The sequence below is a fragment of the Saccopteryx bilineata genome, chromosome 1 (genome assembly GCF_036850765.1).
Source record: "Saccopteryx bilineata isolate mSacBil1 chromosome 1, mSacBil1_pri_phased_curated, whole genome shotgun sequence".
Classification (NCBI taxonomy): domain Eukaryota; kingdom Metazoa; phylum Chordata; class Mammalia; order Chiroptera; family Emballonuridae; genus Saccopteryx; species Saccopteryx bilineata.
This window is the reverse complement of record NC_089490.1, coordinates 148,602,648-148,673,508: the sequence shown is the minus strand read 5'-3', so window position 1 is coordinate 148,673,508 and position 70,861 is coordinate 148,602,648. Positions and strand designations below refer to the sequence as shown.

General features: G+C 45.6%; 1 protein-coding gene across 2 annotated transcripts; it reads left to right on the top strand.

Annotated features, from left to right (window-relative positions):
• Positions 1–13,499: 13,499 nt before the first annotated feature.
• Positions 13,500–65,727, top strand: DNMT1 (DNA methyltransferase 1). 2 transcript variants are annotated; one of them, XM_066272792.1, is made up of 40 exons: positions 13,500–13,651; positions 23,483–23,519; positions 24,264–24,371; positions 24,563–24,779; positions 25,839–25,914; positions 27,559–27,637; positions 29,538–29,572; positions 31,180–31,264; positions 33,432–33,463; positions 35,293–35,377; positions 38,069–38,103; positions 38,609–38,690; positions 42,148–42,182; positions 42,508–42,553; positions 42,649–42,729; positions 42,805–42,914; positions 46,439–46,557; positions 47,225–47,317; positions 47,788–47,939; positions 48,087–48,274; positions 48,379–48,562; positions 50,900–50,997; positions 51,208–51,355; positions 52,542–52,657; positions 52,855–53,059; positions 53,139–53,272; positions 54,326–54,499; positions 54,897–55,118; positions 57,037–57,229; positions 58,613–58,697; positions 58,897–59,025; positions 59,178–59,460; positions 59,799–59,940; positions 61,841–62,007; positions 62,364–62,541; positions 63,039–63,234; positions 63,505–63,671; positions 63,927–64,043; positions 64,842–64,932; positions 65,370–65,727. In XM_066272792.1, the coding sequence occupies exons 1-40, from the start codon at positions 13,572–13,574 to the stop codon at positions 65,402–65,404; spliced, it is 4,839 nt and encodes a 1,612-aa protein (XP_066128889.1). In that variant the 5' UTR covers positions 13,500–13,571; the 3' UTR covers positions 65,405–65,727. The 2 variants fall into 2 exon arrangements, with proteins under 2 accessions (XP_066128889.1, XP_066128899.1); XM_066272802.1 differs by lacking the exon at positions 13,500–13,651 and adding an exon at positions 13,843–14,209.
• Positions 65,728–70,861: the final 5,134 nt, after the last annotated feature.

Here is a 70,861-nt window from a genome sequence, read left to right as displayed (position 1 = left end):
GGGTTGATTTAGGGCTGTAAGATATTGAGGGAATATAGAAAAAAGTCATTGCTTTATCATTTCCTGTGGCTAAATCATTCTCATCTAGGATGATTCCACACCCCCAGGGGACATTGGCAATTATGGAGATGTTTTTTAGGTTGTCTCACCTGGGAGAATGCTACTGGCATCTAGTGGGTATACATCAGAGATGTTGCTTCACACCCTGAAATGCACAGGACAGTCCCCATGACAAAAGGATTATTTGGCTCCAAATGTCAGCTTGTGCTCTTCTGGCTCCTTCTACCCTGGTCAGCTGGTTCAGGACTAGGCCACAGCTGAAAGAGTGAGGAAACTTCTAGAGACATCCTCAATTCCCTGATGGGAAACTCTGGCCACATCACTTTGCCAAGTAGTTTTAATAAATTGGTGATTGCCTTTGTAGAGACAGTTGTTGTTAATTAGTGGTTATTTCCGGGTAGGAGGTGCTTCACGTGAAGTTTCTCTGATTTAATGGCCAGCGCAGGCCCAGTCTTCATCCCTGCTCAGTGTGGTGTGGATGTTTTTCCTTGCAGTTCAGAAGCAGATGCTGATGTGCGTTTTACTTCTTGTGCCAGGAGGTGGGTGGCTAACCCAGGTCTCACCACTGTTGTTCTCCAGGGCCTGGTGGCTGTCATGGCTGGTGGCCACGGAACCTGGGCAGGCTGATGAGGTTTGGGTGGTGTGAGGGAGGCAAGAAGGGATATACATGTCTTGGCAGGAAGGAAGGGAGGAAGGAAAGAAGAAAGCCCAACTTTGAAGTAGATGAGAAAAGTGGGGATAAGTACCCTGGTGACTTGTATGAACAAAAATCAGGTGATATGTACTCTTTTATGCCTGGTTTCTTTCACACGGCTTTATGTTTTTGAGGTTTATCTGTAGTTTTGCATGGAGTTGTGGAGTACTCACTCGATGCTAAATGTCAGGGTTCTGCAAACTAAGGCCTGTGGGCCAAATGCACCCCACAACCTGTTTTTGTATGGACTGTAAGCTAAGAATGGTTTTTACATTTTTAATTGGCTGAAAAAAAATAAAAAAGAAACAATATTTTGTGACATGTGAAAATAGCATAAAATTCAAATTTCAGTGTCAATAAATAAATATAGTTGGGTTTTTTTTTTACAGTTGGGTTTTTTTTAAGTTTTATTTATTGTCTGACCAAGCAGTAGTGCAGTGGATAGAGCATTGGCCTGGGACGCTGAGGACCCAGGTTTGAAACCTGAGGTCGCTGGCTTGAGCATGGGTTCACCAGCTTGAGCACAGGTTGCTACCTTGAGGGTGGGATCGTAGACATGACTCCATTGTCACTGGCTTGAGCCCAAAGATCACTGGCTTGATTCCAAGGTTACTGGCTTGAGCAAGGGGTCACTGCTTGGATGGAGCGCCACCACACCCCTGTCAAGGCACATATGAAAAAGCAATCAATGAACAACTAAGGTGCTGCAACTATGAGTTGATGCTTCTCATCTCTCTCCCTTCTTGTCTGTCTATCCCTGTCTGTCTGTCCGTATCTCTCTTGCTAAAAAAAATAAAATAAAATAAAATTATTTATTGATTTTACAGAGAGAGGAGGGAGGAATGAGAAACAGTTGCTTCACTCTAGTTGTTCTTTGGTTGCTTGTCATATGTGCCTTGACTGGGCAAGCCTGGGTTTTGAACCAGCAACCTCAGTGTTCCAGGTTGGCACTCTATCCACTGTACCACCACTTTTTTTTAAAATTATTATTATTACAATATTATTATTATTATTTTTATTTTATTTTTCTACAGGGACAGAGAGTCAGAAAGAGGGATAGATAGGGACAGACAGACAGGAATGGAGAGAGATGAGAAGCATCAATCATCAGTTTTTTGTTGCAACACCTTATTGCTTTCTCATATGTGCCTTGACTGCGGGCCTTCAGCAGACCAAGTAACCATTTGCTTGAGCCAGCAACCTTGGGCTCAAGCTGGTGAGCTTTTTGCTCAAGCCAGATGAGCCCGTGCTCAAGCTGGCGACCTTGGGGTCTCAAACCTGGGTCTTCCGCATCCCAGTCCGATGCTCTATCCACTGCGCCACCGCCTGGTCAGGCTGTACCACACTTTTGTGATAGGCATTTTTTTTTCTCCTTTTTCAAGTGAGAGGAGGGGAGATAGAAAGTCTCCTGGGCCATGCTAGCAACCAAGTGATTTTTTTTTTTTTTTTTGCAACCAAGTGATTTTTTAGCACCTGAGGTGGGGGCTCCACAGAGCCATCCCCAGTGCCTGGGGCCAATGCACTCAAACCAATTGAGCCATGGCTGCAGAAGCGAGGGGAAGAGAGAGAGGGGGAGAGGAGGGGAGGGGAGGGGAGGGGAGGGGAGGGGAGGGGAGGGGAGGGGAGGGGAGGGGAGGGGAGGGGAGGAGAGGATGGAGAAGCATATGCTCACTTCTCCTGTGTGCCCTGACTGGAAATCAAACCCAGGACATCCACATGCAGGGCCAATGCTCTACCACTGAGCCAACCAACCAGGGCCAAATTTTTTTAAAGAAAGTTTTTATTCATTTTAGAGAGAGGAGAGAGAGAGAGAGAGAGAGAAAGGAGGGGGAGAAGTGGGAAGCATCAACTCGTAGTTGATTCCTGTATGTGAAAGCCTAGAGTTTTGAACCAACGACCTCAGTGTTCTAGGTCAGTGCTTTATCTACAATGCCACCACAGGTCAGGCAATAAAGTTTTTAAAACTTTATTTATTTATATATTTTTTATTTTTAACAGAGGCAGAGATAGACAGGGACAGACAGACAGGAAAGGAGAGAGATGAGAAGCATCAATCATCAGTTTCTCGTTGCGCATTGCGACTTCTTAGTTGTTCATTGATTGCTTTCTCACATGTGCCTTGACCGTGGGCATTCAGCAGATCAAGTAACCCCCTGCTGGAGCTAGCGACCTTGGGTCCAAACTGGTGGGCTCTTTGCTCAAGCCAGATGAGCCCGCGCTCAAGCTGGCGACCTCGGGGTCTCGAACCTGGGTCCTTCCGCATCCCAGTCCGACGCTCTATCCACTGCGCCACCACCTGGTCAGGCCAGGCAATAAAGTTTTATTGGAACACAACCATGCCCAATCATTTACAAAATCATCTGTGCTACTTTCACACTACAATGGCAGAGTTGAGTTGTTAAAGAGTATATGGCCCACAAATTCCAAAATACTTACTATCTGACCCTTTACAGAAAAAGTTTGAGACCCCAGTGTGTTGTATTTCACTGTATAAACAGGTAACTTCCATTTTTTTCTACTAATGTTAGACATTTATATGGTCTTCAGTTGTTGGCTATTGTGAATAAAGCTGCTCTGAACATTTTTGTACATGTCATCTGGTGGATATGAGCACACATTTCAGGAATGGAGTTGCTGGGTCATAGGGCAGGAGTATGTTTAGCTTTAGTATATAAAGCCAAATTGTTTTCCAAAGTGACTGTACCATTTTGGATTCCCCAAGCAATACAGGAGAGTTCTGGTGTTGCTAACCCTTGCCAATTTTTCTTTTTTCATTATAGCCATCCGGGTGTGGGTGGGAACTGATATTGCCTTGTGGCTTCATTTTACATTTCCCTGATGACTAATGAAGTTGAACAGCTTTCCCGTGTGAGTCTTGGCTATTTGGATATCCTCTTTTGTGAAATGTCTTTTCAACTTTGTCTGCTCAGTAAAAAAAGGATGTCTGTTCAACATTTTTTTTTTTGTCTGCTTAGTAAAAAAAGGGATGCCTGTTCAACTTTTTCTGCTTAGTGAAAAAGAGATTGCTATCTTTTTATTAATTTGAAGGAGTTCTATGTGTATTATAGATATGAGTCCTTGGTCGGCATATATGTGTGGTTTGTTTTTAAGTGGTACTTTTTTAAAAAATTAATTATTTATTTATTCATTTTAGAGAGGAGGGGGGGGGAGGAGCAGGAAGCATCAACTCCCATATGTGCCTTGACCAGCAACTTCAGCGTACCAGGTCAATGCTTTATCCACTGCGCCACTACAGGTCATACTAGGTGGTACCTTTAATGGACAAATTCATTTTAACATAGCCTAACATATTTTTCTTTTCTTTTTTTTTCAAGGAGAGAGAGAGAGAGAGAGAGAGAGAGAGACAGGGACAGACAGACAGGAATGGAGAGAGATGAGAAGCATCAATCATTAGTTTTTTTCATTGCGACACCTTAGTTGTTCATGGATTGTTTTCTCATTTGTGCCTTGACCATGGGCCTTCAGCAGACCGAGTAACCCCTTGCTCAAGCCAGCAACCTTGGGCTCAAGCTGGTGAGCTTTTTGCTCAAGCCAGATGAGCCTGTGCTCAAGCTGGCGACCTTGGAGTCTCGAACCTGGGTCCTCCGCATCCCAGTCCAACGCTCCATCCACTGCGCCACCGCCTGGTCAGGCATATTTTTCTTGATGATTAATGTGCTTTGTGTCCCGTGAAAGAAACACTTGCCTACCTCAAAGGCACAAAGATGTAGAACATAGATGTCTTATTTTAAAAGCTTTCTTGATTTTGCTTTCCCATTTAGTTCTGCAAGATATTTGGAACTGAATTTTGTATATGGTTTGAGGGAGGGATCAAAGTTCACTTTCTTCTCTATGGCCATCCAACAGACCCAGCACCATTTATTAAAAAGACCATCCTTTCCCCATTGCTCTGCCAGTTGTTCTTGTTTGACATAAATTATAGCCACATGGCTGAGCATTCAAAAGGGCAAAAAGATATTCAGAAAATTCCTCTTCCTGCCCACAGCTTCCACCCTGCTAGTTAACATTCCTTATCTCCAGGAAGTTATCCATTCTTTCCCAATGTTTTATGTATAGACAAGTAAATACACATCACATAATTGTCCCTCCCCCCTTTTTTACATAAATGTAGAACACTGGGCATTCTGTTCTACATCTGTATTTTATTTTTAGTTATAGATAGAAAACTTACAGAAAGGATATTAGGTCATGCGGGAAAACATCTTTTCAGTTTTTGTGTTTTGGGATTTGTCACTGTATGAATGGAACACAATTTCTTCAGCTAATTATCACTGGGGGAGAATTAGGTTCTTCCCTCTTTTGCTCCAGGCAAGGCTCAGTGAACAGCTGTCTGCTTCTCATGTTGCCTATGTGGATGAGTGGATCTTAGGAGAAATTCTTTATTTATTTATTTATTAATTTTTCTTTTATTTATTTATTTATTTATTTACTTATTTACTTATTTATTTTATAGAGACAGAGAGAGAATCAGAGAAAGGGATAGACAGGGACAGACAGACAGGAACGGAGAGATGAGAAGCATCAATCATTAGTTTTTCGTTGTACATTGTGACACCTTAGTTGTTCATTGATTGCTTTCTCATATGCGCCTTTACCACGGGCCTTCAGCAGACCGAGTAACTCCTTGCTGGAGTCAGCGACCTTGGGTCCAAGCTGGTGAGCTTTTGCTCAAACCAGATGAACCCACGCTCAAGCTGGCAACCTCGGGGTCTCGAACCTGGGTCCTCGGCATCCCAGTCCGACACTCTATCCACTGCGCCACCGCCTGGTCAGGCAATTTTTCTTTTATAGAGAGGAAAGAGAGAGAGAGAGAGAGAGAGAGAGAGAGAGAGAGAGAAGGGGAGGGAGGAGCAGGAAGCATCAACTCCCATATGTGTCTTGACCTGGCAACCCCAGGGTTTTGAACCGGCAACCTCAGCGTTCCAGGTCGACGCTTTATCCACTGTGCCACCACAGGTCAGGCAGGAGAAATTCTTAGAAGTAGAATAGCTGAATTAAAAGGGGTGTGCATTTATTTTCTGATGGATATATGCAGAATGAGCATTTTATGTGGGAAAACAGGCATCAAATTTGAATTCTCCCTAATTCTTTTTTTTTTTTTAAAGATAGCTTTATGCCCTGGCCGGTTGGCTCAGCGGTAGAGCGTCGGCCTAGCGTGCGGAGGACCCGGGTTCGATTCCCGGCCAGGGCACACAGGAGAAGCGCCCATCTGCTTCTCCAGCCCTCCCCCTCTCCTTCCTCTCTGTCTCTCTCTTCTCCTCCCGCAGCCAAGGCTCCATTGGAGCAAAGATGGCCCGGGCGCTGGGGATGGCTCTGTGGCCTCTGCCTCAGGCGCTAGAGTGGCTCTGGTGGCAACATGGCGACTCCCAGGATGGGCAGAGCATCGCCCCCTGGTGGGCAGAGTGCCCCCCCATGGTGGGCGTGCCGGGTGGATCCCGGTCCGGCGCATGCGGGAGTCTGTCTGACTGTCTCTCCCTGTTTCCAGCTTCAGAAAAAATGAAAAAAAAAAAAAAAAAAAAAAAGATAGCTTTATTTGTTCCATTCAGTTCCACAATCATTTTTTTTTTTTTTTTTTTTTTTTACAGAGACAGAGAGTCAGAGAGAGAGATAGATAGGGACAGACAGACAGGAACAAAGAGAGATGAGAAGCATCAATCATCAGTTTTTTTGTTGCAACACCTTAGTTGTTCATTGATTGTTTTCTCATATGTGCCTTGATGGAGGGCCTTCAGCAGACCGAGTAAGCCCTTGCTTGAGCCAGTGACCTTGGGTCCAAGCTGGTGAGCTTTGCTCAAACCAGATGAGCACACGCTCAAGCTGGTGACCTCGGGGTCTCAAACCTGGGTCCTCCGCATCCCAGTCTGATGTTCTATCCACTGCGCCACTGCCTGTTTAGGCTCCCTAAGTCTTTATTTCATGCCAATTATATCCTGGGCACTTTGCTGGGCATACATGAAGGTTATGGCTGACATAAACCATCACCCCAAAATGTGATTGCCAGCTGAGGTAAAGGTTCTGCAAGAAAGAGCTGTAGTTCAAAGAGTCTATCAGATACCTGAGAGGTCTGGGGGAGGAAAGGAAAGACTACTTGAAGGAGGTGATAGATAAGATCAAATAAAAATTAGAGATTCTCCAAGTACGAGAAATGGGCACATGGAGCAGCAGGACTTTTCAGGCTAAAGGGACACCAAGTGCAGAAACCTTGCAAAAATTGTCTATGGCTGCATAATAAAAAGCCCCAAAGTCTAATGGCTTAGAACAATACCTATGTGTTATCCATTAGGGTTTCTGTGGGTTGGGAATTTGGGAGCAGCAAAACTGAGTAGCTTTAGCTTGAGGCCTCTCATGAGGCTATAGTCAGATATTGGCTGGGGCTATGGTAATCTGAAGGCTTGATTGGGGCTGGATGAGCTGCTTCCAAAGTGGTTCACTCACCTGGCAAGAAATTGGTTCCTTTTCCCATGGGCCTCCCTGTAGGGCTGCTTGAACATCCTTACAACATGGTGGCTGGCTTTCCCCACAAGAACAAGCTGGTGTTGTGATGGCTTTTATAACCTAGTCTCAGAATTCACATCCTTTGCTTCTACCTGTTCTCTTGGAGTCCCTGTAGAACTCCACAAGGGCATGAATCCTGAGAGGTGAGGAATGCTGGGGGCCCCCTTTGAGGCTGGCTACCACAGGTCTTAGGCAGGCAGGGGCTGGAAGTATCCAGGATGTAGCTCAGCTGGGGTCAAAGGAATAAGTGGCAAAAGCTGATGTGGGCAAGGCTACATGCATAGGGGTTGGGTTTACCCTAAGCACTGAGAAGCCATTCAGGTGTGTAAAATGGGCTAGGGAGGAGATGACAAGATCAGATGAGGATTCTGAGAAGATCCCTCCTACTGCCATATTAAAAATAGGCGAGAGAAGGCTGAATGGCAGCCCTGGAAGGAGGCTGTCCAGGAGAGAGGTAAAGGTGACCTGGGCTAGGGCAGATCAGCTAACTCAAGGACTGTTTGAAGGAAAAACTCACCAAGTTTGGCAGCTGGTCTCTGATCTCAAAGCCATCAACTTGCTCAGGGGCTTTGCAAATTGCAGGGGGGTCTGCACAGTACATTTTAGTGTTGGTTCTCCCAGATTGATTCCTGGCCAGTCAAGCCTGGAGAGAGGAGGAGCCTGCACTGGTGCTCCTCCTGCCTGGCCTCCTGTCTGTGGTGAATGGGGCAAAGTGTCCGCATTAAACCCCGGAGGGCTGTTGCCACTGCATGCCTGTGCTGGGCCTTGAACCAGGTGAGAGAACTCAGTGACTGTGACTAATTCCCCAGCATGTGGTGTGACTCAGCTCTGGACTGCTGACCGACCATGGCTCAGGACTCATGACCAGTCCTCCAATAGCCCTGGTGTGTTGGGCTGCCCGGATCTTGGCTGGACTGACATTGGCCTTTCCCGGCCTCCGTGGAGTATGGCTTTCCAGCCTTTGTGAAGTGTTCCCTCTCTCGGCCTCTGGAGTGTGGCCCTACAAGTGCAGGCTGGAATGTGGCCTGGGAAGCAGGGAGATTGGGCTTGACAAGTCTTTTCTTATGAAAGGTTTATGAACCCTACCAAGAGGTGGAGGTAGAGTGAATGCCCACAAGAATGCCTGGTTTCTTCTTGAAGTTCCAGTCCCTTTGTTCAAGGAATGAGCCCATTTCTAGGTGGGGGAGGGGTTATCTGAGTGTCCAGCTAGTCACTGTGGAGGCTCCTGAAGCCATGAATATCATTTCTGCATTGATTTAGCTGATATTTCTAGTGGTCAATGACCACTAGAAAGCCACTAAAAACTCTTAAGTGAAACAGGTGACTCAGGGACTAGAGACAAACCTGATTTTGCAACCTGAGCTGATTTGGGCCTCAATTTCCCTGTTTGTAAAATGGAAATTACATTGTTGTGGGGAGAAAACAGCCTAATACCTACTAACATTTGTCTTTACTCTGCATCAGGCACCTTCCATGTGCTACCTCCCATGTCTTAAATATTATTAATCCAAATGATACTTGAATTATATTTGATTCAGAGTGATCCCTTGGAGGATCAGCTGTTAAGGAGGCAGGCCAGGTACTTGCCCTCTGGAGCTCACTTTACCTGGATCAGCGCTCTAAGGCTTACAGGCTAAATTCGGCCCACCATACATTTTGGTAAATCAAGTTTTATTGGAACACAGCTATAACTATTGTTTATGTATTGTCTATGGCTGTTTTCATGCTATAATGGCAGCATTGAGTAGCTGCAACAGAGATATAGGGCCCACAAAACCTGAAATATTTACTATCTGATCTTTATAGAAAAACTTGCTAACCTCTGCTGTTCTAGCAGAACAAACAGACTACAGAAGATAGAAAGTAAATAATCTCTGACTGTAAATACTATGAAGGAATGGGGTAATAGGATATAATGTCTGGTGGTGGTGGTGAGGGGTTGCTTTCAAGTGGTCAGTGGAAAACCTCTGAGTAGGAGCACACTGTGAGCTGTATGAATCTCCCAGAAGAGTGGCCTGGGAAAAAGTGACAGTAAAGGTAAAGGCCCTGGGGCACAGAAGAACTTGAGAGACTAAAAGTGGGTCAACAAGCTGGAACTCAGTGAGAGGGAGAATGAGATGCCTCCAGGCAGGAGCTTGTAAATGGAGTAAAATACTTTGATTTTTAGTTTAAGGGCAATGAAAATTTTAGTGGGGAAGAGGAAAATGGCATGCTCCATTTTTTTTTATTAAGCTCTCTGGATACAGTGAACTGGGGGATCAGAGAGGAGTCTGCTAGAATAGTCCAGGTGTGTGATAATAGCAGTTTGACTGAGGTGGTGACAGAGTAAATAAGCAGAAAGACCTGGGTTATATTTTGGAGAAAGAACTAACAGATTCCTCATTTCTTGCATGTGAAAGTAGAAGAGGAATTAGAGATGGTGTCTGGTTTTTGCCCCCAAGCAACTTGAGAGCAGATTCAGTTGGGCTGGGATGGAAGCCCAGATTCAGCAAGAACTTGCTAGGGCTCTTGGGCATATCTTTTTTTTTTTTTTTTTTCATTTTTCTGAAGCTGGAAACAGGGAGAGACAGTCAGACAGACTCCCGCATGTGCCCGACCGGGATCCACCTGGCATGCCCACCATGGGGCGCCGCTCTGCCCACCAGGGGGCAATGCTCTGCCCATCCTGGGCGTCGTCATGTTGCGACCAGAGCCACTCTAGCGCCTGGGGCAGAGGCCAAGGAGCCAACCCCAGTGCCCGGGCCATCTTTACTCCAATGGAGCCTTGGCTGCGGGAGGGGAAGAGAGAGACAGAGAGGAAAGCGCAGTGGAAGGGTGGAGAAGCAAATGGGCGCTTCTCCTGTGTGCCCTGGCCAGGAATCAAACCTGGGTCCTCCGCACGCTAGGCCGACGCTCTACCGCTGAGCCAACCGGCCAGGGCCTCTTGGGCATATCTTTTATGTCCCTGATCCCTTGCCCCACCTGTAAAATAGGTTAATTATCCCTTGGCAAAAGGATTATAGAGATAATATTAACTACATGCATTTTGTTGTGGAATAGATCTCTGGCACTTTTTCATGTAAAACTGAAACTTTTTTTTTTTGCATTTTTCTGAAGCTGGAAACAGGGAGAGATAGTCAGACAGACTCCGGCATGCGCCCCACCAGGATCCACCCGGCACGCCCACGGGGGGGGGGGACCCGCTCTGCCCAGCAAGGGGCGATGCTCTGCCCCTCTGGGGCGTCGCTCTGCCGCGACCAGAGCCACTCTAGCGCCTGGGGCAGAGGCCAAGGAGTCATCCCCAGCGCCTGGGCCATCTTTGCTCCAATGGAGCCGTGGCTGCGGGAGGGGAAGAGAGAGACAGAGAGGAAGGAGAGGGGGAGGGGTGGAGAAGCAGATGGGCGCCTCTCCTGTGTGCCCTGGCCGGGAATCAAACCCGGGACTTCTGCATGCCAGGCGGACGCTCTACCGCTGAGCCAACCGGCCAGGGCTTAAAACTGAAACTTTTTATTGAACAGCTTCCCTTTTCCCCCCACTTCCACTAGCCCTTGGTAACCACTATAGTTCTTTCTCTACCTAAGAATTTGACTGCCTTATGGTGCAGTAGATAGAGCATTGGACTGGGATGCGAAAAACCCAGGTGCAAGACCCCAAGGCCACCAGTTTGAGCGCGGGCTCATCTGGTTTGAGCAAAAGCTCACCAGTGTGGACCCAAGGTCGCTGGCTCGAGCAAGGGGTTACTTGGTTTGCTGAAAGCCCACGGTCAAGGCACATATGAGAAAGCAATCAATGAACAACTAAGGTGTCGCAACAAAAAACTGATGATTTGATGCTTCTCATCTCTCTCTGTCCCTGTCTGTCCCTGTCTATCCCTCTCTCTGACTCTGTCTCTGTATTAAAAAAAAAAAAAAAAACTTGAAAAATAAAAAAGAATTTGACTACCTTAGATACTTCCAATTAGTGGAATCGTACAGTATTTGCCTTGTTCAGACTGGCTTATTTCACTTACCATAATGACCTCAAAGTTCTTCCAGGTTGTTTAAAGGGTAGGATTTCATTTTTTAAGGTTGAATAATATTCCATTTTATGTATATGCCGCATTTAAAAAATTGATTTTAGAAAGAGGAAGGCAGAGAGACATCCACTTGTTGTTCCACTTATTTATCCATTCATTGGTTGACTCCTGCATGTGCCTTGAAAGGGGACTGAACCTGCAAACCTGGTGTATTAGCACAATGCTCTAACCAGCTGAGCTATCCAGCCAGGGATTGTATATTCCCTATTTCCTTACCTCTCATTTATCAATGGACATTTGGGTTGCTTCCACCTCTTGGTTACTGTGAATAATGCTGCAACAATTCAGCTGGGTATGCAAATATCTCTTTGAGGTCCTGTTTTCAGTTCTTCAGAATATATATCCAGAAGAGAGATTGCTGGATCATATGGTAGTTCTATTTTTATTTTTCTGAGGAACTTCTACACTTTCTTTTCTTTTTAAGACTATATATATATCTTATTTATTTATTTATTTACTTACAGAGACAGAGTCAGAGAGAGGGATAGACAGGGACAGACAGACAGGAACGGAGAGATGAGAAGCATCAATCATTAGTTTTTTGTTGCGTGTTGTGACATATTAGTTGTTCATTGATTGCTTTCTCATATGTGCCTTGACCGCGGGCCTTCAGCAGACCGAGTAACCCCTTGCTCGAGCCAGCGACCTTGGATCCAAGCTGGTGAGCTTTTGCTCAAACCAGATGAGCCTGCGCTCAAGCTGGCAACCTCGGGGTCTCGAATCTAGGTCCTCGGCATCCCAGTCCGACGCTCTATCCACTGCGCCACCGCCTGGTCAGGTAAGACTATATTTATTCATTTTAGAGAGGAGAGAGAGAGAGAGAGAGAGAGAGAGAGAGAGAGAGAGAGAAGAGGGGAGGAGTAGAAAGCATTAACTTCCATTTGTGCCTTGACCAGGTAAAGCCCAGGGTTTCAAACTGGTGACCTCAGCATTACAGGTTGATGCTTTATCCACTGTGCCACCACAAGTCAGGCTTCCACACTTTTCTATAGCTGCTGTACCATTTTACATTCCTACCAACTGAGCACATGGGGTTCAGCCTCCCATTTTAGTCATACTTCATATTGTTTTTTGGATAATGGCTATTCTAATGGGTATGAGATGATATCTCATTGTTACTTTGTGTTTTCCTGATGATTCCTGATGTTGAGCATCTTTTCATATGCTTGTTGGTCATTTGTGTATCTTCTATTCAAAAGGATTTGAAATGTGTATTCAAACCCTTTGCCCATTTTTAAAAAGATTTTATTTATTCATTTTTAAAGAGAGGAGAGAGAGAAGGGGTAGAGGAGCAGGAAGTATCAACTCCCATATGTGCCTTCACCAGGCAAGCCCAGGGTTTTGAACCAGCGACCTCAGCACTTCCAGGTTGACGCTTTACCCACTGCGCCACCACAGGTCAGGCCTATCTTAGCTTTTTTGTTTGTTTGTTTGTGCTTTTGGTATCATATTCAAGTCCAAATAATTGCTATGTCCAGTGTCATGAAGCTGTATCCCCACCTTTTCTTCTCGGATTTCTATAGTTTCAGGCCTTATATTTAGGTCTTGGATCCATTCTGAGTTAACTTTTATAAGATAAGGGTCCAACTTCCTTATTTTCTATGAGAATATCCAGTTTCCCAACAGCATTTGTTGAAGACTGTCCTTTGCTCAAGTTCTAGTCTTTTTAAAAACACATAGGCTGTGTAAGTGGCCTAGGTCTCCCTAAACTGCAAGATTCTTGGTGCTAGTTACATATTTTATGCATCCTAAAGATTTTCTGGAGTGTGTACTATTTGCCCCTCTTTACAGATGAGGAAATAAAGGCTTGGTCCAAATGGCCTACCCAAGGTCTTTATAGTGAGCTAATTAATAGCTTGGGGGTGGGGTGGGGCTGAGAATTTGAATTTAAGGCCTGCACGCTTGAAACCCGTGGGGATCCTCCCTTTTTTCTCCAGCATGCTAGAAAGAATGAATGAATGACTCTTAGGCAAAGCTTACAGCAAAAAAAAGGTGGATCTCAGACAAGCCCATTGCTCCATGCAGGGGTGCGCACCAGCCTTGCGCATGCGTACACTTTGCAAACAGCTAGTTCCACCCTATCTACCCGCACTTGGTACAGGCTCTCGCAGTGTGGTACGTCCTGCCTTCCCCCACGCCCGGGCCCAGATGGTACGCGCCACCTCCGCTGGCTGCCCCTCCCTGTCGGTTTCCGCGCGAAAAGCCAGAGCTGCCTGTGCTGGGGACACCTCTGCTGCAGCTTCCAAGATGCCTGCCCGCACCGCCCCGGCCCGGGTGCCCGCGCTGGGCTCCCGGGCGTTCTCACTGCCCGATGATGTCCGCAGGCGGTAGGTGCCGCAGGGGACCGCGAACTCCCTGGAGTGGCATGGAGCTGGGGGTGGAGGGGTTGCTTTCCCTTTGGGTAGCCTCTAGCTGCGGCTGACAGACGGGCGCGCATGCGTACAATGGCGCGGCGGCGGCGGTTTGCGCGGGACTGGGTGGGACTTCCGGTCGCGCGCGTCCCTGGCCGTTTGGCGCCAAAATGGGCCAAGGCCCCTCACAGTTCCCTTGTGACTAGAAACTTGGGGTCTCCTCTGACCTCAAAGTAGAGCAAGTTCTGAGTTCGCTTCGGGGATCTCTTCCCTGGGACAGTCGCAGGACCGGCTTCTGCTTCTAACTTGGTCGCTTGGTCGCACAGGAAGTGGGCAGCCAGCGGCCTCAGGACACCACTTGTTCGGGCACTTCGGCCTCCACTTCCGGTGCCCGCTGCTGGGGGTCAGGGGGGCTGGCCGGCCTTATCCCTGGGGTTGTTTCAGTGGACGCCCTTGGCATTCCTGGACCAACATCCCGATGGCGACCACCAGAGACGGACGTCGCCGATCGGGGCTTCGGTGTGGCCGGCCCAGGTTTGCGAGACTTTTTTGGGGGCTCCCTCCATCTCCAACTGCTGGGGAAACTGTATTCTGGAAGAAACTTTTGCCATGCAATAAGGGCCAGGGCCCAGGCAGCATGAAGACCTGAATGGGCTTTTCTATTAAATCTCCTGTGAGCCTTGAGCATCAAGGAAACCTTGCTAGAGAGGGCTGGCTGCAGTTTCTAGCATGTGTCTGGGGATCGGGCGGAGTGAGGCGCCGCGGCTCATGTCGGGGATGGTTATAGCAATTCTGTGCACATGGCTGAGTGGCAAGACTGTTGGGCCCCCGCTTCTTCGTGATGGCACCAATTTCACTCCTGAAAACTTGCTCACCTCACTTGAAACACTAGTCACAGGATTTGTCCAGACCCAAACACTTCTAATCGGAAGTGAACTCGACTTTGCCATTTCCCTATTTTTCTATGCTTATTTCCTAGGGTTGTGCCTGGCCAATTCTGATTTTAGGCCTTTGAGGGTGGAGAGTGTGTGTGTTGGGCGTATTTAGGTTTCCTTACTAAGTGTTTAAAGTTACAACCACTTTCTAAGTACAGTTAGAGGGGGTGTGTTGTTGAATAATTTGCATCTCTATACCCCCCCCCCCAAGATATAACATGACTTAAATGGAAATAGAATAGTCAGTCTCAGGCTTCCTGATGTTAGAGATGTTGGGGCCTGGCCTTTACTCTGATGGTGAGAACGCTCTCTACTGGCTTGCTTATAACCTTGGGCAAGTATCATAAACAAGCTACAGCTGTAGTCTAGGGTTATTAATATGTATTGTAGAGTGATATTGGAGTAAATGAGACTATGCTTGCAACATGTTAGCATTGTATTAGCTAATCTCACTAGCTCTGGTTTTATTGAGCCAGACCACTATTTTGTTTAGCTAAATTTGAAAGTTAGGTGAGTGTTACAGTCTGCCATTTACTCTTAAGTTTCATATTACCTTTTTTTTTTTTAATGTTTTATTGATTTTAGAGAGAGAGGATGGGCATCCATCTGCCCTGACTGGGGATCGAACCAGCAACTTCAGTGCTTTGGGATGATGCTCTAACCCAGTGGTCCCCAACCCCTGGGCCGCAGACCGGTACCAGTCCGCAGAGAAAGAATAAATAACTTACATTATTTCTGTTTTATTTATATTTAAGTCTGAATGATGTTTTATTTTTTAAAAAAAACCAGATTCCCTCTGTTACATTCGTCTAAGACAGAGGTCCCCAAACTACGGCCCGCGGGCCGCATGCGGCCCGTCACACTTCCAGAAGGGGCACCTCTTTCATTGGTGGTCAGTGAGAGGAGCATAGTTCCCATTGAAATACTGGTCAGTTTGTTTATTTAAATTTACTTGTTCTTTATTTTAAATATTGTATTTGTTCCCATTTTGTTTTTCTACTTTAAAATAAGATATGTGCAGTGTGCATAGGGATTTGTTCATAGTTTTTTTATAGTCCGGCCCTCCAACAGTCTAAGGGACAGTGAACTGGTCCCCTGTGTAAAAAGTTTGGGGATCCCTGGTCTAAGACATACTCTTGACGCTTGTCTCGGTCACGTGATATATTTATCCGTCCCACCCTAAAGGCCGGTCCATGAAAATATTTTCTGACATTAAACCGGTCCGTGACCCAAAAAACGTTGGGGACCACTGCTCTAACCAACTGAGCTATCTGGTCAGGGCTAGGTTCCATATTACTTTGAACTAGAATTGCCTACTGTAGGTTCACAGTTTTAGATTTTTGCTTTAGACCATATGGTAGACATGTAATTTGTCAGCTTATGAGATCCTCAGTAGTTTTCTTACATTTTGAATTTTAGTTTGCAGAATACACACAAACATGGTGTTCAACACTCCCTTAAACTTAGATTTGTAAATGCAGCCATAACTCTTCTTGATTTACGAAAATTAGAGACAAGTAATCTATTGTGTGACAGGAACCTAAGTCCATTAGAATACTCTGAGCAACAGTTAGCCCTGGTCTTTATGCATTTCTGTTACTTTTGCTAACTTTTGTTTATATGGCAGCTTCTTTCAAATGCGCATATGATTAGTCCATTACATATGTAATGAGTCTAGAAAGTATTTTCAGTGTTTGGGCTTTTAAGTCTTTAACTTCTTTACTGAAGTATTGTTTACCCTAAGTCTTCTAAAAAGCATGCCTTTCAGGACAGGCCACATTTTCCACTGGATTTTTCTTATTCAGACCAAGCCGCAGTCATTTGTACAGAAAAAGTGATAGTCTTCCACTTGTCTTTCTTACACCACTCAAGTCTGTTTTCTGTAAGTGGAAACTGATCCTCTTGCCACATAAGTTGGATCCAATGATTTTCCTCCTCACCTTTCATCCCCCTACCCCCACTGCCCAGTACACTTGGCCTGAAGTCCAGAATTCCTCTCCACTTGCCTGAGTCATCTTGTGCTCTTCTCACAAGTCATGCAGGGCTTTGTTTTAGGTTTTCAGGGCCCGAAACCATGCAGAGTGACTGATGTGAGGCTAGGCTCCACTCTCTTGTCCCTTCATCCTTAAGATTGTGCTCAGAAAAGTCAGCCGGCTTCCCCCACATCGGAGAATGTTGTTGAATTCTGTTAGTGTACTTAGCAACCCTGGATTTAATTTGCTGTCTGAGGTTTCCCTTATTCATTGTATCTGCAGCTTGGTTGGTGTACAGTAAACTCTCAAATGCTTGCATGCCAAACTTTCCCCTTTAATGAAGCCTGGGTTTACACATGATTTTAGCAACCTTCGCACAACTCTGATTGGCCTTTGTAATTATGACAGCTTTCTTATCTGCTATTTATTCTGTGATTAGATTAAGCTGGGTCTTGAAGGTTTTTTGTTTTGTTTTTTTACAGAGAGTCAGAGAGAGGGATAGACAGGGACAGACAGGAACAGACAGGAACGGAGAGAGATGAGAAGCGTCAATCATCAGTTTTTCGTTGTGACACTTTAGTTGTTCATTGATTGCTTTCTCATATGTACCTTGACCGGGGGGCTACAGCAGACTGAGTAACCCCTTGCTCAAGCTAGCAACCTTGGGTCCAAGCTGGTGAGCTTTTTTTTGCTCAAACCAGATGAGCCCGCGCTCAAGCTGGCGACCTCGGGGTCTCGAACCTGGGTCCTCTGCATCCCAGTCCGAGGCTCTATCCACTACACCACCGCCTGGTCAGGCAGGTCTTGAAGTTCTTAAACAGTTCTATGGCTCCTGCTGAGTAGGTATTGAATAGGGAAAAACTAACTTATCTTTTCTAGTTCTCCCCTGCAGTAAGATTTTAGAGGTACAAACCACTGGGGTGCAAATCCCACCCTGCCTCTTGCCACCTGTGAAGCTAACCCTCTGGGCTTTATCTGTAAAATGGAATGGAGGTGCCTGTTCCACCAGGGCATTTTGAAGACTAACAGAACTGACAGATGTAAACATGGTAGGGCAGCACCTGCATAGAAACCTTCTACAGTGCTTATGTGGTCAGCTGTATATTTCATTTCCATTAGGGGAGCATAATTTAAAGTACTAACATGCAGATCTTATTCTAGGGCAAGTGTTTCTTTTTTTATTTTTGAGAGGAGGGGAGATACTGAGACAGACTCCTGCATGTGTCCCGACCAGGATCCACCCAGTAACCCCCTTCTGGGGCCAATGCTCGAATCAACCCAGCTATCCTCAGCACCTGAGGACGACGCTTGGATCAACTGAGCTATCTGGGCTGAGGCTTGAACTAGTTGAGCCACTGGCTGCAGGAGGGGAAGAGGTAGAGAAGTGGGGAAGGTAGGGGAGAGAAGCAGATGGTTGTTTTTCTTGTGTGCCCTGAACAGGAATCAAACCTGGGACATCCATACACCGGGCTGATGCTATATCTACTGAGCCAACCAGCTAGGGCCACTAAGGCAGGTATTAATGTAGCAGTGTATATGTTGTAGAGATGATGTATATGCCTGCTTATTCCAAACTTTATCTTTGCTTGGCTTCTTGTAGAGTGGTCTGGACTTGCTCTTTCTGCTGCCACCTTAGCTTTTGTGCCAGCTGTCACCTCCTACTTTATTTAGGCATTTTTTCTTTAGGGTTGAAGTGACTTTCTTCTTTTAACTCAGTATATGCTTCTTAATTCTTTGTATTCTTGGCTTTTGTGTTGTTGTCTACTACCAGGGAGCCTCTTCCCTGATTTCCCCTTTTTCATTCTTGAACCCTTATCTTTTCCAGTCATGGGACTTCTACTTTCAGCAGTTGGGGTGCCCACTGGAGATAGATACCTCCAGTTTTGGTCCCTATCTGGAGAGCCAGTTTGAATTTCTAGCTACTGTTCACTGAAACATCACTTCTAAAACTCAAAGCCCGTTTACTCTCCTTTTTCCCACCAAAGAGTTCTGAATTTCTGATACTCGTTTTTAATTGCCACCGTAACAAATTACCACAGTTGTAGTGGCTTAAGTAAAACAGATTTATTGTCTTGTTGTTCTGTAGGTCATAAATCTGGTATGAGTCTCACTAGATTAAAATCAAAGAGTCAGCAGGCTACATTCCTTTCTGGAGGCTTTAGGGGAAAATCTGTTTTCTACTCTTCCAGGTAGAATTCAGTTCCTTGTGGTTATAAGACTGCGGTTCCTCTTCTCTCTTTTTTTTTTTTTTAAAATTTTTATTTATTCATTTTTTTTTTTTTTAGAGAGGAGAGAGTGAGGGAGAGAGACAGACGGGGGGGGGGGGAGCTGGAAGCATCAACTCCCATATGTGCCTTGACCAGGCAAGCCCAGGGTTTCGAACTGGCGACCTCAGCATTTCCAGGTCGATGCTTGATCCACTGCGCCACCACAGGTCAGGCAGTTCCTCTTCTCTTGCTGGCTCTAAGATGAAGGTCTTTCTCAGCTTCTGGAGGCGATATATACAGTTGACCCTTGAACAACATGGGGGTTAGGGGTGCCGGATAACCTTGGTTGAAAATTTAACATAGAACTTTTTTTTTAAGCTTTCTTTCTTTTTTTTTTTTTTTTTAACAGAGACAGAGAGAGAGATAGACAGAAACGGAGAGATGAGAAGCATCAATCATTAGTTTTTCGTTGTGCTTTGCGACACCTTAGTTGTTCATTGATTGCTTTTTCATATGTGCCTTGACCGCGGGCCTTCAGCAGACTGAGTAACCCCTTGCTCAAGCCAGCAACCTTGGGTCCAAGCTGGTGAGCTTTTGCTCAAACCAGATGAACCCGCGCTCAAGCTGGCAACCTCGGGGTCTCGAACCTGGGTCCTTCCGCATCCCAGTCCGACGCTCTATCCATTGCGCCACTGCCTGGTCAGGCTCAACATATAACTTTTGACTCTCCTGTACTTAACTACTAAGAGGCTACTGTTAACTGGAAGCCTTATAGATAAACAGTAAATTAACACCTTTGTTGTATATATATGACTATTTTCCTACAGTAAAAGTAGAGAAAAGAAAATATTAAGAAAATCGTAAGGAAGATAAAATACAATTACAGTATTTATTGAAAAAAATTCAAGTATATGCGAACCTGTGCAGTTCAAATCTGTTTAAGGGTCATCTGTACTACCACTGTATCTGCTGCCTGCTTAGTCTTTTCTACAAAGAGATCTTCTGACAACCCAAGTCAGGAGAGCCTGCCTGGCAATGCCTGTGTGCAATCACCCAATTCATTGCCTGGTACAGGGCCTGGCATACAGTAGATACCCACAGATGTGAGTAGCTATCAAAGCTAGAAGCAGAGTTCACATCAGCCACTGTTTAAAATTGGTCCAGCAAAACCTGTTGCTCACATTCCTGGCTTTGCTTGTAACACTTGCCCTGTGGAATAATTCTGTTCCTGCCTTTTTTTTTTTTCTTTTTACAGAGACAGAGAGTCAGAGAGAAAGATAGACAGGAATGGAGAGAGATGAGAAGCATCAATCATTAGTTTTTCGTTGCGACACTTTAGTTGTTCATTGATTGCTTTCTCATATGTGCCTTGACTGTGGGGTACAGCAGACCGAGTAACCCCTTGCTCGAGCCAGCGACCTTGGGTCCAAGCTGGTGAGCTTTTGCTCAAACCAGATGAGCCGCCTGACCAGGAGGTGGTGCAGTGGATAGAGCGTTGGACTGGGATGCAGAGGACCCAGGTTCGAGGCCCCAAGGTCACCAGCTTGAGCATGGGCTCATCTGGTTTGAGCAAGAAAGCCCACTAGCTTGAACCCAAGATCACTGGCTCCAGCAAGGGGTTACTCGGTCTGCTGAAGACCCGTGGTCAAGGCACGTATGAGAAAGCAGTCAGTGAACAACTAAGGTGTTGCGACACGCAATGAAAAACTAATAATTGATGCTTCTCATCTCTCTCCATTCCTGTCTGTCTGTTCTTGTCTATCCCTCTCTCTGACTCAGTCTCCGTCTCTGTAAAAAATAAATTAAAACAAACAAAAAAACCCCCAGATGAGCCTGCACTCAAGCTGGCGACCTTGAGGTCTCGAACCTGGGTCCTCCGCATCCCAGTCTGATGCTCTATCCACTGCGCCACCGCCTGGTCAGGCTGTTCCCGCCTTTTAGGCTAGTCCGTGTGGGTCCTGGGTGGGAGGATCTAGGGACAATGGAGGCCTGGTCCCTGCCTAGTGTGCTCCCACTCCATTGACTGTCGCTCGCGCTGCTGGTTAGACCTGTTGTTGCTCTACTGCCCACAGTAAGCACCCGGACTGGGAAGAGCCTCTTCACTCACCTCCCTTTCCTCAGTGTTGTCTGTTCTTGTTCCTTTGTTCTTTTTTTCCTCCCTTCCTTCCAAATAGGTAAGATACTAATCTTCAATAGTTAAATCAGACCATGATTTTCCAGCCAAACTCATGACGGTTCTGCACTTCTGAATTAGGTACAAATATTCCAAAGAATGAGCTCTTGGGGCGGGTGCCAGCAAACTCTTCTAACTTGATGTATCTCCCCTGTGTGTGGGCTCCCCTGCTGCCTTAATTCTCCTATTTCATACATTCCTCATTAGAATGCTGCCATCCCCCCACTCCAGTCTTTAGGAATGTTAGCTGCCTCTTTCCCACCTCATCTCGTGGCTCTGGCCCACTCATTCTGACACCAAACACACCGTGATATACCCTCTTATTGACTCTTCTCAGATCCAACTGGAGTAAGACCACCTATAAGTCACTTAATTTACAGAAGGACCCCAACTCTGACCTGTTTACTTTCCCAGTACCTTTTAAAATTATATATATGGGTGGGCAAAGTAAGTTTATAGTTGTGAGTACACATAACAGTTTGTTTTTGTATTGTTTATAATAATTGTATAATTTATATAAGTGTACACTATCCTATATTATATAATTCTTTTTGTTTTTGTTTTTGTTTTTGTTTTACAGAGACAGAGTCAGAGAGAGGGATAGACAGGGACAGACAGACAGGAATGGAGAGAGATGAGAAGCATCAATCATCAGTTTTTTTTGTTGGGACACCTTAGTTGTTCATTGATTGCTTTCTCATATGTGCCTTGACCGCGGGCCTTCAGCAGACTGAGAAACTGCTTGCTCTGGCCAGAGACCTTGGGTCTAAGCTGGTGAGCTTTGCTCAAACCAGATGAGCCCGCGCTCAAGCTGGTAAGCTCGGGGTCTCGAACCTGGGTCCTCCGCATCCCAGTCTGACGCTCTATCCACTGCGCCACCGTCTGGTCAGGCTGTTATATAATTCTTGTGTCATTTCTCACCATCATCAGAATAACTACCCCCTCCAAAAGGGGTCTCGTTTCAATCACAGATGACTTCTTGATTGATTGATTTTTAGAGATAGAGGAAGGGAGAGAGAGAGAGAAACATCAATTTGTTTTCCACTTCTTTATGAATTCATTGGTTGATTCTTGTGTATGCCCTGATCGGGAACTGAACCTGCAACCTTGGCCACAAATGACTCCCCCCCCCCAAGTTGGAAACGGGAAAAAGTCAGACAGACTTCCGCATGCGCCCTACCAGGATCCACCCAGCATGTCCACCAGGGGGCGATGCTCTGCCCATCTTGAGGCATGGCTCTGCCGCAATCAGAGCCGTTCTAGCGCCTGAGGCAGAGGCCACAGAGCCATTCTCAGCGCCCGGGCAAACTTTGCTCCAATGGAGCCTTGGCTGCGGGAGGGGACGAGAGAGACAGAGAGGAAAGAGAGGGGGAGGGGTGGAGAAGCAGATGGGCGCTTCTCCTGTGTGCCCTGACTGGGAATCGAACCCGGGACTCCTGCACGCCAGACCAACGCTTTACCACTGAGCCAACCGGCCAGGGCCAAATGACTTCTTTTAAAAAGCGGTTTTAGCGGGACCTGGTGGTGGTGCAGTGGATAGAGCGTCGGACTTGCATGTAGAGGACCCAGGTTTGAAACCCTGAGGTTGCTGGCTTGAGCGCAGGCTCATTTGGCTTGAACATGGGCTCACCAGCTTGAGCGTGGGCTTGCTGGCCTGAGCATGGGATCATAGACATGACCCCAGGTTGCTGGCTTGAGCCCAAAGGTTGCTGGCTTGAAGCCCAAGGTCATTGGCTTAAGACCAAGGTAGCTGGCTTGAGCAAGGGGTCATTTGTTTTGCTGTAGCCCCCCCATCAAGGCACATATGAAAATGCAATCAATGAATAACTAAGAAGACCAAGGAACCACAGTGAAGAATTGATGTTTCTCATCTCTCTCCCTTCCTGTCTGTCTCTGTCTCTGTCTCTGTCACAGACACAAAATTTTTTAAGATTATTTATTTATTTGAGAGAGATGAGAAGCATCAACTCGTATTTGTGGCACCTTAGTTGTTCATTGACTGCTTCTCTTGTGCCTTTACTGGGGTGGCAAGTCAAGCCAGTGACCCCTTGCTCAAGCCAGTGACTTTAGGATCATGTTGATGATTCCACACTCAAGCTTGTGACCTCAGGGTTTCAAACGTAGGACCTCACCATCCCAGACTGATGCTCTATTCACTATGCCACCACTGGTTGGGCAAAATATTAATTGACTTTAGAGAGAGTGAAAGAGAGAGGAAGGGGAGGGAGAATTTGATGCATTTATTGGTTGATTCTTGTATGTGCCCTGACCAGGGATTGAACCCATGACCTTGGCGTATTGGGACAATGCTCTAACCAACCCTACCTGGCCAGGGCCCACAAATGACTTAATGTATGGGCATTATAGTAGGCATTCTAGACATGGTGGTGGGGGGGACCATTGTATCTTTTTCCTAGCACTCATGTATGTTAAATTTACTTCCAAAGTTGTTTAAAACTACTGATTCTTACAGGTCAACTAAATTGCTTAACAAGTGTTTTTTTCTTTTTTTCCCCCAGGCTCAAAGATTTGGAAAGAAATAGTTTAACTGAAAAGGTAATTTTCATTTGAAAAATATATTTTTTTTTTTACCAAATGTGACTATTTGACAGATACTCTGTAGCTTGTAAAAAGTTTAAGTGGAATCAGCTTTTTCAAAAGAATTAAAAAAAATTTTTTCCATCCATTTGATGGGTGTGGGGAAGGGAAGAGAAAGAGAGTGAGAGAAAGGGAGAGAGAGAAAGAGAAGTATCACCTGTTGTTCCAGTTAGTTATGCACTCATTAGTTGCTTCTCATATGTGCCCTGACCAGATATTGAACCCACGACCTTGGCGCACCAGTACGATATTCTGTCTGCTGATCCACCCAGTCAGGGCCCATAAAGTTTTGAGATAACTTGGAAATATTCTTGTTTAATGTGCTGTGTTAATATGTTGCTAATATTAGTTGACTTCTGATAACTTGTTGGCAGGTTTCCCAATCTAGGTTCTAAACCATCAGTTCTGAAACTATAACTTGTCCTGGTCACACTATTTTCAAAAGCAGTTTTATTCTAATACATCATATGTCTCTGTCTCGCCTCTGATCTTTCCATTTTTACCACTCTGGAGTTGGTGTGATATAATCTTAATGGAAATATGATGAAAATGTCTTATGAATACTTAAGTTTTTTTGGCAGAGTCAGCATTGCCTGCCATTCAGTCATTGTTATATGACCAGGCAGCATAATTATTTGTATAGTAGTCCATTAGTTAGTAGCTTGGGAATTTGGGGACTTCTAAACCTATATCCTTTCCTAGGAGTGTGTGAAGGAGAAATTGAATCTCTTGCATGAATTTCTGCAAACAGAAATAAAAAATCAGTTATGTGATTTGGAAACGAAATTACATAAAGAAGAATTATCAGAGGTAAGTCAGTTTTCAGCTTCCAGACATCTAGAGAACGTCTCTTGTGTAGCTTGTTTGTGACCCAGGAGGCGGAATAATCCCCAGCACTCCTTGTTACCTGATAAGTATAAAAGAAATGCGTGTGTTTCCTTATTCTCTTACTGCCACTTGTTTACATTCACTGCTACTTAAATTATCCTTTCCTGCTGTAGGAGGGCTACCTGGCTAAAGTCAAATCCCTTTTAAATAAAGATTTGTCCTTGGAGAACGGAGCTCATGCTTTTACTCGGGAAGTGAATGGATGTCTAGAAAACGGGAGCCATTCACGTGAGGACCGCAGAGTGAGAATGGCAGAGGAAAACAAGTCGTCCAAACTCATGTCCAAACCTTGCACACCCAGGAGAAGCAAGTCTGATGGAGAGACAAAGTGTAAGAGCCCTTAACTCATTTGGCCTTGATGGAGACTGTTAACCACATAAGGAAAGGGACAGTCAGACTTGGAGCCATAGGTCCTCCTGGGCAGTACTTTCTCGTTTGTTTCTTGTGTATACCTCTACTACTAAGTATACTTCCTAACTAGTTTAGGTGTATACTAATCTAAATTTTGTCTTTGACCAAGTCTAGGGCATTAGATCCCAAAACATGGCTAAATTTACAAGGTATAAAATAATAGGGACTACTGATACTAATTACTTCTGTTATATATACTTAAGCTAAACATTCATTCTTAGACTTTTTTTCAGTTTATAGTCAAAGGATCTCTTGTAATCTTTTTTTGTTATTGTTATTTAAAAATTTTTTTTTCTATTTTTCTGAAATGAGAAGGTGGGGGTGGGGTGCGGGCAGACAGACAGGCTCCCTGCATGGGATCCACCCAGCATGTCCACCACGGGGCGATGCTCAGCCCCTCTGGGATGTTGCTCTGCTGCAATCTGAGCCATTCTAGTGCCTGAGGTGGAGGCCTTGGAGCGATCCTCAGCCCCAGGGCCAACTTTGCTCCTGCTCCAATGGATCCTTGGCTGTGGGAGGGGAAGAGAGAGACAGAGAGGAAAGAGAGGAGGAAGGGTGGAGAAGCAGATGGGTACCTCTCCTGTGTACCCTGGCCGGGAATCGAACCTGGGACTTCCACATGCTGGACCAATGCTCTACCGCTGAGCTAACCGGCCAGGGCTGCTCTCTTCTGTAATCTTTATGAACAAAAGAGCATGTACTTGAGCTCAGGTCCAACTCTCAGCCACTTTACATTTTGACAGTTCTATTCTCTTGTCTGGTTCAGGAATTGATCCCTCAAATAAGAACTGTGTAAAATGGTTCAGCAAACTGGAAGGTGCTAATTGCCAACTTTATCAAGACAGTTGTTGATTAGAATAAGAGGCAAAGGACACTTAATCCTCTGCATTAACTTGGTGATGCTGAAGAACTGCACCTTTGCTGTGATATTTTTTATTCATAGTGGCTTTTTTTCTTGTTTCTTTTTTCTTTAAATAGCTGAAGTCTCACCTAGCCCCAGGATTACAAGGCAAACTACCAGGCAGACCACCATCACCTCTCATTTTGCAAGGGGGTCAGTATATAATGAATTGACAGCTGCATTTTCTAAGGGCCAACTCTTTTTGGTATAATATCTATGGAATTCGTAGGATGTAATTTAGCACTTCTGATTTTCCACATTGCATCGGTTTTCATTGTGCAATTTTGTTAGACATTTATGAACACATTTTTTTCATACTAAATATTATTTTGTATTAGTTTCAGGTATACAGCATAGTATTTAGACAATCCCACACTTTATAAAGTGTTCCCCCCAATATTTCCAGTACCCACCTGACACCATGGTTAATATAATACTATTGACTAGATTCCCTATGCTGTATTTGACATCCCTGTGTGAACAGCATTTCTGAATAACTCATCTATTTTTACTCTTACTATAAGAAACTTCATGTATTAGTGAGGTTAGTAAAATGAAACCCTAAGTAAACGATCCAGTAGTGTCACCAGTTAACGGCTCCTGGCCATCATTTCATCTATATCCCCATACAGTCCAAGTGGATTACAACTCCGTATACCCCCATGTACCCCCAACTGGATCACTTTGAAACAAATTTCAGACATATCTAATATTCATAAAGATTTCTAGGCAACAAGGTCTCTTTTTGACACATTTTTAATTCATATTTTTCTATAATTGCTAACATTTAGTAAACCATCTCCTTTTAAAAAGATAAAACATCACATACAATTTCATGCCTTATTAAGTGGAACAATTCCTTATTGGATACATAATCAGGGTTCACATTTCCCCATGTATCACAAACAAAGTGTATTTGGTTGGTTTGTTCCTTAAGCCTTTCTAGTTACAGATTCTTTCTTATTTTCTTGCCATTTATTTGAAAAAATTAGGTCATTTGTCCAATAGATTTCTAGATCTGGCTGACTGCATCCTTATGGTGGTTAATATGTTCCTTATCTCCATTTCCTATAATCTGGTAGTTAGGTCTAGAGGCTTGATTGGATTCCAGCTTTGATTTGAGACTTCCTCATAGATGGCTCTTTAGGCTTCCAACAGACTCATGTAATGTCTCTTCTGTGATATCAGCAGCCGATGATCAACATCTAGATTCACTATTTCATAGGGTTTGCAAAATGATGATATTCTAACCCTATTGCTCAAAGAAATACTAAGCTTGAAGCCTCTTTCAGTACCCTGAAAATGAAGGCTTCTCCTTGGAGGGAAGAAGGCATCCATGCCTTGAATCTGCCCTAAAGAGGGTGGGAGGCATCTAAGTCATTCCACATCCATTAGAGCAGGGGTAGTCAACCTTTTTATACCTACCGCCCACTTTTGTATCTCTGTTAGTAGTAAAATGTTCTAACTGGTTCCACAGTAATGGTGATTTATAAAGGAGGGAAGTAACTTTACTTTATAAAATTTATAAAGCAGAGTTACAGCAAGTTAAAGCATATAATAATAATTACTTACCAAGTACTTTATGTCGGATTTTCACCAAGTTTGGTAAAATAAATCTTTATAAAACAACTTACTATAGTTAAATCTATCTTTTTATTTATACTTTGGTTGCTCCGCTACCACCCACCATGAAAGCTGGAATGCCCGCTAGTGGGTGGTAGGGACCAGGTTGACTACCACTGCATTAGAGGTCTAGGGTCTGGCTGAGCTAATGGTGGGCTTTACTGTGTTTGATAGCCCTGCCAAACGAAAACCAGAGGAAGACCCTGAAAGAGCCAAATTCGATGATACTGTCCATGAAGAAGAAAAAGACCAGGTAGGGCTGTCTCTTTAAAATTTCTTCACATTGCTGTATTTGCTGATAATCATGACTTTATATTTGGTCTATCTAAATAGGCTTTTTTGCCTGACGTGGTGGCGCAGTGGATAAAGCGTCGACCTGGAAATGCTGAGGTTGCTGGTTCGAAACCCTGGGCTTGCCTGGTCAAGGCACATATGGGAGTTGATGCTTCCTGCTCCTCCCCCCTTCTCTCTCTCTGTCTCTCTCTCCTCTCTGTCTTTCTCTCTCCCTCTCTCTCTCCTTTCTAAAAATGAATAAAATTAAAAAATTAAAAAAAAAAAGTAAATAGGCTTTTTTTTTTTTTTTTGAGAGAGAAAGAGGGGAACAGACAGAGAGGCAGGAAGAGGGATGAAAAGCATCAGTTCTTCATTGCGGCACCTTAGTTGTTCATTGATTGCTTTCTCACATGGGCCTTGATGGGGGGCAGAGGAGTTCTAGTTGAGCAAGTGACCGTTTGCTCAATCCAGCGACCTTGAGGTCATGTCTATGATCCTACACTCAATTTTTTTATTTATTGATTTTATTGAGAGAGGAAGGGGGGATAGAGAGAGAGACAGGAATATTGAGCTGCTCCTGTGTGTGCCATGACCAGGGATCGAACCTGCAACCTCTGTGTTTCTGGATGATGCTATAACCAACTGAGCTATTCAATCAGGGCTGTTTTTAACTTTTTTTTTTTTTTTTTTTTTTAACTTTTTAAAATTAATTAATTCATTCATTCATTTTTAGAGAAAGAGGAGAGAGAGAGAAAGAGTGTGAGAGAAGGGGGAGGAGCAGGAAGCATCAACTCTCATATGTGCCTTGACCAGGCAAGCCCAGGGTTCAGAACCAGTGACCTTAGTGTTCCAGGTCGATGCTTTATCCACTGTGCCATCACAAGTCAGGCTGTTTTTTAACTCTTTTAGATACGTAAATACAGCTATCCTGCAGATGGCAAATATTGTCTACTTAGGAAACTAGTGTACTAGGGTATTCATTTAAGAAGATCTGGTATCTGCTCTGGCTGGGTAGCTCAGTTGGGTCAAGCATTGTACTGGTACGCCAAGGGTGTTGGTTTGATCCCCCAGTCAGGGCACATACAAGAATCAACCAATGAATGCATAAATAAGTGAAACAACAAATCTATGTCTCTCTTTTCCTCCCTTTTTCTCAAATCAATAAATTAAAAAAAAAGATGCTGTCCAATTTAGGTTGTCATCATCATTCCCTGATGTGAATTCTGAATTACCATTTTGGTTTTTCTAATATTAAAGAATTCCTGACACAAGGTGGAATCATCATTTACATAGCCACACTAGACGATCTCTAGTATGCAGATATATGCTGGCTGACTTCTGGGCCTGTCTTGAGTTTTGAGGGGGTGGGCACGTCAGTACCAGACTGATGGTTGCCCATATCTTCTCCCGACACCCAGAACCCCCTTTTCCACCCTTTTAAAAAAATTGTATCCAATGTATTTTTTAATTAATTTTATTTATTTTTTTACAGAGACAGAGTCAGAGAGAGGGATAGACAGGAATGGAGAGAGATGAGAAGCATCAATCATCAGTTTTTTGTTGTGACACCTTAGTTGTTCATTGATTGCTTTCTCATATGTGCCTTGACCGTGGGGCTACAGCAGACCGAGTAACCCCTTGCTCAAGCCAGCGACCTTGGGTCCAAGCTGGTGAGCTTTTGTTCAAACCAGATGAGCCCGCACTCAAGCTGGAGACCTTAGGGTCTCGAACCTGGGTCCTTCCGCATCCCAGTCCAACACTCTATCCACTGCACCACCGCCTGGTCAGGCTCCAATGTATTAACTTAATACTTTGACTTAAGTTTTTAGTTTTGATCTTCTTTTGAAATGAATATTTTTTTTTCTATTCTCTCCACACAGGAGGAAAAGAGACGTCGAGTTACATCCAGAGAACTGTAAGTATAATTTAAGTATAATTACTATACCTTTTTGTTCTGTGCAGTGTATAATCTTGATTACTGCAATGAGTTTTCAGAAAATTTTTTTTTTTTTGTATTTTTCTGAAGCTAGAAACGGGGAGAGACAGTCAGACAGACTCCCGCATGCACCCGACCAGGATCCACCTGGCATGCCCACCAGAGGGCTCTGCCCCTTAGGTGTGTCGCTCTGTTGCGACCAGAGCCACTCTAGCGCCTGGGGCAGAGGCCAAGGAGCCATCCCCAGCGCCCGGGCCATCTTTGCTCCAATGGAGCCTTGGCTGCAAAGGGGAAGAGAGAGACAGAGAGGAAGGAGAGGGGAAGGGGTGGAGAAGTAGATGGGCGCTTCTCCTGTGTGCCCTGGCCGGGAATCGAACCCGGGACTTCTGCACACCAGGCTGATGCTCTACCACTGAACCAACCGGCCAGGGCCCAAAAAAATTTTTAAAGTGAGAGGAGGGGAGGTAGTGAGACTCCTGCATGTGCCTCAGCCAGGATCCACCCGGTAGCCCTTGTCTAGGGCTGATGCTTGAATCAGTGAGCTATTTTTAGTACCTGAGTCTGATGTGCTCAGACCAGCTGAGCCATCCTCAGTTCCCGGGTCGATACCCGAACCAATCGAATTACTGGCTGTAGGAGGGGAAGGGGGAGAGAGTGAGGGACAGAAGCAGATGGTTGCTTCTCTTGTGTGTTCTGACCAGGAATCAAACCCAGGATATTCATATGCCAGGCCAATGCTCTATCCACTGAGCCACCAGCCAGGACCCAAAAATCTTTTAAAAATAATTGTAGCCTGACCTGTGGTGGCGCAGTGGATAAAGTGTCAACTTCAAATGCCAAGGTCGCCAGTTCGAGACCCTGGGCTTGCTTGGTCAAGGCACATATGGGAGTTGATGCTTCCTGCTCCTCCCCCCTTCTCTCTCTCTCTTTCTCTGTCTCTCCTCTCTAAAAAAATGAATAAATAAAAAAAGATAATTCTATAGTGAATTGCGGTAACTAGATAGCTTAAGAATGCTGAGTTTGGGCCTGACCAGGCGGTGGCGCAGTGGATAGATCATCGGACTGGGATGCAGAGGACCCAGGTTCGAGACCCTGAGGTCGCCAACTTGAGTGCAGGCTCATCTGGTTTGAGCAAAAGCTCACCAGCTTGGACCCAAAGTCGCTGGCTGGAGCAAGGGGTTACTCCGTCTGCTGAAGGCCCATGGTTAAGGCACGTATGAGAAAGCAATCAATGAACAACTAAGGTCTTGCAACGAAAAACTGATGATTGATGCTTCTCATCTCTCTCCCTGTCTATCCCTCTCTGACTCTCTCTCTGTCCCTGTAAAAATAATAATAATAATAAAATAAAGCTGAGTTTGGGGTCATATTAATCTTTTGATTCAGGTATTATTCTCATTGAAGAGAATGAGGACAACTGGCAGTTGTTATCAGAACCAATTCTAAAGATCATTTAAATATTAAATGTTAAAGTAGCATGTTCTTTTCATGATTGCTTTTTGGGGTGGTAAGGAGGACTTTATGAAAACTGCTACCAGGGAAGGAGTCTGAAAGTAACCCTTGGGGTATATTATTTGGTTTCACAGAATTTCCAGACCGCTCCCTGCAGAAGATCCAGAAAGAGTAAAACCAGGCACTCATATGGAAGAGGAAGAAGAAAGAGATGAAAAAGTAAAGCGTGGTCCAAGTTTGTCACCTCTGTCTACCTTAATTTCAGTTCCTATTTGGTTATAGGAAGGGGGTGGGGAGTATGTGCGAACAGAATGACTTTCACTATTGCTCAAAATGACCTTGACTTTGGCTATAACGCTTTTCAAACTCTTTTTTTTTTTTTTTTTGTATTTTTCTGAAGTTGGAAACGGGGAGGCAGTCAGACAGACTCCCACGTGCACCCAACTGGGATCCACCCGGTATGCCCACCAGGGGGCGATGCTCTGCCCATCTGGGGCGATGCTCTGTTGCAACCAGAGCCATTCTAGCGCCTGAGGCAGAGGCATAGAGCCACCCCCAGCGCCTGGGCCACCTTTGCTCCAGTGGAGTCCTGGCTGCGGGAGGGGAAGAGAGAGACAGAGAGGAAGGAGAGGGGGAGGGGTGGAGAAGCAGATGGGCGCTTCTCCTGTGTACCCTGGCCGGGAATCGAACCCGGGACTCCTTCATGCCAGGCCGACGCTCTACCACTGAGCCAACTGGCCAGGGCCCAAACTCATTTTTCTGATGGTTCTTTATATGGAAGGTGGGTTATACTGCTGTTGTGATAGTAAGGCCGGGGGTCAGCTGGACCACTACTATCTCACCAATCAGAGCTTCAGTCTGTTCTCTCACCCAAGAGGTCTTTGTGAAGATCTCACTTTCAAACACGTGAGGTACTAAATTTCTTTTCTTTTCTTTTTTTTTTTTTTTTTTAGAAGGAGAAACAGGAAGGGAGAGAGATAAGAAGCACCAACTGGCAGTTGTAGCACTTTAGTTGTTCATTAATTGCTTCTCATATGAGCCTTGATTTGGGGGCTCAAGCCAAGCCAGTGACCATGGGATCATGTAACTGATTCCATATTCAAGCCAGCAATCTGTTGGTTTTGAACCTGGGACCTCTGCGTCCTAGGTTGATGCTTTATCCACTGTGCCACCACCAATCAGGCTTTTATATTTTTTTAATTGTATTTATTGATTTTAGGAGTGGGAGAGAGACATTGATCTGTTCCTGTATATGTCCTGACTGGGGATTGAAACCATAACCTTTGTGTATGGGGAGATACTCTAACCAACTTAGTTATCTGGCCAGGACTAAAATTCTGTATAGCATCATTTAGATATAAAATTGCATTCTTAACTGAGATCAGACTAGTAGATCTCCAACTCCTTTGTAAAATAAGAGTTTAAGGTTCTATGAAGCACAGATGTACCACCTGAACCCCCTTGAGGAAGGAGAGTTGGAGAGGGAATGGGAGTCCATACTAAAAACTTTACCATATGAGAAAGGGCCAACATTGAGTGGTCACAGGTGGTGGAGCAATATGTGGTCCCATTTTGGTTTTCATGTTACCACATGTATTAGAGGTTTCTTACAAACTCAGATGGGTGGTAAACCTTTATTGGGAGCCTGTAAAAGGATGGGTGTCTTATTTTGCTCTAATGGAGGATCACATAAGATGTATGCTAATTCTTAAACCATTTGGTGCTTGAAGCTAGTCTTTATATTCCCTACCCTGTGGTTAAAATTAGAGGGCCGTTATAGTTGAGACATATCAAATTCCTTTTAGACCAGGCAGTTTTAGTGGGCTAGCTTAACCACCCTCTGTAGGAGCTTTGGGCAAGACTGCTTGCTGATGGTCAGACTCATGAGGTCTCTTCTTGTAGTAGGAAGGTTCATAACATGTTGCTTTTAAGAGCACTGATCTTTGTGGTCACTTTATAAAATCTGTGGTTTCTGAGGCTGAATTAGACTTCAGCAATTCTCTGGAAAAGTGTGTTTAGACCTTTAAACTTGGGCTCAAAACGATGTGTTGTCTTTTGAGATAGAATCTTGTCTAGACGAGTTATCCTACTTCATTCCTTGATTATGGGTTCCTAGTTTTGATATAAAGTTATTATCTATGAGGTTGACAACACTCATGACAGGTGACAGGAAATTGGGGGTAAATACTTAAACTGCAGAATTTGTTCTCTGAGAGTTTCTTTAACTTTCTGCCTACTTAACCCCCACCAAAACAATTTTGCTGTCTTGAAGGTAGATAATTTTTACTCCTACCAGTAAGCTACTTAGTTATGATAGAACATTTTAATAGAAAGATCAGGACCAAATGGGGGAAATTAACTAGTCTTTTTTTTCTCTTGCACTTAGGAAAAGAGACTCAGAAGCCAAACCAAAGAACTGTAAGTATAGTTAACATGCCTTTGTACTTTGTGTTGTGAAACTTAACTGTTAAAATGAATGTTGTGGTAAAAATAACAGATTAGACAGACCATTAGGAGTATTAGTAATTCATATAGTATATGGGTGAGTGCCATTTGTGGGAGGTAAGACCACTATAGTGAAGGCTGAGGTCAGCTGACCTTGACCCCAGGCCCTTCCTCAGTGATAATCATACAGCAAGCAGATCTTCAGTAGTGGTTAAAGGGCATTGTATGAGCAGCTGTGTCTGTTACCCATAGTTATGAAAACTCTGTGTAACAGATAGCCCCAAGCTCAGTGGCTTAAGATAGTAAGCATTTGTTTTTATTTTTATTTATTTTTAATTTTTAAAAAAATTGATTTGAGAGAGAGAGACATTAATTTGTTTCATTTATTTATGCATTCATTGGTTGGTTCTTTTTTTTTTTTCCAAATGAGAGGAGGGGAGATAGAGAGAGAGAGACTCCCCCTGAACACGCCCTGACCGGGATCCATCTGGCAACTCTTGTGTGGGGCTGATGGCTCGAATCAACCATGCTATCCTCAGCTCCCAGGGCCAATGCAGTTGAGCCACTGGCTGTGAGGGGAAGAGAGAGAGTGGGAGGAAAGGGAGGGGAAGAGGAGCACATGGTCACTTCTCTTGTGGGCCCTTACTGGCAATTGAATCTGGGATGTCTGTACACTGGGCCGACGCTCTACCACTAAGTCAACCAGCCAGGGTTATTGGTTGATTCTTTTTTTTTATTTTTATTGGTTGATTCTTGTATGTGCCCTGCCCAGAGATTGAACCCGCAATCTTAGCGTATCAGGACAATGTTCTAACCAATTGAGCTACTCGACCAGGGCAAGACAGTAAGCATTTATTGAACTCACAAGTCTATAGTTTGGTGGCTTTGGCTGACTTTGGCCAGAGATGATAGGGCTGACCTGCTTCATGATTTGGTCAGCCTGAGCACAATCTGGTAGTGGCAGACCATGAGGGCAAATAGGAACACTTTTTCAGGCTTCTGTTGATATACAGTTGACTGAAGTAAATGTTGAGACTGAGCCTAAGCCTGGGTGGAGGGAAGGCAGAACACTCACACTGAGTGGCAGGGCCCTGGCAAAGAGGTGAAGATCTCATGTATGTGGTTGGTTTTCCATGATCGATAATGCAGATGGCACCAATTTTTACTTACCTCACAGGGTTGGGCTCGGGACTAGACACTTGCACTGCAAGTAGGATTCCCAGCAGGTCACAAGAAACCAGTGGAGTCCCATTGTCTTTTTTTTTTTTTTTTAATTGTGAGGAGGGGAAATAGAGACAGATTTCTGCATGCAGCCTGACTGGGATCCACCCACAACCCCATTCTAAGGCCAACCCTCAGACCAACTGAGCTATCCTCAGCGCCTGGGGCTAATGCTTGAACCAATCAAACCATTAATTACAAGAGAGGAAGAGAGAGAGAGAAGGGGGAGAAGAAGAGGGAGAGAAGCAGATGGTCGCTTCTCATGTGTACCCTGACTGGGGATTGAACCCAGGACATCCGCATGCTGGGCTGATGCTCTATCCATTGAGCAAACTTGCCAGGGCCTGTCTTTTGTTTTAAACTACTCTCATTAGCATTTTATATAAAGGGTTGTTGGCATTTCTGAGGTCATAAATTCTGAGGTGATCAGTGCCTTTCAGGTTTCCTGCAGTGAAGACCTGCCCTTCAGACGGGAGAGGTGATGCATGCTCTAACTTGGGGAAGATACCCTTATCAGGCTGCTGGTAGTGGCATCAGGCTCCCTGAGCTGACTGGGGTGTCTGTCTTTTGTTTTGTGACAGAACATCTAAACAGAAATCTAAGGAGGAACCTGACAGAGATGCAAGACCAGGATTTCAGGCTGAAATGGATGAAGCAGACGAGAAAGTAATAACTGAATCTTTATTAACTCTGTGTTCCCATTTGGTTGGGAGAAGTGACATGGGGCAGGGCTCTGGGTTCAAACCCAGCCCTACCTACCTGTGGGGTGACTGGGAAAATCAGTTAATCCCCCTTGTAGGGGCTAGTGATTGTCACTGTATGTCAGTGCCTGATACGTAGTGAATGTTGAGTTGCTTGTTTATCCATGATGGTGAAGAGGGCCTATGTGTGCCTCGACCAAGATGTCTTTGGAACCAGCTACTTTTAATATCCTCTCTACTGAGCAGTCCTTACATGTCATTCCAGACACGTGTCAGCCATGCCTATACTGCTTTACCAGTCAGTCTCCCAAGTTCTCAGTCTCATTCCCCCCATTCCCACTAGCCTCCTCGCCTCCAGTTCAGCTAAGTAACTTTGTTTTAGGGTTTAAACATTGTACATTGAGACAATGCTGGGCCTGTATAAAACTACAGAATAATAAGGTTATATCTACAGGGCTGTCCTGCTGCCTGAATTCTGGGGGTTCACAGTACAGGAATCTCAAGCTCTTTAAGCAGTTTTGTCCCTATCTGACTAAGAGACTGAACTTGGAGAATCCCTGGATTGTCTCTTGTCTTCTGTCTGTTGAAATCTAGAGAGTGGAGCCTGAGTTCACCTACTACCGGGTCATAAATATTCTTGCTTCCAACCTGATTGGCCATGGGAGTCTATTCTCGTCCTGTAACAAATGACTCTTTGGTGTTCCCACCAGCTGCTCTAACATCTCATTGTCTCTCACCTTTTCTGTCCAGATATTGGTTATCTTCCTGTCAGCACTTGCCTTTGAGATCTAGAGAGATCTTAGTGTCATCATTAGACTACCCATTTTCCTCAGACAGAGGCTGGCAGAAGATTTAGATCACACAGCACTTTGCCTTTTTAATATTGTTGACTCTTCTATTTTTTTTTTTTTTTCTGTATTTTTCTGAAGCCGGAAACGGGGAGAGATACAGACTCCCGCATGCGCCCGACCGGGATCCACCCGGCACGCCCACCAGGGGGTGACGCTCTGCCCCTCCCGGGCATCGCTCTGTTGCGACCAGAGCCACTCTAGCACCTGGGGCAGAGGCCGAGGAGCCATCCCCAGCGCCCTGGCCATCTTTGCTCCAGTGGAGCCTCGGCTGCGGGAGGGGAAGAGAGAGACAGAGAGGAAAAAGAGGGGGAGGGGTGGAGAAGCAGATGGGTGCTTCTCCTGTGTGCCCTGACCGGGAATTGAACCCGGGACTTCTGCACGCCAGGCCAACACTCTACCACTGAGCCAACCGGCCAGGGCCGACTCTTCTATTTTAATAGACCCATTTATAGATTTGTTATTTTATGAAGATGAGCTATAATATCAGAAAGGTATATTTTATCTGCAAGCTCAGAATATACTAGATTGTCCACATAAAACAAGGAGTTGGTAGCAGCGTTGGGAATTTTTATTTTATTTTTTGTGAGAAAAAGGGAGATAGTAAGGCAGACTCCCACGTGTACCCTGACCAGCATCCACCTGGCAACGCCATCTGGGCTGATGATCGAGTACCAAGTTATTTTTAGTACCTGAGGGTGTTGTGCTCCGAGGGAGCTAACCTCAGTACCTAGGCCATGCTTGAAGCAATTGAGCCACTGGTGGTGGGAGGGAAAGAGGGAAAGAAATGGGATAGAGAGAAGCAGATGGTTGCTTCTCCTGTGTGCCCTGACGGAATTAAATCTGGAATGGCCAGTGCTCTATCTACTGAGCTGCCAGCCAGGGTCAGGAATTACTCTTTAAAAAAATTACTGTCTTTGGCCGATTAGCTCAGTCAGTTAAGAGTGTTGTCTGGGAGCATGGAGGTTACTGCTTTTATTCCCTCGTCAGGGCACATACAGGAGCAGCTTGATGTTCTTGTCTCTCTCTCTCTGCCTCTCAAAAAAAAAAAATCATTGATTGATTTCAGAGAGAAAGAGGGAGAAAGAGGGAAGCATTCATTTGTTGTTGCACTTAGTTGTGCATTCATTGGTTGTTTCCCGTATATGCTCTGACTGGGGGTTGAACCTGCAACATTGATGTTTTGGGATGATGCTTTAATCCACTGAGCTAAGTGGCCAGGACCAGAGTTGAGAATTTTTATTTTTATTTCTTAAAATTTTATAGTAGATTCTAAGTCATGTGTCACCCCAGCCCTCACCCATACTATCCCAATGCCTGTCTTCACCCACTGTCCAGATGGAGCAAGCAAAATTGCTGTAATATTTCTTTCTGCAATGAGCTTTCCTGGGACAGGTTGGCAAACTGGCCCACAGGCTAAATCTGGCCCTCTATTATTTTCAAATAAAGCTTTATTGGAACACAGCGATGCCTTTTCATTTACATATTGCCTCTGGTTCCTTTTATGTTACAGAGGCAGAGTTGTGTGGTTGTGACACAGACAACATGGCTTGCAAATCTGAAAATATCTGTTTTCAGGCTTTTTTCTGAAAGAGTTTGCCAATTCCTGATCAACTCTTATTTATAGGGGTTAGGGAGCTGAGTTAAAAATTTGGAGCCTGTCTCTACCCTATGTATCTGACCAGATTCTCCTGCTCTCTAGCTCCACAGTGCTGCAGTCACTAACGGATACTTCGGGTTTGCTCTAGCTCTTTCTCAGAGGCTAATTTTTCCCCCTTTATCTCTCCATCTCTGCTTCCCCCTCTCAGGATGAAAAGAGGCACAGAAGTCAACCCAAAGATCTGTAAGTGGTTAAAATGCTTGCACTTTTGTGCTGTGCTTTGTGTAACTTTAATTACTGAAATAACTTAGAGACCTGTGACCATGTGGAGGTTTACAGAGAGTTGCTGATGCTATTGGAAGATTGGATCAGTTGGGGCAGGGTTGGATAAATCAAACTGGGCCCTCTTACCTCTTACCTTCTGCCACTTTTATGGCACTTCTGGCATTGCACAGAATCGTGTGTGTCCCTTAGCTTCAAGCACTGCTCATCAGGCCCCTCTACATCTGAGGGTTCACGTGGGGCTTCTGAAAGCCTTGTTTCAGGATTACGAGCTAGCAATGTGCCTTTAGAGCCACTGTGACATGGGGCTCTCTTTTCTGGATGGGAAGAAGAATCTGTTTCCCAGATGTATTCTGAATATTTTGCTTTTTGATAAGGAGGCATTGATTTGTTGTTTTTGATGCAAGTTGGCAATGTGGTTAGTTTTGCTGAGCTCATATTTGGCATATATTTGCTTACCCAACAGAGCTGCCAAACGGAGACCTGAAGAAAAAGAACCTGAAAGAGCAAAACCACAAGTTTCTGATGAAAAAGATGAGGATGAAAAGGTAAGGCTGTGTTTTTTCAATTTTACCGTATTTTATACATACTATCAGCTGGAATTTTAAAGTGATTTAAAAATTCCTTTTTTGTTATGGAAATATTCAAACATATCCCAAAGTAGGCAGAATAGGGTAACAAACAATCATGTTCTCATCAGCCTTCAACAATTACGTGTGACCAAGCATGTTTTATCCAAGCCCCACACATTCTCCTTACCCTCCCTTCACCTGATGGTGAACAAATCCCAGATATATTAAATATTTACAGAACTATTTGTAAAAGAAGAGGACTCTTTTTAAACATTACTATAACCCCATTAATGACATAGTAATATCAAGATCTAGTCTTTGTTCAAACTTCCCTGATTATCTCCATTGTGTTTTTATAGTTGATTTGTCTGTTTATTTGAATCAGGACTCAAACAAGGTCTATGCAATATATTTGGTTGGTTTGTCTCCCCACAGTTTCACTCCTCTCTTTTATTTGCAGTGTGCAGGAAGGAATCTGTATATCTGTAGTTTCTGGATTCTGGGTTTTGCCATTTGCACTCCTCTGGCACTCCTCTAGCCCTGTCCCCTGCTGACTGATAGGTCCAGAGTCTTGACCAGATGAGGTCTTTTGTTGTTTTCCAGAGTACTTTTTTTTTTTAAATTTATTTTATTTATTTATTTTAGAGAGGAGAGGGAGAGACAGAGAGAAGAGACAGAGAGAGAGAAGGGGGGAGGAGCTGGAAGCATCAACTCCCATATGTGCCTTGACCAGGCAAGCCCAGGGTTTCGAACCGGCGATGTCAGAATTTTCAGGTTGCCTGACCTGTGGTGGCGCAATGGATAAAGCGTCGACCTGGAATGCTGAGGTCGCCAGTTCGAAACCCTGGCTTGCCTGGTCAAGGCACATATGGGAGTTGATGCTTCCAGCTCCTCCCCCCTTCTCTCTTTCTGTCTCTCTCTCCTCTCTCCCTCTCTGACTCTCTCTCCTCTCTAAAAATGAATAAATAAAATTAAAAAAAAATTAAAAAAAAAAAAAAAGAATTTTCAGGTCGATGCTTTATCCACTCACTGCGCCACCACAGGTCAGGCTCCAGAGTACTTTTGAGGTGTTGCAGCACACCAGAAAGGCATAGTTGTCTTTTTATGGTTTAAAGACTGATTATTGGGTTCAAGTGTTGTGTGCCTGATCTATCTATTATAAAGTCCCCGCAGTTTTTGTTTTTATTTCTTTATTTTTATGGGGTTTTTTTGTTTGTTTTTTTACAGAGACAGAGAGTGAGTCAGAGAGAGGGATAGATAGGGACAGACAGACAGGAATGGAGAGAGATGAGAAACATCAATCATCAGTTTTTTGTTGCGACACCTTGGTTGTTCATTGATTGCTTTCTCATGTGTGCCTTGACCGCGGGCCTTTATCAGACCGAGTAACCTCTTGCTCAAGCCAGCGACCTTAGGTCCAACCTGGTGAGCTTTGCTCAAACCAGATGAGCCCATGCTCAAGCTGGAGACCTCGGGGTCTCGAACCTGGGTCCTCCACATCCCAGTCCGACACTCTATCCACCGCCTGGTCAGGCTTATTTATTTTTAGAGACAGAAGGGAAGGAGGGGATGGAGACAGAAAAAGAAATATTCATTTGTTATTCCCCGTAGTTGTGCATTCATTGGTTCCTTCTCATGTGTGCTGATGGGGGATCAAACCTGCAACCTTGATATCTCGGGACAGTGCTCTAACCAACTGAGCTAACTAGCCAGGGTGCCCCCTCAGTTCTTTACCTAATGTTTTTAACAGTCATTGCTTAATTTCATTATGTCACTAGGAGTTAGAAAGTGGTAACAATCTAGTTTTCTCATTCCTTCATTTATCCAAAATAATTCTAGAAGTGATTCCCCAGCCTGACAGGCAGAGGTGCAGTGGATAGTGTCAACCTGGGACACTGAGGACCTAGGTTTGAAACACCAAGGTCACTGGCCTGAGCGCGGGGTCGCTGGCTTGAGTATAGGATCATTGACATGATTCCATGGTTGCTGGCTTGAGCTCAGAGGTTGCTGCTTTGAAGTCCAAGGTCACTGGCTTGGCTGGAGTCCCCTGGTCAAGGCACATATGAGAAAGTAATCAATGAACAACTGAAGTGCTGCAACTACAAGTTGATGCTCCTCATCTCTTTTCCTTCCTGCCTGTCTGTCTTGCTCCCTGTGTCTCTCACTAAAAAAAAAAAAAAAAAAAAAAAAAAAAAGGCCCTGGCCGGTTTGCTCAGTGGTAGAGCATCGGCCTGGCGTGCAGAAATCCTGGGTTCGATTCCCAGCCAGGGCACACAGGAGGAGCGCCCATCTGCTTCTCCACCCCTCCCCCTCTCCTTCCTCTCTCTCTCTTCCCCTCCCACAGCCAAGGCTCCATTGGAGCAAAGATGGCCCAGGCCCTGGGGATGGCTCCTTGCCTCTGCCCCAGGCTCTAGAGTGGCTCTGGTCGTGACAGAGCAATGCCCCGGAGGGGCAGAGCGTCGCCCCCTGGTGGATGTGCTGGGTGGATCCCCGTCGGGCGCATGCGGGAGTCTGTCTGACTGTCTCTCCCCATTTCCAGCTTCAGAAAAAAAAAAAAGAAGAAACAATTCCTCTTATATTAGTCTGCTCAGACTGCCATAACAAAATACCACAATCTGGTTGATAAAAAAAACAGGCATTTTTTTCAGTTCTGGAGACTGGAAATCTAAGATCAAAATGCCAGCAAGGTTAGTGTCTGATAAAGCCTTTCTTCTTGGCTTATTGATAGTCACCTCACTGGGCCTTCACATGGCCTTTCCCTGTGTGAGCATAGAGAGAGCGAGCTCCGGTGTCTCTTCCACTTATAAGGACACCATTCTTACTGGATTAGGACCCCACCCATATAACCTCATTTAACCTTAGTCACTTTCTTAAAAGCCTCATCTTCAAGCAAAGTCACATTTGGGGTTAGAACATAAGTATATTAAGTGGGGGGCACAATTCAGTTCATAGCACCCCATGTCATTATTTACTTGAGATACTGCTTGCATAGGAAAGCTAAGGGATATTTTTTTTAATTGATCTTTTATTAGTCTTTTAAGGAAGTCTTGTTTGGGTGTTTCACTGGATAGAATGTCGTCCTGGCATGCTGAGCTCTTGGGTTTGATCTCTGGTCAGGGTACATGTGAGAAGCAACCATGAGTGCACAACTAAAGGCAACAAATAAATGGGACAACGAGCTGATGCTTCTCTCCCCACCCCCCGCTTCTTTCTCTCAAAATAATGGGAAAATTAAAAAAAAAATTTTTTTTGTTTTCAAAACTAACTTTACATGTTGGAGGTGGGCCATCTCTGCTTTTTTTACTTTTTTCTTTCTTACCTCTGACTAGGTTTTATGATAACCATATAGATTTATAAAATTCTTAACTCTGAAGCATTATGCAAATGTAAAAACTTTTTTACCCTCCACTTCAATTTTGTTTTTTCCATTTAGGAGGAGAAGAGACGCAAAACTACATCCAAAGAACCGTAAGAACTTATTTTTGTGTTTATACATAGCAGACAATGGTATTAAAATAATTGTTCTAGAAAGAAAAGGGAGTTTTTAGTGAGTTGCCAGACCAGCCTTAGCTTTGACTCTGATCGGGTCTCTGAGCACAGGACCAAAATGCTCCAGTTCTTCCCAGTGTGGCAGGTTCCCTCCATGTGTAAAGACACTTGTGACCCAGCACCTTGCCCGTTATACAGCCCTGGTATTCATTTGTGTTGGGTGGTTTAGGTATGAGTTTGACAACAGATTCTGATAGGTGTTTTTTTTAGTTATTTTAGAGCATACCTTGTGTTTTGTTCCCAGAACTGAGAAAAAATTGGCTCGAACCAAAGCGGTAGTGTCTTCCAAGGTAAACATGCATGTGGGGATTAAACCAGTGGTGCCGTATTAGTGGGATTGCTGGGAACCGGCTCTCTTGAGTACCATTTTGTCCTGCCCCCACAGACCCATCTTCAGAGGTGCCTTCAGTGCGGACAATACCTGGATGACCCCGAACTGAAGTATGAACATCACCCTCCTGATGCAGTAAGTTCCAGCGCTATCTTAAGCCTTTTATTTCCTGTCTCTTGTGCCTCTAACTAATGGTCCAATGTCTTTCAGGTGGATGAGCCACAGTTGTTGACAAATGAGAGACTGTCTATCTTCGATGCCAATGAATCTGGCTTTGAGAGTTATGAGGCTCTTCCTCAACACAAACTAACATGCTTCAGGTACTGATATGCTTCTTCACTGTGACAGGGCACTTCCACAAAGATGCCTAAGTTCTTAGTATCTCTAGCACCTAACCTACAACATTTCTTATGCTGCTAGCACTTGATGGATAAAAGCCACAAAGCCAGTTGGGGATTCTTTGGGGTGTGGTTATTAAAACTATACAAGTTAAATCTTCAGCTTATATACATCCTGGAGGTCATTCATTTCAATTAGGACTAGTTTTGTGCTAGGTGCTACACTAGATGTTATGGATAGAACACTTCAGGCTCCTGCTTTCATGGAAGCGGAACAAAGGTTGTGCCTGTCAGCTAGTAATGCCTAGGACATGTAAAAAGCATGGGAAGCAGAGTGGGTAGGAGGAAGAAGTGTTTAGATTGGTGGGGAAATGACTTGCACAAAGACTCAGTGACATAAGAGAAAAAGCTGAAGGGATAGCTTAGGGAAAAGCATCTCAGGAAGAGGGTCTAGTAGATACTGAGGCTCAGAGATATGGGTGTGTTGGCTGTGGAACACTCAGTGGCAGGGCTGGGGTAGGGTGGGGGCTGGTGGCATATGGCAGGGGATGCGGTCAGATCAGGAAGCTGGGACTGGGGAGAAGGCTTCATCACATAGGCCTTTTCAGGCTGTGATATTTATCCAGAATTTTCTTTGAGTGATGTTACATAGTGTCTAAACTATATCTTTGGCAAAGTTCAAATAACTTTTTTTTTAAGTGAAAGAGAGAAAGGGACAAATAGGGACAGACAGGGAGAGGGAGAGAGAGAGATGAGAAACATCAATTCTTTGTTGCGGCACCTTAGTTGTTCATTGATTGCTTTCTCATATGTGCCTTATCCTGGGGGGTTACAGCCAAGCCAGTGATCTTGTGTGCAAGCCAGTGACCCTGGGCTTCAAGCTGGATGAGCCCATGCTCAAGCCAGTGACCTCAGTGTTTTGAACATGGGTCCTCTGCGTCCCATTCTATTGCTCTGTCCACTGTGCCACTGCCTGGTCAGGCTCAAATGAACCCTTGAGTGAACCTAGTCCCTTTGCTCTTTAGCACTTGTCATTTATTCAGCTCCCTCTTGCTGGAGGTGCAGTTACTTTGTTCGTTGTGGTAAATGGCCCACATCTCCTTTCAGACCTAGGCACATGCTATTTCTGTGTCTGGAGAGGTATCCTAGGGGCAAGTGGATCACCTTAATAATACTTATAAGCCTCAGGTGGACGTACTTCTGGGTAGCCCTTTCTGACACCCTTGCCCTGGGACGAAACCCTAGTGTGTTTCTTCTGCAGCACTTTTCACACACACCCCTTGTGGTGGGTTGGTTGGATCCCCCTCTTCATCAAGATGAGAATTCTGATCCATTTGGGGATGCTATACATCTATCGGTGACCCTGCTCCTCCAGGGCCTGGCTCAAACCTCTGCCTGATGGTACAACCAAACAGCCTGTTTACATAGCTGGTGTTCACGCCCTCGTGCCTCCCTGGAGGCACAGGTCAGAGGCTTGGGAGAGGATCAGGAGCGGGGAGCCAGGCTGTTGTAGTCCGTAATGGCAGGGCTGGAATCTCTTGGCTTCCTCCTTGAGACAGGGTCTGCTGTAGCCTCATTCATTCTTATAGGGTAGGAAGGTAGCAGTTAAGGACAAACTTCCAGGAATAATGTGCCTTTTAGCACCAGGCTGTCAGAGCCAGACTGCCCAGTTTATTAAGGACTCTGTTTATTTCGTGCTTGGCTGAATGTGGTGAGTGGGAACAAATCTCAGGCAGGGTTCATTCTGTGAGCTAGTGGGTCCGGCTCCTGCCTGAGACTTAGAACTTCTTGATGTCACCTCTGCTGAGAGAGCCCAGGGACAGCCCCGTGGGCTGGGCTCTGTATCCTCATCTTTCATGGGTTTGTAGTACATACCCTTCCTTGATATGTGCACATCTTTCCCACTGGACTTAGTCTTTTTTTTTTTCTTTTTCTTTTTGTATTTTTCTGAAGTTGGAAACGGAGAAGCAGTCAGACAGACTCCCACATGCTTTGGACTGGGATCCACCCGGCACGCCCACCAGGGGGCGATGCTCTGCTGCAACCAGAGCCACTCTAGCGCCTGAGGCAGAGGCCACAGAGCCATCCTCAGCACCCAGGCCAACTTTGCTCCAATGGAGTCTTGGCTGCGGGAGGGGAAGAGAGAGACAGAGGAAGGAGAGGGGGAGGAGTGGAGAAGCAGATGGGCGCTTCTCCTGTGTGCCCTGGCCGGGAATCGAACCCGGGACTCCCGCATGCCAGGCCGAAGCCAACCGGCCAGGGCCTGGACTTAAAATCTTAAGAGCAGCCACGCATGTCTTGTCAACCATGCTTGGCACATAATAAGAGAGCTCAGCCCAAGGTGTTAATTTTCATTTTTAAAGTTTTGTGAGATTCCAAGATGAGGATTTTTGGCTTCTCAGATCCCAACTGTGGGGTTTAGTGGGAGATGGTCTCAGTAGACCTGCATAGATTCTGCATCGCCCACCTGTGGACTCTGCAGGAGGGCATGGCGTCTCCAGTGCAGGAGAGTAGTCCTTGAGGCCAGCATGAGCAGGTCCACAAGCATACTGTTCATGTTCTTAAGTTTGGCATTCTGCTTAATGAGGAACATCCTCTCAGCTCTCAAGGAGTATCTCTGGATGGTGGGATTGTAAATGTCCTTAAACCTGAGCTTTACCCCTAGAAGGGGACAGAAGCCCCCTCTTGTGAGATTTCTCATCATTCTGCTATCTCACTGATCTCTTGGTGTTGCCTTTGCAGACACTTGCACTTTTTTTTTTTTTTAATTTATTGACTTGATTTCAGTGAGAGGAAGGGTGAGAGAAAGAAAAACAGAAACATCGAGCTTTTTTTTTTTTTTTTTTTTTTTTTGGCAGAGACAGAGTCAGAGAGAGGGACAGACAGGAAAGGAGAGAGATGAGAAACATAATTTTCGTTGCAGTTCCTTAGTTGTTCATTGATTGATTTCTCATATGTGCCTTGACCAGGGGGCTACAGCAGACCAAGTAACTCCTTGCTCGAGCCAGTGACCTTGGGCTCAAGCTGGTGAGCCTTGCTCAAACTAGATGAGTCTGCGCTCAAGCTGGCCACCTCGGGGTCTTGAACCTGGGTCCTCCACATCCCAGTCTGATGTTCTATCCACTGTACCACCGCCTGGTCAGGCGACACTTGTACTCTATTTTTATAAAGCAATAAAAAAAAAAAATTTTGTACATATTGTTTAGTAAACCAGTTTCTAATTTAACAATATAATGCAGTCTTTCCAAGTCAATAAATATGTTTCTAAAACATTATTTTTAATGGTTGCATAGTGCTGTATAATATGACATTTGTACTCTTAATGCAAAAGTAGAAGCTGGGTGAGAAAAATGGGTGTATTGATGTAATGGTGTGGCAACCAGAAGGATAACAGTAGCTTGTTATAGCCCTGGACATAGCCCTGTCACCTGTGTCTGCACTTGACTTTGTACTGTTACTTGCCTTCATTGGTCAACTGATTAACACGTTCTTTGTTGCCTATCTAGTGTATACTGTAAACGTGGTCACCTGTGCCCAATTGACACTGGCCTCATTGAGAAGAATGTTGAACTCTTCTTTTCTGGTTCAGCAAAACCAATATATGATGATGACCCATCTCTTGAAGGTAAGTGGAACATCCCAGATCATGTTTGGTTCAGATATTTTAAAAACGACTCCTACAAAATGATATTCAGCTGGAACTTCTGCTTTTTAAAGTTAGGGTTTGAGACTGCTGTGAACAGCTATAAGGAAATGTGCTTTGATGTCGCTGATGAAGACTGCTTGGCTTGGCTGTTAAGAGATGCCAGCTCAGGTCGGCACTTAGAGTGCCACTTGACTCTGCTAAGATTTCATTCTTTTTTTTTTTTTTTTTTTACAGAGACAGAGAGTCAGAGAGAGAGATAGACAGGGACAGACAGACAGGAACGGAGAGAGATGAGAAGCATCAATTATTAGTTTTTCCTTGTGCATTGCAACACCTTAGTTGTTCATTGATTGCTTTCTTATATGTGCCTTGACCGCGGGCCTTCAGCAGACCGAGTAACCCCTTGCTCAAACCAGTGACCTTGGGTCCAAGCTGGTGAGCTTTTTGCTCAAACCAAATGAACTTGCGCTCAAGCTGGCGACCTCGGGGTTTCAAATCTGGGTCCTTCCGCATCCCAGTCCCACGCTCTTATCTACTGCGCCACTGCCTGGTCAGGAGACTCTGCTAAGCTTTTGATGTGAGTCATAACTGTGGCCATTTTCTTTCAAGAAACTGTTTTTTTGTTTTTTTCCTTTCCATATCTTAGGTGGTGTTAATGGCAAAAACCTTGGCCCCATCAATGAATGGTGGATCACTGGCTTTGATGGAGGTGAAAAGGCTCTCATTGGCTTCAGTACTTGTAAGTATATGGCCCACTGTGGACTGTTCTGGTTATGAAAGGAGCCTTTGCTTTTGTCTTCCCCTGGGGCTTGGTGGGCTTTGGGATGTCTCAGCAGGCTCGCATGAACCCCACTAACCATGTGGTAACCGTGTGGGGTTCTGGGATGGCTTCTCATATTAGTTAAAGTTGGCTTTGGAATTGACCCTCCAGTTGTATGAGTAGATCATACACTTGTAACTCAAACCAGACTGAATTTCAAAAACTGGAGATGAGTTCAGTGAAAGCCCCTCAGCCAGTTCTCTGGTCAGCTCAGCTCAAATAGACAACTTCTGAATGAGCTATGAGCTCTAATTGCTCTTTATGTTTTTGACATTTGGGTATGGGATAACTTGGACTCTTCATAAGCTTCATAGACTCAGCTCTACCCTTTGGTCACCATAGTTGTCATCAGGTTCAAACTGTTTTTTAAAAACATCTGTCTACTCCAGCCTTTGCCGAATACATTCTGATGGATCCCAGCCCAGAGTATGCACCAGTGTTCAGTGTAATGCAGGAGAAGATCTACATAAGTAAGATAGTCGTTGAGTTCCTGCAGAGCAACCCTGACTCGACCTATGAAGACCTGATCAATAAGATTGAGGTATGTGGTTTAGGTTCTTTGTAAGCTGGGATTCATTCTTACTTACATGCTGAAAAACTCATGTCTAGAATTAGCAGAAACTTTTTTAGTTTGATTAGAATAGTTTTACTTAAGCCTAAAAAAACTTTCTGATGTTTTTTTTTAAAGACCACTGTTCCTCCTTCGGTGCTCAACCTGAATCGATTCACTGAGGATTCTCTCCTTCGACATGCTCAGTTTGTGGTGGAACAAGTAGAGAGTTATGATGAGGCTGGGGACAGTGATGAGCAGCCCATCTTCCTGACCCCCTGCATGAGAGACCTGATCAAGTTGGCTGGGGTCACCCTGGGAAAAAGGTAAGGTTACAACAGGAGTAAAATTGCAGACCCGAGAGAGTAGAGAAAGAGTGTCCTGTACACTCTTTCCCAGCCTGCTAACATGATGGGAACCTTTCTCCCAGGCGAGCTGAAAGACGTCAGACTATCAGTCATTCCAACAAGGAGAAGGACAAAGGCCCCACTAAAGCTACCACCACCAAGCTGGTCTACCAGATCTTTGATACTTTCTTCGCAGAGCAAATTGAAAAGGATGACAGAGAAGATAAGGAGAATGCCTTCAAACGCCGGCGATGTGGTGTCTGCGAGGTAACCTCACCTGGACTGAGCTCCCTGTGTCATCTGAGCAGCTTGCTTCATTTTCTTTCTGGTTTGAGATGCTCACTATTCAAATGGGACCCATTAAAACATAAGCTTGGAGGAAGTTGGTGATCTGGGAGAATGCTTGCCTCAAGGGACAAACAGATTGATAAGACAGTCTTTAAAATTGGTGTGCTCAGTGCTCTGCTGTTAATACCACTGTCATGAACTAAGGAGCCTCGCCTCCTGGGTGGTATCTGCTATGCCTGCATCTCACTCTGTGTGAAGGCCTCGCCATGAGGGTAGAGGGAGTGACTATCCCACAGAAGCACTGCTTCCTCCAGGGAAGGACATCCTCCCAAAGCCTGCCTTATCTTTTTTTTTAACAGAGTCAGAGAGAGGGATAGATAGGGACAGACAGGAACGGAGAGAGATGAGAAGCATCAGTCAGCAGTTTTTCGTCACAACACCTTAGTTGTTTATTGATTGCTTTCTCATATGTGCCTTGACCACGGGCCTTCAGCAGACCGAGTAACCCCTTGCTTGAGGCCAGAGATCTTGGGTCCAAGCTGGTGAGCTTTGCTTAAACCAGATGAGCCCGCGCTCAAGCTGGCGCCCTCAGGGTCTCTAGCCTGAGTCCTATGCATCCCAGTCCAACGCTCTATCCACTGCGCCACTGCCTGAACAGGCTTATCTTTTCTTTTTTCTTTTTTTTTCTTTTTTTGTGAGTGAAAGAGGGACAGATAGGGAAAGACAGATAGGAAGGAAAAGAGATGAGAAGCATCAATTCTTTGTTTCGACTCATTAGTTGTTCATTGATTGCTTTCTCATATGTACCTTGACGGGGAGAGGGGACTACAGTAGAGTGAGTGACTGCTCAAGCCAGTGATCCCGCGCTCAAAGCTGGTGAGCCTGTGCTCAAGCTGGCGACCTCGAGATTTTGAACCTGGGTCCTCTGCGTCCCAGTTGGTGCTCTATCCACTGTGTCACTGCCTGGTCAGGCAAGCCTGCCTTATCTTATTCCATAACATTCCAGAAAAGTGGACCCTGTCCAATTTAGATTTGAGGATGTAAAAGACCTGTTTCTATGAATTTTTTATATATTTTTTTATTTTACTCTGGAAGAGTGAATTAATCCCCCAATCTTGTATGACCCAGAGATCAGACATATTTGGTATCTAATTATTTGACTTATCTTGGATGAAAACTTAGATGCAAAAATATAGCAACTGCCTTTGGAGCTGCCTTGTGTGACACTACCCATGGGATTCAGAGCTTTTTCCTTTTGTCTCAGAGGCAGCCCTTAACAGGAATTTGCATGTCCTCACCATTCTTGTTTCAGTTTTATTTTTTTTCATCTAGCACATGTATATCTAAGCTTAAAAATATTCTTTCCCCTGGTCGGAAAGCTCAGTTGGTTAAAACATTGTCCCAGTACACAAAGACTGTGGGTTCAATTCCTTGTCAGGGCACATACAGGAACAGATCGATGATTCTGTCTCTCTAAAACCAATAAAAAAATTTTAATACATAACTGGTATTTTTTTAAGAGTGTTATATGTTGATATAGGTAGGTCTAGTTAATTTTTGACTATTCTATAGTACATCATTATGACAGTCCCAGTCCACCCTTTGATGATGTGCAGCTTTCGATATAAATATGCCACAGCAGCATCCTTGAATGAGACTTGTGTGACTGCCTCTATTTAGAATTAGAATTGCTGGCATGCGGTTTATATACTTTGATTTAGAAAATGGTTCTCCAAAGTGAAGTCACCACCTTACACCCTTTGAGCTGTTCCTGTTTCAGTACCACACGCCTGCTTCTTTACCTTTGCTAATCTAGACGGTAGGAATGGTACCTTGTTCCTGACTCTCATTTCCTGTACTTCTTTTTTGACAGAGACAGAAAGTCAGAATGAGGGACAGACAGGAAGGGAGAGAGATGAGAAGCATAAGTTCTTTATTGCGACACCTTGGTGGTTCATTGATTACTTCTTCATATGTGCCTTGACTGAAGGGCTGCACCAGAGCCAGTGACCCCTTGCTCAAGCCAGTGACCTTTGGGCTCAAGCCAGCAACCATGGGGTCATGTCTATGATCCCACACTCAAGCCAGCACCCCTCGCTCAAGCTGGCGAGCCCATGCTCAAGCCGGCAACCTTGGGGTTTCAAACCTGGGTCCTCCACATTCTAATCCAACGCTCCCTCCACTGCGCCACCACCTGGTTAGGCTTCCGTACTTCTAATGAGTCTAGATATGCCATTTCTAAAGTTGTGATTCACCAAAAACCTGGTTAGCAGTTGTTACTAATGGTAATGTGACTTACTTTTTAATGTCTTTTAGGTTTGTCAGCAGCCCGAGTGTGGAAAGTGTAAAGCCTGTAAGGATATGGTTAAATTCGGTGGTAGTGGACGGAGCAAACAGGCTTGCCAAGAGAGGAGGTAGGCTTGGCTAACACTTGTTCTGGGGGCAGAGGACAATGCCGGCTCGTGGCTAGTGCACTTTGTGTGGATGGCTGTGCTCAAATGTGCAGAGCAGGCATGAGTGCTTTGTCTGGCGTTGTCACTAGGCCTGTCTTTGTTATCTGACTAGATTAACCCCAGTTGGCTTAACTTGTAAAAGGGGCCTTGCTTATACAAGTGACTTTGTAGGTGTCCCAATATGGCCATGAAGGAGGCAGATGACGATGAAGAAGTAGATGACAATATCCCAGAGGTGCCATCACCCAAAAAAATGCATCAGGGGAAGAAAAAGAAACAGAACAAGAACCGGATCACTTGGATGGGAGAAGCCGTTAAGGTAACCCTGCAGCAGGCTCTCTGACTTCTTACTGCCACTGTCCTGAGAGGCAAGTTGTTTCCTGCTGTCTTGCCGCCAGGCCCAGGTGCAGGCCAGGGCCCATGGCTGCACACCAGAAATGTGTTTGTGTGTCCAAAGACTTGGTTTCCCTAAAGTTACAAAATAGGTATTTGACGCAATTCTAAGGGTGTCAGGCTGCTGCTTCTTTAAAGCTCTTTTTTTTTTTTTTTTTAATTAGAAAGAAAGAAATGTCGATATGTTGTTCCACTTAACTGTGCATTCACTGGTTGATTCTTATATGTGCCCTGACTGGGTTTCGAACCTGCAACCTTGGCATATCAGGACGATGCTCCAACCAACTGAACTTCCCTGCTAGGACCTACAGCTTGTTTTGAAGATAGGTGTCAGCATCTCTTCTGGCCTGGGAGTGGGTGTCTTTGGGGCACTATCAGATTGCCTCTTGGTCATTCTATGGTCACCTCCCCATCTAAGGCTCAGTTCCTTTACCAGGGCTAGAAAGCAGATGTCCGCAGTGCTGCTTCCTTGATGTTTATAAGCCAGAGATAGTCGGTTCATTCAGCAAGGGTGAGGCTGTGCTCTGCTGGTTGCTGCTTCAGGTCTGAATGTGGCTCAGCCCCTGCCCTGTGGTGTTGATGCTCCAGGGTAGGACAGCCACAAGTACTGCTGGGTGGGTGGAGAGCTGGAAGGGGACAGGGCGCCATGAAGCTTTCCCAAAGAGGTGACATCTGATCTGAGACTGGAAGGTGGGAGAGGAGCTGGGCCCTGAAGATCTGGAGAAGAACCAGGGAAGAGGTCCTAAGGTGGGAACCAGTTTCTCTTGTGGGAGAGAAGGAGCAGCTGTGAGAGGAGTCAGGGATGGGATATGGCTTTAGTGCCACGGTGAAGCATTGGGACTAGTGTTAACATTAAATACTGGAATCTGATTTGCTGCTGACTGACAAGGGCAGAGCTGACAGTAGAGGGGCATGAGTGACATTTACTGCAAGCTTCCAGCCTAGGGAGGTGATGTTCTCTATTGGAGCCAGGCTAATAGAGCTCATGCTGTCTTAAGTCATTATGGGTTATGCTTTGCCTTTATATTAAGTAACAAGAACACCATGCAGGTCAAGCCTAGCACAGACCTTCAAACCCATCTCCACCTGAAATTAGCTGTCTTTGTTTTCAGAGTGATGGCAAAAAGACTTACTACAAGAAGGTGTGCATTGACTCAGAAACCCTGGAAGTGGGGGATTGTGTCTCTGTTATTCCAGATGACTCCTCAAAGCCACTGTACTTAGCAAGGTTTGTATCTTTCCATTTTCTTGATATCATCATACACTTTCTCTTAACAGGACGGAGATGTCCATTTTTCAAGAATGGCAGCAGGAGCGTTTTGCTCTAGACTGACACCAAAAATGATACAAGTTTCCCTAAGTAAACTCAAAGCAGATCTGCTGGTGAAGTTAGAACTTTCTTCCCTTCTGCTCTTCTGACTCCAGGGTCACGGCATTGTGGGAGGACAGCACCCAAGGGCAGATGTTTCATGCCCACTGGTTCTGTGCCGGCACGGACACAGTCCTTGGGGCCACGTCGGACCCCCTGGAGCTGTTCTTGGTAGATGAGTGTGAGGACATGCAGCTGTCATATATTCATAGCAAGGTGACAGTCATCTATAAAGCTCCATCGGAAAACTGGGCCATGGAGGTAAGTGCCCTAGTGTTCCTTGTGTGCCCCTTTCTCACTGTGTGGGGTCATGCCTTACATAGCATCCTTGTCCCCAAAGGGAGGCATGGATCCTGAGGCCTTGATGGCGGAGGACAATGGGAAGACTTATTTCTACCAGATGTGGTATGATCAAGACTATGCAAGATTTGAGTCCCCTCCGAAAACTCAGCCAACGGAGGACAACAAGTACAAGTGAGTGCTAGTACTGGGCCCTGGTGTTAACCACCTTCTTGTGGAGGACACCATGCTTCTGTGTGAATCACTGTAGCTTTTTACATGCTTCCATCTGCTGGGTTTGCTTCTCAGACACTCTCTGATTGGTTTTCTCATTAACCCAAGACTAGCCTGGCTTTATTGCACTGGCTTTAGGTACATGGGAAGCCTCAGCACAGAGTTGTCTCTATAAGAAGCTCTGTGTCCAGGAGCAGGATTTATCTTTCCACTTACAGCCTTTTTGCGTGTTCTTCAGTGTCTGTACCACAGATTTCATGTTTTCTTTCATTTCTTCAGTATCTTCTAAGTGTGATCTTTTATTCCATTTTTAGTATAACTGGTGGGTGAGTGCTCTTAGGGGGTCTTGCTTTTTTCCTTTTTTTTGAGGAGAGAGAGACAGGAAGGGAGATGAAAAGCATGAACCTGTAGTTGCTAAAGCATGACTTTAGTCATTCATTGATTGCTTCTTGTATGTGCCTTGACTGGGGTGGGGGGAGCTCCAGCTAAGCTAATGATCTTTTGGGCTCAAGCCAGAGACCATTTGATGAGTGCTGGCTTGAGTACTCAATCTGGATGAACCTGCACTCAAGCTGGCAATATCAGGGTTTTGAACCTGGGACCTCAGCATCGTAGGTTGATGCTCTGTCCACTGTCAGGCCCTTTTTATCCTTTGTAGAGTTAATAGTATGAGCCTTCTCTGGTATTTTGAATTCCTAACTGAACCACTCTGTATTCTTGCTCCGGATTTATTCCTTACTATATTCTAGGTTCTGATTATTAATGTCTTAAGGTTTTTATAGTAAATACTGAAAAGTGGGATAGGCTTGACATTTTATTGTGTTGTATATATCTTTGGCTTTGGTCCCAAATAAGTGATTTCAAAGTATGAACATAAAGGAAAGCCAGTTCCTTCAAACAACTGCAGATACTTTCTCTTGGTCACCAGAATCTCTTGGTTAAGCCAGTGGCAGCTGTTGCAGTCATTATCTGCCACCTCAGGGCCTACTATTTTTTTTGTCTGTACCCCTTCAGATTCTGCACAAGCTGTGCCCGTCTGGCTGAAATGAGGCAAAAGGAAATTCCCAGGGTCATGGAGCAGCTCGAGGACTTAGACACCCGGATTTACTACAATTCAGCCAGCAAGGATGGTGTCCAGTATCGAGTGGGTGACGGCGTGTACCTCCTCCCTGAGGCTTTCACATTTAAGTGAGTGCCCCCTTTGCTCAGATCAGGGTCAGGGTCCCTGGGCCAGTAACAGGGTTGGCTTTGTAATGTCCCCCACCCTTTATCCCTTGTACCAGCTATTGCCTGAGCCATAGTCAGTCATGCTGAACTAGCTACCTTTTTTTTTTTTTTAATTTTTATTTATTGATTTTAGTGAGAGAAGAAGGGAGGGGTGAGGGGAGAGAGAGAGAGAGAGAGAGAGAGAGAGAGAGAGAGAGACAGGAACATCAATCTGTTCCTCTGTGTGCCCTGACTGGGGATCAAAGTGGCAACCTCTGTACTTTGGGACGATGCTCTCTCACCTGAGCTATCTGGTCATGGCAGAACTACCTACTTTTTAAGGTTTAATGTTCATTTACATGTATTTGCTTCTCCATAGCATCAAGCTGTCCAGTCCTGTGAAACGTCCAAGGAAGGAGCCTGTGGATGAAGATCTGTATCCAGAACACTACCGGAAATACTCGGACTACATTAAAGGCAGCAACCTGGACGCCCCTGAGCCATACCGAATTGGCCGCATCAAAGAGATCTTCTGTGTGAAGAAGAACAATGGCAAGCCCAATGAAACAGACATTAAGATCAGGCTGAACAAGTTCTACAGGTCAGTGATGGCCTGTGCTCTTCCAGGAGGTATCATACTCTTCCTGAAAGTTCTGCCTGATACTGGGTTATAACATAGCACACATTGATGTTTTAAGAGTTAGGCAGAGTGCCTGGCCTGTGGTGGTGCAATGGATAGAGCATTGACCAGGAACGCTGGGGTCGCCTGTTTGAACCCTGGGCTTGCCCAGTCATGGCATATACGACATGCAATCAATAAGCAACTAAAATGGAGCAACTATGAGTTGATATTGCTCACTTCCTGTCCTACTCCTACCCATTTTCCTTTCTGTAAAATCAATAAATAAAATCTTTTTAAAAAAAAAGTTAGGTAGAGGTAGCTGTTTTTCCAAGTGTTTCTATTATCCGAGAAGTACTAACAATGACTTTAATTATACTTCATAACCTTGCTTTTAGACCTTTTTTTGTGAGAAGCAGGGAGGCAGAGAGACAGACTACTGCATGCGCCCGACCGGGTTCTACCCGGCATGCCTACCAGGGGGCGATGTCCTGCCCATCTGGGGCGTTGCTCCTTTGCAACCAGAGCCATTCTAACACCTGAGGCAGAGGCCATGGAGCCATCCTCAGTGCCCATGCCAACTTTGCTCTCGTGCAGCCTCGGCTGCGGGAGGGGAAGAGAAAGATAGAGAGAAAGTAGAGGGGGAAGGTTGGAGAAGCAAATGGGTGCTTCTCCTGTGTGCCCTGGCCGGGATGCGAACCCGGGACTTCCACATGCTGGGCCGATGCTCTATATATACCGCTGAGCTAGCCAGCCAGGGACCTAGACCTTATTTTTAAACTGCTGAGTTCTCCAAAGAAATCCTAGCCCTGGCTGGTTCGCTCAGTGGGTAGAGCATCAGCTTGGCATATGGACGTCCCAAGTTCGATTCCCTGTCAGGGCACACAAGAGAAGTGACCATCTGCTTCTCTCTCCCTCCCTCTCTTCCTTCTCCCCTCTTCTCCTCCCACAGCCAGTGGCTCAGTTGTTCTGAGTGTCAGCCCAGGGTGCTGAGGATAGCTCGATTGATTTGAACATCGGCCTCAGACGAGTTGCTGGGTGGATCTTGGTTGGGGCACATGGGGGAGTCTCTCTCACTATCTTCTCTCCTCTCTTAAAAAAATACATCCTTAAGCCCAAGTTCAGAGTGTGACAAAGGCAGTTGGAATGTCCTGGCCTCTGTCTGAGGTGCCCCCAGAAAACTTCTAGTTCTATTTATGACCATCTACGTTCTACCTCTTCTGCCTAGTCCCTCCCAGCTCTCATCTTCCTGTTTTTCACAGGCCCTCCTTCCTTTCTAGGGTTTCTCTCTCTCTATGCTTTTCCAAAGGTCTTAGCTGCACTATCTTTTCTTGGGACTGTAGTAACTGGTAGTGCTTAGGAACTAACCTGAAACTAAGCCACATAGGTTGTTATAATGTTGCTTCACTTCTTGGTTAATGTATATCCATTACTTTCTAAAGTGCTTATAATAATCAGTTGTAACAGTGGGAAAGAAAGGAGAAGTTTGGTTGGTATAGGTGAGAAAAAGAAGCTCTAGACATGCTTCTTAACATGAGGCAGACAGCTATAGTCTGGAGACAAGGCTCTTTGGGCTGCAGTGGGGCATGAAGAGCAAGCCAATCACTCAACAAACCAAGCTACTTTCAGGTTTAATGTTCAGTTATGCGTAATGGTTGCTTCTCTGCATCATCAAGCTGTCCAATCTGATGAAATGCCCATGGAAGGAGTATTTGTTGCAAAGAATCCCACTGTTTGTAATGTCTAGTGCCAGCTAAGGAGCCTAGTAATCAAGCTGACCTAATTGGATTATGGTCTTGACCCATGGATTGTCTGATCATCCCCAGGAATATGGTACCATTTAACTTATTGTCAGCTCACAGCAAAAGAGAATTGCTGACAAAGACTCTTCTGCTCACAGGCCAGAGAACACACACAAGTCCACGCCAGCAAGTTACCATGCAGACATCAACCTGCTTTACTGGAGTGACGAGGAAGCTGTGGTGGACTTCAGTGCCGTGCAGGGCCGCTGCACTGTGGAGTATGGGGAGGACCTGCCCGAGTGCCTACAGGACTTCTCGGCTGGTGGCCCAGACCGCTTCTACTTCCTTGAGGTGCTGCTCTGGCTTACTGGAGGGAGGGGCTTTGGGTCAAACTCACAGCCCCCGAGAAAGCAGTTTAATTATACAGAGGAAAAATTTATTGCATTTAAGTCTGGGACTTAATACTTTGTGCTTTTTATTTATTTCTTATTGATTTTTTTTTTTTTTTTTTTTTTTTTTTTTTTTTTTTTAGAGAGAGAGAGAGGAAGGGGGGGAGAGCAGGAAGCATCAACTTGCAGTAGTTGCTTCCTGTATGTGCCTTGACCCAGCAAACCTAGGGTTTCGAACTGGCAACCTCAGCATTCCAGGTCAACATTTTATCCACTGCACCACCACAGTCCAGGCATTTATTATTATTTTCTTATAAGAGTTTGAGTCAAACTGACAGTTGCTGGGAAGCAAAGATCTCAAATGCTCCTACTTTGACTTTTTAAAAAATACAATGATAAGCCTGACTAGGCAGTGGAGCAGTGGATAGAGTGTCAGACTGGGATGCGGAGGACCCAGGTTTGTAACCCTGAGGTCGCCGGCTGGAGTGTGTGGTCACTGGCTTGAGCAAGGGGACACTCACTCTGCTGTAGCCTCCCGGTCAAGGCACATGTGAGAAAGCAATCAATGAACAACTAAGGAGCTGCAACAAAAAATTGATGCTTCTCATCTCTCTCCCTTCCTGTCTGTCTGTCCCTATCTGTTCCTCTCTCTGTCTTTCTGTCATACACAAAAAAGTACAATGATAAGAAGTATAATAGTTAAGGCCCTGGCTGGGTAGCTCAATTGGTTTGGTCATTGTCCCGAATCACCAAGGTTGTAGGTTCAATTCCCAGTTAGGGCAGATACAAGAATCAACTAATAAATGCATAAATAAGTGGAACAACAGATTGATGTTTCTCTCTTTCTCCCTCTCTCAAAGGTCTCCCTGGGACCTTTCTCCAGGGAGATACAGCCCTGCCCCTTAGCCCCTTCAGCTAGGTGTCTGCGTCCAGGCCAGGGCCACACACTGTGCAGCTGGCTCTAGTTACTGAGAGAAGATCCAGGAGTCTAGTAACTAATCATTTGCACATTGAGCATGAAACTTTCTGTGCTGGCACACTTACATTGATATGTGCCTATGTTTTTCCCAGGTTCCAGTGTGGAGAGCTTCATCAGACTAGTCTCTTGGTGTTAACTCTATTGCCTATTTTTAGAATGAGTAGTCTAGGCACTTATAAAAGCAGGAATCTCAATGTTGCCCACATAAAATATTTGTATTAATAAATTTTTAAAAATTTTTGGTGTAGTAAAATTAATGCGCTTATTGGCATATTCAGGGAGAAATTAAGTGGATCTTTATCCAACTAACTTGTTAGGGGACCGATGAATTTTCCTGCCAGACTATTGTGGTTCTTCCCTTCCCAGGCCTATAATGCCAAGAGCAAAAGCTTTGAAGATCCTCCCAACCATGCCCGTAGCCCTGGAAACAAAGGGAAGGGGAAGGGAAAAGGTATGTCATTATTCTATAGGGTTCTTTTCAAATCCATTTTCTATAACTCAGGATACTTATGATCAGAATAAAAGAATAGCTTCTGATGTTACCTTATTCTCTGTGTTAACTCAAAATGAGGCCGTCTCTGAATCAATAAGTTGTTTGAAGAGAGCAAGTCAAGGCTCTGATGTAGTAGTCTGTGGCCTGTCTCCTTCAGGGAAAGGCAAAGCAAAGTCTCAGACATGTGAGCCAAGCGAACCCAAGACTGAAATTCAGCTGCTGAAACTGCGAACCCTGGATGTGTTTTCTGGCTGTGGGGGATTATCAGAAGGATTCCACCAAGCAGGTAAAGACCAGAAGGTTCTTTTCTCTGCATAACTAGTAAAACCAGACTGGGCACATTCTGCCGGGAAGAACGTTCTAGCTCTGGTCACCTTTCTGACTCAAGAGTCTTATTCCAAGGAGTTCAAAGCCTGTCTTTGTCCCTTTATCTACCAGGCATCTCAGAAACACTGTGGGCCATTGAGATGTGGGACCCCGCAGCCCAGGCGTTCCGGCTGAACAACCCCAAGTCCACAGTGTTCACAGAGGATTGCAATGTCCTGCTGAAGCTGGTCATGGCTGGAGAGGTGACCAACTCCCGTGGCCAGAAGCTGCCTCAGAAGGGAGATGTGGAGATGCTGTGTGGTGGGCCACCCTGCCAAGGCTTCAGTGGCATGAACCGCTTCAATTCCCGTACCTACTCCAAGTTTAAGAACTCTCTGGTGGTCTCCTTCCTCAGGTAAACGGAACAGAGGCTTCTCTGTTCAGTGCTCCCTGTGGGTACCTAGACAGCTAGCCCTGGGCTACAACGCTGGGTGTGCCAGAGTGGACAGTGACTGCTTTAGTCCTTGTGGCTGTGAAGGCCACGTGCTGTGGTAAAGCACCCGGCCTTTGTCTTCAGGAAATTCATGGCTTACTTTCTGCTAAGGAGAGACCTCAAGAGTTGGGAGGTTCAGTTTCTCGATAGCCAAACATTGACCATTTGGGAATGGCTTTTGATAGAGCAGGTCTTTTTATTTTTATTTTTTTAATCTTGATCTGAATGATGAATCTCGTGGTCTCTCCTGCCTCCCACAGCTACTGTGACTACTATCGGCCACGGTTCTTCCTCCTGGAGAATGTCAGGAACTTCGTCTCTTTCAAGCGCTCCATGGTCCTAAAGCTCACTCTCCGCTGCTTGGTCCGCATGGGCTATCAGTGCACCTTTGGCGTGTTGCAGGTGGGGCTCCAGGGCAGAGGTGGGTGGATATGAATGTGGATAGCAGCAAACTATCATTAGCTGAAAATAACATTCACATGGTCAGGCCTTATGGTGGTAACCTGTTGGGCTGGTGAGGGCAGGGAGACAGCTGCTGGGGCCCGCGCTTGCTGCTGGGAAGCCTGTAGCATTTAGATCTGAAAGCTCAGAGCCTGTGTCCCAGCAGGTCCCCATCTTAGGGTCTTCTTGAGAACTGCATCCTCTTGTGTGTATAAGGAGGGACCGCTTGCCAGGGGCTCACAACTGCTTTGCTCCCAGCTCATTTTTCTTTTTTTCTTTTTTTTTTTTTTTTTTTTTTTTTCATTTTTCTGAAGCTGGAAACAGGGAGAGACAGTCAGACAGACTCCCGCATGCGCCCGACCGGGATCCACCCGGCACGCCCACCAGGGGCGATGCTCTGCCCACCAGGGGGCGATGCTCTGCCCATCCTGGGCGTTGCCATGTTGCGACCAGAGCCACTCTAGCGCCTGGGGCAGAGGCCACAGAGCCATCCCCAGCGCCCGGGCCATCTTTGCTCCAATGGAGCCTTGGCTGCGGGAGGGGAAGAGAGAGACAGAGAGGAAAGCGCGGCGGAGGGGTGGAGAAGCAAATGGGCGCTTCTCCTGTGTGCCCTGGCCGGGAATCGAACCCAGGTCCTCCGCACGCTAGGCCGACGCTCTACCGCTGAGCCAACCGGCCAGGGCCCAGCTCATTTTTCTTGATAGGAAATGGTGATGGCCAGATGTGATGTTCTAGTAGCAGTTGGATCGCCTGGCAGGTTGGGTGAGGCCAGGTTGGCTGGGCCACACATAGACCAAACGGTTACAAGGTTAAAGCCAAGTATTTCTTCAGGGTGAATGCACATGTGTGCAAACACCTAGAGAGGGCAAAGGATCGCATTCCAGGTGGCTACCAGTGGCTGTCTGCAGGGATGGCGATTTGGGATGACCCATTGGGAGTAGTCCTTATCTGAAAGCAACCACTCTGTGTGTATCCATTCAGTCATTGTTGGCATAACTAACACTGAGACAACTATCAAAATGGGAGGAAAGGTTGGCTAGAAAGCTGTGAGTAAGCAGTGCCCAGGCCATGTGGCTACCCCCGGTTCAGCTTCTGGTGTCCAGGCTCACTGATCAAGCCTGGTTGGCAACTGTGTCCTGTCCCTGTGACCATAGGCTACCAGGTAGGTGGCTGGGCTCAGTGCAGTCTCTTCTGGTCTCTTCTTCATATGTGCTGAGACCATGGGGTTCCTTGTGGTGCTCTATAAAGAACTGGCTGCAGCCTCAGTGGGGTTCACTCTCATCTTTACTATCCACCATGTGGAATCTTAGGTTCTTTTTTAAAAAAGATTTTACTGATTTTAGGAGAGAGAGAAGTGGGGGCAGGGCGAAAGAGCAGGAAACATCAAACTCAGCAGCTGCTTCTACAGAGAGGTGGGGAGAGTGAGAAGGATCAACTTATAGTTGCTTCACTTTAGTTGTTCATTGATTGCTTGTCATATGTGCCTTGACCAGGCAAGCCTAGGGGTTTGAACCAATGACCTCAGCGTTCCAGGTCAATGCTTTATCTACTGTGCCACCACAGGCCAGGCAGCAGCTGCTTCTTATATGTGCCTTGACTGGGCAAGCTTGTTTTGAACTGGCAACCTCAGCATTCCGGGTTGACACATTACCCACTGCGCCACCACAGGTCAAGCAGAATCTTAGGTTTTTTCATCTGATCTATCTTCTTGTCAGGAGTAAAACTGCTGGGTTAATTAGGGGGTTTCTGGGTGAGATATGCACCAGCCACTCTAAAAAGTGGGGTGTCGCTAACCCCAGACCTTGGTTCAGCCAGTTGTTGGTATCAGTTGATCATGTGTGTGTGGCTGTCCTGTGTACAGGCTGGTCAGTATGGCGTGGCCCAGACACGGAGACGAGCCATTGTCCTGGCTGCGGCGCCTGGGGAGAAGCTCCCCCTATTCCCAGAGCCCCTGCACGTGTTCGCGCCCCGGGCCTGTCAGCTGAGTGTTGTGGTGGACGATAAGAAGTTTGTCAGCAACATAACCAGGTAGGAGCCCTCAGTCACCCTGCTGTGTCATGGTGTTTGTGAGCATTACCTGGGGAAATTGGCCTTGGCACTTGTGACCTCCATTCTCAAGTTCTGACCCCCAAGTAAGCACTACTAGGGAGCAGTAGCCAGATGCCTGGCTGCAGTTGTGAGCTAAGCTCAACTACAGCCTGTCTCCTTCTCAGATGGAGTATAAGGAGGATGCTGCCCATGTGACCTCAGGCAGCCTTTTGACCTCAGAGCTGGGCTGTCCTCTCTAGAGAGGGCAGTGCAAGCAGTCAGGGATGGTAGCTGTAAATTGAGGAACAGCAGCAGTGTGCCCAGAAATGTCGACTGTCTGCCATGCTCTGTTGCAGGCTGAGCTCAGGTCCATTCCGAACCATCACCGTGCGCGACACGATGTCTGACCTTCCGGAGATCCGGAACGGAGCTTCAGCACTGGAAATCTCATACAACGGGGAGCCGCAGTCCTGGTTCCAGAGGCAGCTCCGGGGCTCACAGTACCAGCCCATCCTCAGGGACCACATCTGTAAGGTAACATTGTCCAACAGAGGGGCCCTCCTTCCAGCTGTCTCACAGAAACGGCAGCCCTGGGGGAGCCCAGTCAGGGCTGGGGTGGGAGCATGATCTGATCCCAGAATGGTCTGTCCCAGAATGGTCACTGCCTGCCACTGACAGACCTCTCTTGTTGCTGCTGTCCTCTACATGTTGTTTGAAATATGCCAAACCTGGCCTTTTGTGCCGCAGCTGCTGACCCGTCATACTGCAAGGCTCAGCTGAGACATCTTCCCCATGCTCTGCCCTAAGCTATAAGCTATCCCTTCACCCGTTCCCCTATATTATTGTGCATCCCTGCTCTGTCTTTGACACGTGTGTAATTCCCAAATTATCCATTTTGCTAACTCTGTCCACCCAAATGAATATAAGCCCCTTGGGGGTTCCGAGTGCCTAGAGTAGTGGTACCCAGCCGACTGCAGATGCTCAGCAGCTCCCTGAGCTGGATGACAGCTGGGCCTTGCCCCCTATTTCAGGACATGAGTGCATTGGTGGCTGCCCGCATGCGGCACATACCTTTGGCACCGGGCTCAGACTGGCGTGACCTGCCCAACATCGAGGTGCGGCTCTCTGATGGCACCATGGCCAGGAAGCTGCGATACACCTACCATGACAAGAAAAATGGCTGCAGCAGCACTGGGGCCCTCCGAGGGGTCTGCTCCTGTGTGGAAGGTGGGACCCCTTTTTGTGTCCTGGGTGAGGCTTCCCTCGAGTTTATCGTGAAGCCGTAGCCTTCATAGCAATCAGCTAGCTCGGGCAAAGAAGCACTGTCCTGGGCCTTCCCAGCAGGAGGTACTGCGTACTATTGCTTACTAACCCAGTGCCCAGGGAACGGGGGCTGGTGGCTGCTCTGTCCCTGGATAGGCTCCAAATGCTGTAGGTACCTTCCTGGGCCTTTCTCCTGCTCTGTAACCTCAGCCTCATTGCAGCTCTCTCTTCTAGCGGGCAAAGCCTGTGACTCTACAGCCAGACAGTTCAACACCCTCATCCCCTGGTGCTTGCCCCACACTGGAAACAGGCACAACCACTGGGCTGGTCTCTATGGACGGCTCGAGTGGGATGGCTTCTTCAGCACAACTGTCACCAATCCTGAGCCCATGGGCAAGCAGGTATGAAAGAGGACCCAGGTGAGATCTGGGAAGGGGACAGAGGCACAGGCGGAGCAGGTGTGGGATGGCCTGTCAGGAGCTGGCACTCCTCACCTCCTTCCTCGGTGCTGAGTGGAGACAGGCTCACTGGCTGAGGCCTAAGGCTGGACTTCATAGACTGGCTGAGGCCTAAGGCTGGACTTCATAGTGCAGTTTTCTGCTCTGCCCACAATGGCAGGTCTTGTTTTCCTGCCCCAACATGCCTCTCGCCCCCAGGGTCGTGTTCTTCACCCTGAACAGCACCGTGTTGTGAGCGTGCGGGAGTGTGCTCGTTCCCAGGGCTTCCCGGACACCTACAGGCTGTTTGGTAATATCCTGGATAAGCACCGGCAGGTCAGTTGAGTGAACTAGCTTGCTTCCCTTCTGGCTTTGAGGAGGGACTGACAGGAGGGAGGCCCCTGTTGCCCCTGAAGAAGGTTAATAGTGGTTCAGTGGGGAGCACAGTTCACATGGGGATGCTGATTGGCCTCTGCACTCCTAGCAAGGGGGACAACCAGGAAAGAGGGTCCTTGTCCCTGGGACCGGAGTGCTCATGGGTCAGACTGACTAAGCATGTTGGTTGCTGGTTATGGCTCTGAGGCACATTCACCCCAAAGGAAAGTTCCAATGCAACAAACTTCAGAGAGGGAGCAGACTAAAGGCATGGCAAGGAAAATTCACTGTTGCTAAGGGTTGAAAAGAACCAGCAATTCCTCACTGATTCTTAGGGCATTAAGTTGGCTTCTTAAACGAATGTATTTCCATACAAGTAATGCACAAACATGGCTTAAAAAGCCAGCAGTGGTGGGGGTTTCTAGCGGAAAACCTGTTTCACCCCTTACCACCAGTCCTATTCTCTGAAAGCCGCCGCTCCTCTAGAAGTGAAGCATGGTGGCTTCTATATCTGGATCTTGGAATTTTTCTAAAGCCCTTTAAAGGACCCGTTCCTTGGTGGGTGGTTTTTGACACTTTGGTGTTTGTGGTGGAAGGGTAAGTTGATTGGCAGGTCTGAGGGTCATCATGTTTGAAAAGCTTTGGGGACCAATGTGAGCATGAGACCAGGGGCCCAGTGTCCTCATCACTGTACCGAGCAGAGGCTGCTGTTGACCCCAGCAGTGCCAAACTAGGCATCGCCCTCCTTCCCTTCTGTAGGTGGGTAATGCCGTGCCACCACCCCTGGCCAAAGCCATTGGCTTGGAGATTAAGTGCTGTATGTTGGCCAAAGTTCAAGAGAGTGCCTCAGGTATGGTGGGGGGGGAGGGTGGACTGGGGGAAACCAGGTATAACTCTAGGCTCTGGAACTTGGGCAAGTCACACACCCTCCCCTAGTGACCTCACTTCTGTCTGGGCTGCTGGGAGATGGGAGGAGTCATACATATCAAGTGCTCGTAACGGGCACCTGGCACATAGTGAGCGGTTGGGTGTCAGGGCACTTTCCTCTGTCCTGCTGGGTGAGCTAGCCTCAGCCTCTAATCTAGGCAGTCTGGAAACTTCTAGGGAACACCTTTGAGCAGCACTCAGTCTCCCTGAATGTTCATTCAGAGTTGCTACAGGTTCTTGTACAGTCGGCTAGTAACACTGATGCCTGAGCCCGAAGGTAGTTCCCGACTTCATGTGTTTGTTATACTTGCCTGTTGTAGTGTGGTGCCTGCAGTGACTGCCCCTTTTCTTTCTCTTCAGTTAAAATCAAGGAGGAGAAAACTACCAAGGATTAGTTTCACCTCCCGTCGCCTTGGTTTCTGGCACCAGGGAGCCCTAATGTGCACTGATGTTGTATTTTTAACATGTTGAAATCTGTCAGTTCAAATGTGTTGTACACGGTGTTTGTGGCCTTGGCTGACATGAAACTGTTCTGTAAGGTTTGCTTATCAACAAATGACTTAGTGATCAAATTGTGCAGTACTTTGTGCATTCTGAATTTTAAAAGTTTTTTATTATGCATTATATCAAATCTACCACTGTATGAGTGGAAATTAAGACTTTATGTAGTTTTTATATGTTGTAATATTTCTTCAAATAAATCTCTCCTATAAACTGACTTGGGTGCTACCTCATGATTTATAAAGGGCTTCAGGCTATGTCTCAGTTGAGGCTGGATGAGAATGAGCTCATTTGTGCTGAAGGTGATCCCACAGGGGCATTTGTCTGAAGTTAGATCACTTCATGTGTCCCATGTGTATGTTGGGGGTGGGAGTTAAGTTGTGTGGCTTAATTCTGGCCAATGAGATGCAACAGGAACTTGCTAGAGTGGCTTCCAGGTTGGCATGACTCATGGCCTTATAGGCCTTATTTGGAATGGACTATGATGCCTGGAAGTGCAGCAGCCACCTTGTGACATGGACAGAACCCTCTTACAGTGGATGGTGGAGCAAAAAGAGAGAAGTTAGTTGGAGCCTTACACAGCCACCCCCAGACAAATCCCTTATTTGCTTAACCTGCTAGGTGGGCTTTCTGCACCCTCAGCCTGACTCGATCCTACTGAATTAAGACGAACAAAACTTTTCTTTGGTTTATCTTTGGAAAAGGACTCACTCTAAAATGCCAGCAAAGCAGAAGCAAACCAAGAAGCATCAGTCACCAGCCCCCACGAGCCAGAGGGCCACCATGGATGTTTAGTGACACCTGCTCCACCACCTGTACATGTACTTTCACAAATGGTATCCTTGTGGGACACTTTCTAGAACTTTCCACTCCATGAGTCCCAGATGTTTTAGTCATAAGACTGAAGGAATAAATATAATTCAAATGCAAAATTTACCAAGTTCCTTATAGTAAATAGTTAGATGTTTGCCTCTTTTTGCTGCAGAGTACTGTGCCAAACATCCTGTGTATTTTCTTCCATCATCTTCAGGGAAATACCAAGAGGTTCTGAGATTATTGAGTATAAAAGGTTTTATATTTCGGCCCTGGCCGGTTGGCTCAGCGGTAGAGCGTCAGCCTGGCGTGCGGGGGACCCGGGTTTGATTCCCGGCCAGGGCACATTGGAGAAGCGCCCATTTGCTTCTCCACCCCCCCCCTCCCGCCCCGTTCCTCTCTGCTCTCTGTCTCTCTTCCCCTCCCGCAGCCGAGGCTCCATTGGAGCGGAGATGGCCCGGGCGCTGGGGATGGCTCCTTGGCCTCTGCCCCAGGTGCTAGAGTGGCTCTGGTCACGGCAGAGCGACGCCCCAGAGGGGCAGAGCATCGCCCCCTGGTGGGCAAAGCTGCGCCCCTGGTGGGCGTGCCGGGTGGATCCCGGTCGGGCGCATGCGGGAGTCTGTCTGACTGTCTCTCCCCGTTTCCAGCTTCAGAAAAATACAAAAAAAAAAAAAAAAAAGGTTTTATATTTCTATTTCAGAACATGTGGCTGACCTACCCCTCCAGAGAAGCATTAGTGCTGCCACCTTTAACAACATCAAATTTTCTTTAACCTGCCCTGGCTTTACTCCTTTCATCCTTGTCAAGGGAGTAGTGGAAAGTCTTGTTAGCATTTTTTGTTTGTTTTTTTTACAGAGACAGAGTCAGAGAGAGGGATAGACAGGGACAGACAGACAGGAATGGAGAGATGAGAAGCATCAATCATTAGTTTTTCGTTGCGCATTGCGACACCTTAGTTGTTCATTGATTGCTCTCTCATATGTGCCTTGACCGTGGGCCTTCAGCAGACCGAGTAACCCCTTGCTCGAGCCAGCGACCTTGGGTCCAAACTGGTGAGTTTTGCTCAAACCAGATTGTTAGCATTTTTTAAAAAATTTTTTTATTTATTCATTTTAGAGAGGAGAAGGAGAGACAGAGAGAGAGAGAGAGAGAGAGAAGGGGGGAGGAGCTGGAAACATCAACTCCCATATGTGCCTTGACCAGGCAAGCCCAGGGTTTCGAACTGGCGACCTCAGCATTTCCAGGTCGACGCTATATCCACTGTGCCACCACAGGTCAGGCAGATTGTTAGCATTTTTTTATGAGTGACTCAACACTTCCATGTGTCTGGTGGCCACTGGGGAGTTACTCCTTTCTCTATGGTGACGTGACTTTTTCTTTGCATGAAGCTATCCTGGCATTAGAGTTTTACCTCTGTTGTTTTACTTTCATCTTGAGTTACATCTTTGCCATATTGAAATTTTATTTTTAGGGGTTAGATTTGTCTGCTTTTGTTTTTCAGAGCATTTATAGAAAAGCCTTCCCTGCCCCCAGATTATAAAGCTTATTTTCTTCCATATTTCTGTGAATCACTTTTGTGAGAAGAAAACCGGCATCTTGGCTTAGTTTCTGAACAGGTAACAAATGCACATACTAAACACAATAGCTCAATATGGTATCTGGTAAAGGTCACCCATTAGAGGTGCTTTCTTAAAATTTATTTTTATTGATTTTAGAGAGAAAGGGAGAAACATTGATTTATTGTTCCATCTATTTATGCATTTATTGGTTAATTAAAATTTTTTTTTACTTACTGATTTCAGAGAGAGAAATAAACATTGAATTGTTTCTGTGTGTGCCCTGACCGAGATTCAGACCAGCAACCTTTACATATTTGGATGACACCATAATCAAACAAGCAATTCGGCCAGGGACCCCCATCAGAGTTTTTATTTAGCTATAACTTTTGCGTATTTTTTTAAAGATTTTTTTAAAATATTTTTTTATTGATTTTACAGAGAGAGGAGAGAGAAGGGGGTAGGGGCAGTGAGAAATATCAACTCAGAGTTGCTTCATTTGAGTTGTTCATTGCTTGCTTCTCATATGTGCCTTGACCAGGCAAGCCCAGGGTTTTGAACTGGCGACCTCAGTGTTCCAGGTCAATGCTCTATCCAGTGTAAAACCGCAGGTCAGGTGATTTCTGCTTTATATTTAAGGCTAAAAACTCATAAAATATATTATGAATATGGTGAAAAGTATGCTGTCTTTTCTGTATCCCATGCACCTTGAGACAACTGAATCCTTATCTCCTTCTAAAGTCATTCTGTCTGAGTATAGACTCATTTCTCTCTCTTCCCTGCTATAAATGATGGCACTGGTTAAAACTGCTTTGCACCTTGAAGGTTCTACCTAGGAACATCTCGCTGGATCCTATATATTTTTAATTGAGATCTAATCTGAAATGCACAAGTCCTGAGTATAAAGGTTGAATTTTGATAAATGAATAGAACCGTATAACTGACATTCTTATCAAGCCTATAGAATGTTTACATCACCCCAATAATCATCCACCAACAGGCAGCCTCTGGCCCAGCTCTGTCTCCATGTGGGCTTTTGTGTCTGGCTTCTTTTGCTCAGCATGTTTTTGGGATTCATCCATGTGGCTTCACAGAGTTGAGGGGAAAAATAGACATCTTGATGACAACCCTTTTTAAGAACAGGGTTGGTCCTTCTGGTTATTTAGATATTCCTTTATATTCCTCACAGCATTTTAAAGTTTTCATATAGCTATTGTAAACATTAACTTGATTCATAGGTATTTAGTCCTTTTATTACTAAATTAAAGGATGTTATTTTCCAAACAGTGGACCTTTGCCCACAGGAAGATTATTGACTTGTATTGATTATGTATTTTTTTAACCTAGCAATTTACTGATTTCCCTTATTTTGTTGTTGTTGTAGTTTGTTTGTTTAGTGAGAGAGTAGAGAGACAGGCAGTGACAGACAGGAAGGGAGAGATGAGAAGCATCAACTCATAGTTGCAGCAGCTTAGTTGTTAATTGAGTGCTTTCTTATATGTGCCTTGATTGGGGGGGCTCCAGCCGAGCTAGTGACCCCTGCTCAAGCCAGCAACCTTGGGCTTCAAGTCAGTGACCACGGGGTCCTATGATTCCACGCTCAAGCTGGCAAACTTGGGGTTTTGAACCTGGGTCCTCAGCATACCAAGCCAGTGCTCTTTCCACTGTGCCACTGCCTGGTCAGGTTATTTTGTGGTACTTTTATAGTTGAGGTCTTCATTTCAAATATATAATATACTACCAAGAACAATTTGAGGATTCATTAGGAACATTAGTGTAAGGAGTGGAAACCATGTCTGTTTTCTGCTGTGGCTCAGCCATTGGGTCTCAGCGGGTGGTGGGTTATGTTCCAGGGGTGGCCCAAGTGACTGGCTGCCTGTGAGGTATACCTGCCTTCATGTACCCTAAGAGCACTGGCCTGGGCAAGGCTTGTGGACCAATGGGGAGCCACTGCTATGCTTGGGTGGGGCAAAGGGAGAGGTCATAGCTTCCAGTAGCTTCTGCTCCCTGGCCTGCTGGCAGGGAAGTTCTTCCTTTTCCTGGGAAGAAAAACCTGGTGGAATTGGAACATTGACAAGAGTAGTGATTGTAGTAGATGTACATTTAATCATCAAAATTCACTGATGATCAAAATCTTATTGCCATTTGAAGTGACTATTTTTTTAATGTGGACTTTTTTTTAAGAGACACATCATTTTTTGTTTGTTTTTATTAGAGAGGAAAGAGAGAACGGGGAAGAGCAGGAAGCATCAACTCCCATATGTGCCTTGACCAGAAGGTGACTATTATTAGATGCCACACTTTTAAATAATTAAATGGAGAGGGTGGTGGTGAAGGCTTTATTCTCTTTTTCCAACAGGAACTGTATTTGATGATAACCAGATGGTGCCTGCTGATGAGGAGAAAGCTCTATTCCCAATAGAATGGCAGTTAATAAATGTAGACGAAAGAATAGATATATACATACTCATTCTGCAACTCCTAATGACCTAATTATTCAGCCAAGAATCATGGCTGGACTTTTTTTTTTTTTTTAAGCCTTATAAACTTTTTTTTTTTAAAGTGAGAGGAGGGGAGATAGAGAGACAGACTCCCACATGCGCCCTGACTGGGATCCACCCGGTAACCCCCATCTGGGGCTGATGCTCAAATCAACCAAGCTATCCTCAGTGCCTGAGGCTGATGCTTGAATCAATCATACCAAGAGCAGAAGAGAGAGAGAGGGAGGGAAAGAGAAGCAGATGGTTTCTTCTCATGTGTACCCTGACTGGGGATTGAACCCAGGACATCCGAATGCTGGGCCAACACTTTATCCACTAAGCCAACGGTCAAAGCCATAAACCATTTTTAAGTGCACAATTTAGTGCATTCATATTATTATACAACCATTATTACTATTTCCAGAACATTTTTATTTTCCCAAACAAATTCAAGACATTAAATACTAATTCCTCATTCCCACCCCCCAGCTCTTGGTAACCT

Excerpts from the sequence above, each read along its gene's own strand:
- DNMT1 (XM_066272792.1), top strand. The coding sequence starts at position 13,572 with ATGCCTGCCCGCACCGCCCCGGCCCGGGTGCCCGCGCTGGGCTCCCGG. Across the intron at positions 42,554-42,648 it reads AAGCGGTAGTGTCTTCCAAG|ACCCATCTTCAGAGGTGCCT; the intron begins GTAAACATGCAT and ends CTGCCCCCACAG. Across the intron at positions 62,008-62,363 it reads TTTGTCAGCAACATAACCAG|GCTGAGCTCAGGTCCATTCC; the intron begins GTAGGAGCCCTC and ends GCTCTGTTGCAG.